Source organism: Rutilus rutilus, assembly GCF_951802725.1.
Source record: "Rutilus rutilus genome assembly, chromosome: 24".
Lineage (NCBI taxonomy): Eukaryota > Metazoa > Chordata > Actinopteri > Cypriniformes > Leuciscidae > Rutilus > Rutilus rutilus.
In genome coordinates, this window is record NC_140228.1 from 6,291,603 (window position 1) to 6,360,059 (window position 68,457).

Below are 68,457 nucleotides of genomic sequence, written 5' to 3' on the forward strand. Positions count from 1 at the left end.
ATTATTTTAATCCCTCGCCATGTCAAAACCGTTTGAGATATTCAATATCCGTTCTCAATTTAGCATATTTAATGTATTTTCATCATGTTGAAAAAGTTTGGTGTGAATAAAAAAAAAAACACTTAGCAGGAGTGGGTAAAAAGCAGAGGCTGAATTTGCAAATAAATCCACATTCAAACCAAAATATCTGACTTCCTGTTGGTCCAAGCTAATGACTGCAAATTAGAAAGTTGTCCAGCTCGATGAGACCAATATACTTACTGATTTTTGTAATTGTGGGTAAACCTAACCCCCCCACTTTTGTCAAAAACATTTTGAAAGTGACACACTTCCTGCTGCCAGTTGGTGGCGCTATAACTTTGACTCACAATAGTTACATCCATCTGATCGGCCTCTTACCACGAACACACTGCTGAAGTTTCATCAAGATCAGTTAATGTATGCTGAAGTTATACCACTTCGTGTTTCTCTTTTCTCGCAATAAATGCATTTCCTCACCACGACCAAAGCGTTCGAGATATCAAAAATCCGTCCGCAATTTAGCATCCTCAATGTCTTGACTTCATGCACACCGAGTTTGGTGGCGATTTAATTAATTCTCTAGGAGAAGTGTTTCAAATTCCACAGCAAGCGTTCTCCAAACAACCCATAATTGCCGACTTCCTGTTGGGCTGGTGTAAAACTTAGAGCACGAAAGTTGTTCGGCCCGATGTGATCTATATGTGTACCGAGTTTCATATCATTACATGCAAGTGTGTTTGATTTATGGACAAGTGTTTGGATCCCGTTCCAGGGGGCGCTGTTGAGCCCCCCTGCCACGCCCGGGTACCAGCTTCAGCCCGGCCCTGATGGCCGCAGGTTCTGACCTGTGTGCAAAGTTTCAAGAGTTTTCGAGCACGTTAAGGGCCCCAAAAGCCCCTGAAACCTTGAAACACACTGAAATCAATTGGAAATTCCCTCCCACCCCTCACACACACAGAGACAGAGAGAGAGAGAGAGAGAAAATTCTCCAAAAAATCACATTCAAACCAAAATATCTGACTTCCTGTTGCTCTCAGCTAATTAGTGTGAATTAGAAAGTTGTCCGGTTTAATGAGAACAATATACATAGCGAGTTTAGTGACTCTATGTAAAACTAAGCCCCCATTTTTGACTAAAGGTGGCGCTACTGAGCCCCTCACCACGCCCGTTTCTGAAACTTTGCACATGTCTACTGGCTAATAAATGTGATGTGTCTGTCGAGTTTCATGCAATTTCAAGTATGTTAAGAGTCTCAAAAGCATCAAAAAAGAATATTAAAGTTTGATGCGTTGCCACGGCAACAGTATCTAAGATATCAATAAACCTTTCACAGGTCTACATCTGCCGTGTGTCCACATTATTCACATAAAGTTTGAAGCAAATCGGGTTAAAATAAGAGGGTGATTTCAAAGCATTTTGAAAGTGACACACTTCCTGCTGCCAGTTGGTGGCGCTATAACTTTGACTCACAATAGTCACATCAATGTGATCAGCCTCTGAGCAAGAACACTCTGCTGAAGTTTTATCAAGATCAGTCAATGTATGCAGAAGTTATAATACACTTCCTGTGTCCCATTATTCGCCATAAATTCGTTTCCTCGCCACAGCCAAACCGTTCGAGATATCAAAAATCCCCTAGCAATTTTTCATCCTCAATGTCTTGACTTCATGCACACCGAGTTTGGTGCTGACCGGGTGAATTCCCTAAGAGAAGTGTTTCAAATTCCTAAGCATGCATTTCCAAACAACCCTAAATAGTCGACTTCCTGTTGGGCTGGCGTAAAACTTAGAGCATGAAAGTTGTGCGGCCCGATGAGATCTATATGTGTTCCGAGTTTCATATTATTACATGCAAGCGTGTTTGATTTATGGACCAAGTTTTCGGACCCCGTTCCAGGGGGCGCTGTTGAGCCTCCCTGCCACGCCCGGGTACCAGCTTCAGCCCGGCCCTGATGGCCGCGGGTTCTGACTCGTGTGCAAAGTTTCAAGAGTTTTTGAGCATGTTAAGAGCCCCAAAAATGCCTGAATAGTCGTAAGAAAAATAATAATAAATATAGCTGCGAGCAGCGATTGCGGGCCCAAGCCGGTGGCACCGCCACCCCGGTGCCTTTAGTTACCTAAAGGCACCGGGGATGGCGGTGCCACCGGCTTTGGCCCTCCATCGCTGCTCGCAGCTATATTTATATATATATATATATATATATATATATATAAATATCTATATATATACATATATATGTATATAAATATCTATATATATACACACACACACACACACACATATATATATATATATATATATATATATATACATATACTTATATATATATACGTATATATATATATATATAAATATAAGACAGAAAATTTTACTTGTCTTACCTTATTCTGATTTTATGATACACCCAAAATATTCCACAACAAATCCTTTAAATTTAATGTAAAAATAAAAACGAAAGTAAGCAGTGTTGGTCTCACGTAACCCTCTCATTAGAATCAAAATGTTTCAATATTTGCGATGTATTTGGATGCTAAACTATTCTTTATTATAGGCTTTGTACTTCACTCGTGTTCCAATATCGATGGAAAAAATCATCCTCTTCACACGCGCAAAAATGTTCTTGGAAACATCACAGTGGAGCTCTGCTTACTGTGAATGGTACAGATTGTACTACTGACTATTTAAACAGAGCAGTGTAATTCGTTTATGTTAGGTTGACTATTTTTATTATTATATTGTATTAGGGCTATAATGAACAGGCTGCGATGTCAAGATTGCAATTCTGGAATGTGTGTGTGTGTGTGTGACGCGGTTGCGGTTGAACAGTGGACACAAAAACATAAATAAAATGTTTTAGTTAATTCCTACATCCATAGGAATAAATTGAAAATGCTCGCTCTACTCCGCACCATTATCAATGTCTGTGCGGACGTCTGTATTTTACTAGTATATAGTATACTATAGTTAGCGATTTAAAAGCGCTCAGTGGTGTCACACGTCGATTAACCGGTGGGAAAATGTTATCACAGTCACATCCCTAATATATTTATATATAAATACAATAGGCCTACCTGAAAGAGAATTTTACTTGCCCGACCAGAGTATAGCCTGATTAGAACGTCAATAACAAAAAAATAACTTGGGAATCACTAAAACGAGAGATTATTCTAATTTCATTACATTCATTTTAAGTTGCAATCATCAGTTAATAATAAATGTATTACTGATCAATGGGGTTGCACTGCTGAGGCTCATGCTGCTTCTCCAGGAGAATTGTAAACAAATGAGCGCAGCACACAAAAAAGCAACCCAGTTAACAACATACTGACTATAAAAATTACAAATATGGAGTTTTTATATTTTTTATAACATATGATAGAGTTAAGCAACCTCACTTGACGAGTAGGCAACTATTTCCTGAATACAATCACGATTGAAACTGTGACATTGATTTCATACAACAGGTTAATAAACAGTTACAATTAAGTCACTTACATTTTAGATGCAATATTGACTGTTTTTGTTCTGTTTCAGCAGCAAAAATAGTTAAACAAAGATCACAGCAACTTGTTTTCTCATTACTGAATGATTCAGCATTTTGAAACGAATCGCTTGACTCAAAGATTCAATGGTCAATCCATAAACATCTGTCTCAATCATGAATGACTCAGTCATTGGAACGAATCATTTGAACGAATGAATCAATGACTCGCTCATTAAGATGGTCGCCTGGCGACACCTAATGGCGGTTTAGTGTTATGTTTAAAAGTATCATTCTTTCCAACGTGCACCATTATCAATGTCCGTGCGGACGTCCGTTTTTTTACTTTCACTTTTATATTAGCGATTTAAAAGCACCCACTCGTGTCACACGTCGATTAACCGGTGGGAAAATATCCTCAGACACATACCTAATAAATGTATATTTAAATACAATATTGGCCTACCTGGTAAAAAGTGTTATATACTATTTTGATGTCCTTTTGGACACAAGAGGGCAGTATAGCCCTATGTTTGCTTTTTTGTTGAACCAAATAGCACTAAATAGCCTGTTTTTAACTTTTTCATTCTTCTTGAATTGCAAAAACAGAATAAAATGGGTTTAGTTGTGATATTTGTATACTTTTATATAGAAATAAATGGTATATAATTACATTTTTAGAAGATTTTTAGTGTTTCCTTTTTGGACATTAATCCCTCGCCGTAGCAAAACCGTTTGAGATATTTATTATCCATTCACAACTTAGCATATTTAATGTAGTTTCATCATGTTGAAAAAGTTTGGTACGAATAAAATAAATAGTTTAAGAGGAGTGGCTAAAAATTCAGAGGCTGATTTTGCAAAAAAAATCACATTCAGACCCAAATATCTGACTTCCTGATGGCCAGAGCTATTGAATGTAAATTAGAAAGTTGTCCGGCTTGATGAGAACAATATAAAAACTATTTTTTCTTTACTGTAGTTAAAACTAACCCCCCCACTTTTGTCTAAAGCATGTTGAAAGTGACACACTTCCTGCTGCCAGTTGGTGGCGCTATAACTTTGACTCACAATAGCTACATCCATCTGATCGGCCTCTTACCACGAACACACTGCTGAAGTTTCATCAAGATCAGTTAATGTATGCAGCAGTTATTCCACTTCCGTGTTTCTCTTTTCTCGCCATAAATTCGATTCCTCGCCACAGCCAAACCGTTCGAGATATCAAAAATCCGTCCGCAATTTAGCATCCTCAAAGTCTTGACTACATGCACACCGAGTTTGAAGGGGACACGGTGAATTTTCTAGGAGGAGTATTTCACATTCCACAGCAAGCGTTTTCCAAACAACCCATAATAGCCGACTTCCTGTTGGGCTGGCGTAAAACTTGACCGGGGTAAAGTTGTTCGGCCCGATGAGATCTATATGTGTACCGAGTTTCATATTAATTCATGCGAGCGTGTTTGATATATGGATCAAGTTTTAGAACCCCGTTCAAGGGGGCGCTGTTGAGCCCCCCAGCCACGCCCGGGTACCAGCTTCAGCCCGGCCCTGATGGCCGTGGGTTTTGACCTGTGTGCAAAGTTTCAAGAGTTTTTGAGCACGTTAAGGACCCCAAAAGCCCCTGAAACCTTGATTAACAATATAAAAGCAAGAGTCAAATCCCCCCCTCCCCTCACACACACACAGACACAGAGAGAGGGAGAGAAAATTCTTCAGAAAATCCACATTCAAACCAAAATATCTCTCTTCCTGTTGGTCGGAGATGGTTCATGTAAATTAGAAAGTTGTCCGTCTTGATGAGAACAATACACATACCAAGTTTTGTGATTCTAGGAAAAACTAAGCCCCCATTTTTGACTAAAGGTGGCGCTACTGAGCCATTCCACCATGCCCGTTTCTGAAACTTTGCACATGTCTACTGGCTAATAAATGTGATGTGTCTGTTGAGTTTCATGCAATTTCAAGTATGTTAAGAGTCTCAAAAGCATCAAAAAAGAATATTAAAGTTTGATGCATTGCCACGGTAACAGTATCTAAGATATCAATAATCCTTTCACAGGTTTACATCTGCCGTGTGTCTACATTGTACACATAAAGTTTGAAGCAAATCGGGTAAAAATAAGACACTGATTTCAAAGCATTTTGAAAGTGATGTACTTCCTGCTGCCTGTTGGTGGCGCTATAACTTTGACTCACAATAGTCACATCCATGTGATCGGCCTCTTACAACGAACACACTGCTGAAGTTTCATCAAGATCAGTTAATGTATGCAGCAGTTATTCCACTTCCGTGTTTCTCTTTTCTCGCCATAAATTCGATTCCTCGCCACAGCCAAACCGTTCGAGATATCAAAAATCCGTCCGCAATTTAGCATCCTCAAAGTCTTGACTACATGCACACCGAGTTTGAAGGGGACACGGTGAATTTTCTAGGAGGAGTATTTCACATTCCACAGCAAGCGTTTTCCAAACAACCCATAATAGCCGACTTCCTGTTGGGCTGGCGTAAAACTTGACCGGGGTAAAGTTGTTCGGCCCGATGAGATCTATATGTGTACCGAGTTTCATATTAATTCATGCGAGCGTGTTTGATATATGGATCAAGTTTTAGAACCCCGTTCAAGGGGGCGCTGTTGAGCCCCCCTGCCACGCCCGGGTACCAGCTTCAGCCCGGCCCTGATGGCCGTGGGTTTTGACCTGTGTGCAAAGTTTCAAGAGTTTTTGAGCACGTTAAGGACCCCAAAAGCCCCTGAAACCTTGATTAACAATATAAAAGCAAGAGTCAAATCCCCCCCTCCCCTCACACACACACAGACACAGAGAGAGGGAGAGAAAATTCTTCAGAAAATCCACATTCAAACCAAAATATCTCTCTTCCTGTTGGTCGGAGATGGTTCATGTAAATTAGAAAGTTGTCCGTCTTGATGAGAACAATACACATACCAAGTTTTGTGATTCTAGGAAAAACTAAGCCCCCATTTTTGACTAAAGGTGGCGCTACTGAGCCATTCCACCATGCCCGTTTCTGAAACTTTGCACATGTCTACTGGCTAATAAATGTGATGTGTCTGTTGAGTTTCATGCAATTTCAAGTATGTTAAGAGTCTCAAAAGCATCAAAAAAGAATATTAAAGTTTGATGCATTGCCACGGTAACAGTATCTAAGATATCAATAATCCTTTCACAGGTTTACATCTGCCGTGTGTCTACATTGTACACATAAAGTTTGAAGCAAATCGGGTAAAAATAAGACACTGATTTCAAAGCATTTTGAAAGTGATGTACTTCCTGCTGCCTGTTGGTGGCGCTATAACTTTGACTCACAATAGTCACATCCATGTGATCGGCCTCTTACAACGAACACACTGCTGAAGTTTCATCAAGATCAGTTAATGTATGCAGAAGTTATAACACACTTCCTGTTTCATTTTTTCGCCATAAATTTGTTTCCTCGCCACGGCCAAACCGTTCGAGATATCAAAAATCCGTCCGCAATTTAGCATCCTCAATGTCTTGACTTCATGCACACCAGGTTTGGAGGCGAATCGATGAATTCCCTAGGAGGAGTACATTAAATTCCACAGCATGCGTTTCCAAACAACGCTAAATAGCCAACTTCCTGTTTGGCTGGCGTAAAACTTAGAGCACGAAAGTTGTTCGGCCCGATGAGATCTATATGTGTACCGAGTTTCATATTATTACATGCAAGCGTGTTTGATTTATGGACACGTGTTCGGATCCCGTTCCAGGGGGCGCTGTCGAGCCCCCCTGCCACGCCCGGGTACCAGCTTCAGTCCGGACCTGATGGCCGCGGGTTCTGACGTGTGTGCAAAATTTCAAGAGTTTTCGAGCATGTTAAGAGCCCCAAAAGTGCCCGAAAGGTTGACAAAATAATAATAATAATAATAATAATAATAATAATAAATAATCCTACCGGAAACAATAGGGCCTTCGCCCTTTCAGGGCTTGGGCCCTAAATATAGCTGCGAGCAGCGATTGCGGGCCCAAGCCGGTGGCACCGCCACCCCGGTGCCTTTAGTTACCTAAAGGCTCCGGGGATGGCGGTGCCACCGGCTTTGGCCCTCCATCGCTGCTCGCAGCTATATTTATATATATATATATATATATACACATATATACACACACACACACACACACACACACATATATATATATATATATATATATAGTTATAAGACAGAAAATATTACTTGTATTACCTTATTCTGATTTTATGATACACTCAAAATATTCCACAACAAATCCTTTAAATTTAATGTAAAAATAAAAACGAAAGTAAGCAGTGTTGGTCTCACGTAACTCTCTCATTAGAATCAAAATGTTTCAATTTTTGCGATGTATTTGGATGCTAAACTATTCTTTATTATAGGCTTTGTACTTCACTCGTGTTCCAATATCGATGGAAAAAATCATCCTCTTCACGCGTGCAAAAATGTGCTTGGAAACATCACAGTGGAGCTCTGCTTACTGTGAATGGTACAGATTGTACTACTGACTATTTAAACAGAGCAGTGTAATTCGTTTATGTTAGGTTGACTATTTTTATTATTATATTGTATTAGGGCTATAATGAATGTCAAGATTGCAATTCTGGAATGTGTGTTTGACGCGGTTGCGGTTGAACAGTGGACACAAAAACATAAATAAAATGTTTTAGTTAATTCCTACATCCATAGGAATACATTGAAAATGCTCGCTCTACTCCGCACCATTATCAATGTCTGTGCGGACGTCTGTATTTTACTAGTATATAGTATACTATAGTTAGCGATTTAAAAGCCCTCAGCGGTGTCACATGTCGATTAACCGGTGGGAAAATGTTATCACAGTCACATCCCTAATATATTTATATATAAATACAATAGGCCTACCTGAAAGAGAATTTTACTTGCCCGACCAAAGTATAGCCTGATTAGAACGTCAATAACAAAAAAAAATAACTTGGGAATCACTAAAACGAGAGATTATTCTAATTTCATTACATTCATTTTAAGTTGCAATCAGCAGTTAATAATAAATGTATTACTGATCAATGGTAACAAGGTTGCACTGCTGAGGCTCATGCTGCTTCTCCAGGAGAATTGTAAACAAATGAGCGCAGCACACAAAAAAGCAACCCAGTTAACAACATACTGACTATAAAAATTACAAATATGGAGTTTTTATATATTTTATAACATATGATAGAGTTAAGCAACCTCACTTGACGAGTAGGCAACTATTTCCTGAATACAATCACAATTGAAACTGTGACATTGATTTCATACAACAGGTTAATAAACAGTTACAATCAAGTCACTTACATTTTAGATGCAATATTGACTGTTTTTGTTCTGTTTCAGCAGCAAAAATAGTTAAACAAAGATCACAGCAACTTGTTTTCTCATTACTGAATGATTCAGCATTTTAAAACGAATCGCTTGACTCAAAGATTCAATGGTCAATCCATAAACATCTGTCTCAATCATGAATGACTCAGTCATTGGAATGAATCGTTTGAACGAATGAATCAATGACTCGCTCATTAAGATGGTCGCCTGGCGACACCTAATGGCGGTTTAGTGTTATGTTTATCATTCTTTCCAACATGCACCATTATCAATGTCCGTGCGGACGTCCGTTTTTTTACTTTCACTTTTATATTAGCGATTTAAAAGCACCCGCTCGTGTCACACGTCGCTTAACCGATGGGAAAATATCCTCACAGTCATATACCTAATAAATTTATATTTAAATACAATAGGCCTACCTAGTAAAACGTTTTATATACTATTTTGATATCCTTTTGGACACAAGAGGGCAGTATAGCCCTATGTTTGCTTTTTTGTTGAAACAAATAGCACTAAATAGCCTGTTTTTAACTTTTTCATTCTTCTTGAATTGCAAAAACAGAATAAAATAGGTTTAGTTGTGATATTTGTATACTTTTATATAGAAATAAATGGTATATAATTACATTTTTAGAAGATTTTTACTTTAATCCCTCGCCATAGCAAAACCGTTTGAGATATTTTTTATCCATTCACAATTTAGCATATTTAATGTAGTTTCATCATGTTGAAAAAGTTTGGTACGTATAAAATAAATAGTTTAAGAGGAGTGGCTAAAAATTCAGAGGCTGATTTTGCAAAAAAATTCACATTCAGACCAAAATATCTGACTTCCTGATGGCCAGAGCTATTGAATGTAAATTAGAAAGTTGTCCGGCTTGATGAGAACAATATACAAACTATTTTTTCTTTACTGTAGTTAAAAGTAACCCCCCCACTTTTGTCAAAAGCATGTTGAAAGTGACACACTTCCTGCTGCCAGTTGGTGGCGCTATAACTTTGACTCACAATAGCTACATCCATCTGATCGGCCTCTTACCACGAACACACTGCTGAAGTTTCATCAAGATCAGTTAATGTATGCAGAAGTTATTCCACTTCCGTGTTTCTCTTTTCTCGCCATAAATTCGATTCCTCGCCACAGCCAAACCGTTCGAGATATCAAAAATCCGTCCGCAATTTAGCATCCTCAAAGTCTTGACTACATGCACACCGAGTTTGAAGGGGACACGGTGAATTTTCTAGGAGGAGTATTTCACATTCCACAGCAAGCGTTTTCCAAACAACCCATAATAGCCGACTTCCTGTTGGGCTGGCGTAAAACTTGACCGGGGTAAAGTTGTTCGGCCCGATGAGATCTATATGTGTACCGAGTTTCATATTAATTCATGCGAGCGTGTTTGATATATGGATCAAGTTTTAGAACCCCGTTCAAGGGGGCGCTGTTGAGCCCCCCAGCCACGCCCGGGTACCAGCTTCAGCCCGGCCCTGATGGCCGTGGGTTCTGACTTGTGTGCAAAGTTTCAAGAGTTTTTGAGCACGTTAAGGACCCCAAAAGCCCCTGAAACCTTGATTAACAATATAAAAGCAATAGTCAAATCCCCCCCTCCCCTCACACACACACAGACACCGAGAGAGGGAGAGAAAATTCTTCAGAAAATCCACATTCAAACCAAAATATCTCTCTTCCTGTTGGTCGGAGATGGTTCATGTAAATTAGAAAGTTGTCCGTCTTGATGAGAACAATACACATACCAAGTTTTGTGATTCTAGGAAAAACTAAACCCCCATTTTTGACTAAAGGTGGCGCTACTGAGCCATTCCACCACCCCCGTTTCTGAAACTTTGCACATGTCTACTGGCTAATAAATGTGATGTGTCTGTTGAGTTTCATGCAATTTCAAGTATGTTAAGAGTCTCAAAAGCATCAAAAAAGAATATTAAAGTTTGATGCGTTGCCACGGCAACAGTATCTAAGATATCAATAATCCTTTCACAGGTTTACATCTGCCGTGTGTCTACATTGTACACATAAAGTTTGAAGCAAATCGGGTAAAAATAAGACACTGATTTCAAAGCATTTTGAAAGTGATGTACTTCCTGCTGCCTGTTGGTGGCGCTATAACTTTGACTCACAATAGTCACATCTGTGCGATCGGCCTCTTACAACGAACACACTGCTGAAGTTTCATCAAGATCAGTTAATGTATGCAGAAGTTATAACACACTTCCTGTTTCATTTTTTCGCCATAAATTTGTTTCCTCGCCACGGCCAAACCGTTCGAGATATCAAAAATCCGTCCGCAATTTAGCATCGTCAATGTCTTGACTTCATGCACACCGAGTTTGGAGGCGAATCGATGAATTCCCTAGGAGGAGTACATTAAATTCCACAGCATGCGTTTCCAAACAACGCTAAATAGCCAACTTCCTGTTTGGCTGGCGTAAAACTTAGAGCACGAAAGTTGTTCGGCCGGATGAGATCTATATGTGTACCGAGTTTCATATTATTACATGCAAGCGTGTTTGATTTATGGACACGTGTTCGGATCCCGTTCCAGGGGGCGCTGTCGAGCCCCCCTGCCACGCCCGGGTACCAGCTTCAGTCCGGCCCTGATGGCCGCGGGTTCTGACGTGTGTGCAAAATTTCAAGAGTTTTCGAGCATGTTAAGAGCCCCAAAAGTGCCCGAAAGGTTGACAAAATAATAATAATAATAATAATAATAAATATAGCTGCGAGCAGCGATTGCGGGCCCAAGCCGGTGGCACCGCCACCCTGGTGCCTTTAGTTACACTAAAGCCACCGGGGTGGCGGTGTCACCGCCTTGGGCCCTCCATCGCTGCTCGCAGCTATATTTATTTATATATATATATATATATATATATATGTATATGTATATGTATATATATATATGTATATGTATATATATATATATATATATATATATGTATATGTATATGTATATATATATATATATATATATGGCGAGGCGAGGAACGGGCAGAGAAGAGCGAACGTTTTTGGACATTCATCATATTGCATTGGTTTTCATTTCTTGTCCTCAAACCGAGCACTAATCTGTTTATTTTTAAGTCACACATTCTCCATTGATTAAAAAAGGGGTGGTGTGGCGCAATGGATAAGACACATGCCTTTGGTGTGAGAGACCTGGGTTCGAATCCACTGTGAGACACCAATGTGTCCCTGAGCAAGACACTTAACCCCTAGTTGCTCCAGAGGCGTGCGACCTCTGACATATATAGCAATTGTAAGTCGCTTTGGATAAAAGCGTCAGCTAAAATGAATAAATGTAAATGTAAGACAATCAAATGTATTTTTTAATGGTAGTATTATTTTATACAGAAATAAATAATTTATAACTCAGATGAGAATAAAGTTAGTGTTAATTAAAATTGTAAGGAAAACAAATATATTGATCTAAAATCTACTATCATTTGCTGCAAATAGGTTGACTATTTATATTTATTATTATATTTTATTACGGCTGTAATGAACCGGCTGCGATGTCAAGATTGCAATGCTGAAATGCACAGTGTGTGTGTGTGTGTGAGGCATGGGCGCGATCGAACAGTGGAAACATAAAAACATAGGCTACTCCGTCGGTTTGTTCATACAGGACATCATTTAAACTGCACTGTGTTTACTTATATTTATGTACACTCGCAATAAAACACAACATTGTGCTTTTGTAAAAAAAACATTCAAGCAATCCCACCCCCGAAATGGCGCTATTTTTTAATGAAACTAAAATGCTCACGGCTGCATGGGCAATAACGCGTCTACAGCGAGGAACGAGCAGAACAGAGTGAATGTTTTTTAGTTCATTCCTACTGGACGTCCGTATTTCACTTTCGCTTTTAAAGGGATACTCCACTTTAAAATGAAAATTCTGTCATCATATACTCACCCTCATGTTGTTTTAATCCTTTATGAATTTCTTTCTTCTGCTGAACAGAAAGGAAGATATTTAGGAGAATGTCAGTAACCAGACAGTTTCTGATCCCATTGACTTCCATAGTAGGAAAAAAATGTATACTATGGAAGTCAATGAGACCAGAAACTGTCTGGTTACTGACATTCTTCTAAATATCTTCCTTTCTGTTCAGCAGAAGAAAGAAATTAATAAAGGATTGAAACAACATGAGGGTGAGTATTTGATGACAGAATTTTCAATTTAAAGTGGAGTATCCCTTTAAGTTAGCGATTTAAAAGCCCCCGCCGCGGTGTCACACATCGATTAACCAGTGGGAAAAAATTCTCAGTCACATCGCTATTATATTTATATATAAATACAATATACAATGGGCCTACCTGATTTTGAACACAAGAGGGCAGTATAGCCCTATGTATGACTTTTTTTTTTACTAAATAGCGCATTCTGGCTGATTTTAAACTTGTACATAATAAACTGATAAAACATAATAAAACATAATAAAATAAAAAAACTGAATAAACCCAAAACTAGTTCTGTTTCGGTTTAGTTCTGATATTTGTATAATTTTATATAAAAATAAATGGTGTATAATTAAATTTTAAGAAGATATGAGATGTTTTCTGATTCCTTTTTTGACATTATTTTAATCCCTCGCCATGTCAAAACCGTTTGAAATATTTAATATCCGTTCACAATTTAGCATCTTTAATGTATTTTCATCGTGTTAAAAAAGTTTGGTGTGAATAAAAAAAAAAACACTTAGCAGGAGTGGGTAAAAAGCAGAGGCTGAATTTGCTAATAAATCCACATTCAAACCAAAATATCTGACTTCCTATTGGTCGAAGCTAATAACTGTATATTAGAAAGTTGTCCGGCTCGATGAGACCAATGTACGTACTGATTTTTGTAACTGTGGGTAAAACTAACCCCCCCACTTTTGTCAAAAGCATTTTGAAAGTGACACACTTCCTGCTGCCAGTTGGTGGCGCTATAACTTTGACTCACAATAGTTACATCCATCTGATCGGCCTCTTACCACGAACACACTGATGAAGTTTCATCAAGATCAGTTAATGTATGCAGAAGTTATTCCACTTCGTGTTTCTCTTTTCTCGCCATAAATTCGTTTCCTCGCCACGGCCAAACCGTTCGAGATATCAAAAATCCGTCCGCAATTTAGAATCCTCAATGTCTTGACTTCAGGCACACCGAGTTTGGTGGGGATTGGATGAATTCTCTAGGAGGAGTACTTCGCATTCCACAGCAAGCGTTTTCCAAACAACCCATAATAGCCGACTTCCTGTTGGGCTGGCGTAAAACTTGACCAGGGGAGGGTTGTTCGGCCCGATGAGATCTATATGTGTACCGAGTTTCATATTAATTCATGCAAGCGTGTTTGATCTATGGACCAAGTTTTCGGACCCAATTCAAGGGGGCGCTGTTGACCCCCCCTGCCACGCCCGGGTACCAGCTTCAGCCCGGCCCTGATGGCCGCAGGTTCTGACCTGTGTGCAAAGTTTCAAGAGTTTTTGAGCACGTTAAGGACCCCAAAAGCCCCTGAAACCTTGAAAAACTCAATAAAAGCAATAAACAAATCCCCCCCTCCCCTCACACACACAGAGACACAGAGAGAGGGAGAGAAAATTCTTCAGAAAATCCACATTCAAACCAAAATATCTCTCTTCCTGTTGGTTGGAGAAAGTTCATGTAAATTAGAAAGTTGTCCGTCTTGATGAGAACAATACACATACCAAGTTTTGTTGCTGTTGATAAAACTAACCCCCCCACTTATGACTAAAGGTGGCGCTACTGAGCCCCTCACCACGCCCGTTTCTGAAACTTTGCACATGTCTACGGGCTAATAAATGTGATGTGTCTGTCGAGTTTCATCCAATTTCAAGTATGTTAAGAGTCTCAAAAGCATCAAAAAAGAATATTAAAGTTTGAAGCGTTGCCATGGCAACAGTATTAAAGATATCAAAAATCCTTTCACAGGTCTACATCTGCCGTGTGTTTACATTATACACATAAAGTTTGAAGCAAATCGGGTAAAAATAAGAGGGTGATTTCAAAGCATTTTGAAAGGGACACACTTCCTGCTGCCAGTTGGTGGCGCTATAACTTTGACTCACAATAGTCACATCCATGTGATCGGCCTCTTACAACGAACACACTGCTGAAGTTTAATCAAGATCAGTTAATGTATGCAGAAGTTATAACACACTTCCTGTTTCCATTATTCGCCATAAATTCGTTTCCTCGCCACGGCCAAACCGTTCGAGATATCAAAAATCCGTCCGCAATTTAGCATCCTCAATGTCTTGACTTCATGCTGACCGAGTTTGGAGCCGATTGGATGAATTCCCTAGGAGGAGTACATTAAATTCCACAGCATGCGTTTCCAAACAACCCATAATAGCCGACTTCCTGTTGGGCTGGCGTAAAACTTAGAGCACGAAAGTTGTTCGGCCCGATGAGATCTATATCTGTTCCGAGTTTCATATTATTATATGCAAGTGTGTTTGATTTATGGACAAGTGTTCGGATTCCGTTCCAGGGGGCGCTGTTGAGCCCCCCTGCCACGCCCGGGTACCAGCTTCAGCCCGGCCCTAATGGCCGCAGGTTCTGACCTGTGTGCAAAGTTTCATGAGTTTTTGAGCACGTTAAAGGCCCCAAAAGCCCCCGAACCCTTGAACAACAATAATAATAATAATAATAATAATAATAATAATAATAATAATCCTAACGAAAACAATAGGGCTCTGCGCCCTTTCAGGGCTTGGGCCCTAATAATAATAATCCTACCGAAAACAATAGGGCCTTCGCCCTTTCAGGGCTTGGGCCCTAATAACTTAAAGCAAACAACAGCAAACGCTCGTTGTGGTAATAAATCATAACTTTTATCATTTTTCGTCTTTAAAATTCAAATATATTATATTACAATACATATATTTGTAAAACATAAAACATTTGTCCCACAAATTACTTGCTCATAACATTTTGGCCAAGCCATTTTTTTTCTATATTATTAAAATCTATAATCTGCTATATTATACAATAAGAAAAAAACAACTTTAATTTTTAGTAATATGTTTTAACATTTCTGCAGAGCACCGATGGCTGTTCAGTGGAGAGATTCCGCATTACGTCATCGCGAGAGGCGCATTACGTCACATCAAAGCAAATGAGCAGCAGAGAGAGAGAGAGAGAGAGATAGAGAGAGAGAGAGAGAGGAGGTCTGAGAACCGCGGCTCTCTCTGCCGAGTCTAATGCGAATGAAAACACACTTTTTTATTTATACGCTGAAATCTTCGTCGATAAAGTGCATCGTTTCACCGCAGATGGTCTTCACTGAACGCAGAGGAACAGAACTGAAACCCGTTTTGGCGATGACAGGCGTTTGGTGAGTAGCAAGTGCACAGAGAACCAGACGCCTCTCATAGAGCTTCATTGTGAATGCTCCACAGTCCACTACTAACAGGCATAATGCAGATTCTGCAAGTATGATATTAATAGTGTGTATCTGGAACGTTATGTCCTAAATCAAGCTCTGGCTTCAATCCCAGAGCTATGATGTCTAACTCTGTTTATTTTCGGTAATATAAGTATTTATAAATGCGGCTTATTATTGCATGCATGATACGCTCATACAATTGTTTACATTTGGTTGAGAATTTGATATAGTGTATGTTGGTTAAGCTACTGTTTTTTTCTTTTTTTTCATAAAATTTCATCTTACAAATGGCCTATACATTGTTGGCATTGTATTTGTATTTTCTGTACTTTAAGTGGAAATTGAATACTAAGATGTTTGGAAAATAGATAATAGTAGGTCCTACATGCACATAAAGTTAATTTGCTTTCATAAAAGGTATTTCTTTATTTGCTGTGCTGTATTAAATAGATGTTGTTTTTGCAGTGCACCGTTGCATGAACTCATCTATTCATGTGGTTAAGACAATTGGAGATGAATGAGAAGAAGACAGCATCGACAACATTAGAAAGACTTTCCTGTAAACAGCTACATGTAAATCACAGTCTGAAAGGGCTGTGAGACTTTACCCAGAGTGCTGTGCTGCTTCATGGTGGTACCATGACAATCAGAGTAGCACACAGGCAGTTACTGTGTCTGATTGGTGGAAAAATCAGTTAGGTTGAGTAATGGGTCACTTTGCTGCGGATAGAGTTCTCATGGAATCAAATTTGCAGCTTTATGTGTTTTAGATAACGCATAATAATCTCAAAATTCTGTGACATTGACTGTGGTGACCACTGGTCAATTGACATTGATTTTAGGACTTCAAGCAACTCAAGACAGTACCAAATTTTACATAAATATATGCACTGTCCGCCCAAAGAAAAATGGGCGCTGTTTGGATTTAAATTGAGGAGACTTTACAGAGCGCTTGACTCTTGCATTGCCAATGCAAAAATTGATGCACCTCTTGATGGAAATAAATGTTGTGATGTTATTTCCATCAATTTTTGCTCAAGATCTTGTATTGTCAATGCAAGAGTCCAGCACTCTGTAAAGTCTCCTCCAGCACATCCCAAAGACTTTCAATGAATTTAAGGTCTGGACTCAGAGGTCCCGACCATTCTTTCACAATCTGAGCCTGATGAATCTTGACATTGTCATCCTGGAATATGGCCATGATGTGTCTTCCTACATGGTTGTTTAAGAAATGAAAAGCTACACACTCCATCAATTAGGGTTAGAAGAACTCTTGCCAAACATATAACATGATAGAAATATAATAATCACTGCAATAATGATCCAATCATGGACTCTTAAGCATTTGCCAGTTTAAATCCAAAGTTTGTGTGTGTATATATATATATATATATATACACTGCTCGGCCAAAAATATTCCATTTTAGCCTGCATTGATGTCAGTTTCATATGGGACATGTACTGTAGCAATGTCGTTTCTCAAATAGAGGCATTATGTAGTTTTGGAAAAATGCAGCAACATTAGCTGCTATCAGTTCCTCCCACAGACGGCCTAATGCAAGTAATCTAGTGCTAATTACTCTGTGAAGACACTCCGAACAGCTGCTTCATGTAGAACATGACTTTGTCCTCCAGGTCAGATCTGGACGTATTATACGCCAACCGACTTCAAGGGCGAACAACATCAAAAAGCACAATTTCATGTTGTTCATTCAACCTGCCATACTAAATAAATCACCCACAGAGAGTGACAAAAAATGGAGTCGGCCTCAAAATGCCTGGATGCCACCGACTGTCCAAAAGGATATTTATAGACCTGGAGATCCCAGAGCCACAATAAAAGGAGAAAGGGAGAGAGCGAGAAATATTAGAAGAGTGACTCTGTGAAATATGGGATCTCTCTAGAAATGTCCCATTAGAGGGCTTGAATTACAGTCCTCTCTAGCAAGCCGTTCTTGCGTAGCCTCATCATTTTGCCTAATAATTTCACACAGAGTCTTTAAACTGCAAACAACTCCACACAGGCCCTTCTTACAGGACCAGGCCTCCCAGTGGAGGGTCAGGGGACGGTACAAACTTGCAACCAGAGCTAGTCCAACAAGAATGTGAGTCTCTCTCATTGGAGGTTAAAGATAGAGAGGCAACACATGCTGGATCCTGACGGGCTCTTATTTCAGTCGGCTGCCAAGAACTCGAAGGGCCGCTTTTGTTGTGCTTCGACCTGACGGAGAGCATTATTAAAACCTTTTGGACTTGTATTGGTCACTCATAAATAAGCAAGAGGAGGATTATGGTGCTGTCTGAAGGGTATCTGGTTTGAATTGTCATGCGTGTTTGTTGTTTTTATAGCAACGGTTTGTTTATATCGTTTCCATTTGGTTTAACGTGATAGATGCAGTGTTGAAACAGTGTACCAAAACACTAAATTACACTTAATTACGCTGTGGCAGCTTGTTTATCTCTGATGTGAGTTCAATAGGGTAGATAAGTGTCACATTACTGATGGATGGATTTTTTTGCAGTGCATTCTGGGTATTTTTCACATCTGCAGGTGAATTTGATAGCGATGGCTGGATGTGTAGTGCTTTGTCCCCGTGTTGTTCTGAACTCTTGGATCTCTGGGATTGTGATTGAACATTCCTTAAAGTTAATTGAGCATTAAAAGCTTTGTGAAGGATGGAGTTTAACTTCTCTAGTAGATCAACCTCATGTTTCCTCTTATGGTTTAATCCAGGTGCTGTTTTAAAGAGAAGGGAAAACCTGATTTTAAAGTTTTTTCATAGTATTAATTAAAGCATTTTTAATGCATGGCATTTAAGGTAATGATGGTACGAACCAATCTAAGACATAGTTTATATCTCACAATTCTGAGAAAATAAGTCAAATTGCTAGTTTACTGTATAAACACGCAATTCTGACTTTATAACTCGTAATTGTAAGTTTAAATCTCGCAATTCGGAGTTTATAACTCTCAATTGTAAATTCAAATCTCGCAGTTCTGGCTTTATAACTCGCAATTGTAAATTTAAATCTCGCAATTCTGACTTTATAACTCGCAAATGTAAATTAAAATGTCTAATTCTGACTATAACTCTCAATTGTGAGTTTAAATCTTGCAATTCTGACTTTACAACTCGCAATTGTAAGTTTAAATCTCACACTTCTGACTTTATAACTCGCAATTTTGAGTTTAAATCTTGCAATTCTGACTTTATAACTCGCAATTGTAAATTAAAATTTCTAATTCTGACTTTACAACTCGCAATTGTAAGTTTAAATCTCACACTTCTGACTTTATAACTCGCAATTGTAAATAAAAATGTCTAATTCTGACTAACTCTCAATTGTGAGTTTAAATCTTGCAATTCTGACTTTACAACTCGCAATTGTAAGTTTAAATCTCGCAATTCTGACTTAATAACTCGCAATTTTGAGTTTAAATCTTGCAATTCTTACTTTATAACTCGCAATTGTAAGTTTAAATCTCACACTTCTGACTTTATAACTCGCAATTGTAAATAAAAATTTCTAATTCTGACTATAACTCGCAATTGTAAGTTTAAATCTCGCAATTCGTACTTTATAACTCGCAATTTTGAGTTTAAATCTTGCAATTCTGACTTTACAACTCGCAATTGTAAGTTTAAATCTCGCAATTCTGACTTTATAACTCACAATTTTGAGTTTAAATCTTGCAATTCTGACTTTATAACTCGCAATTGTAAATTAAAATTTAGAATTCTGACTTTACAACTCGCAATTGTAAGTTTAAATCTCACACTTCTGACTTTATAACTCGCAATTGTAAATAAAAATGTCTAATTCTGACTATAACTCGCAATTGTAAGTTTAAATCTCGCAATTCTGACTTTATAACTCGCAATTTTGTTTAAATCTTGCAATTCTGACTTTTTATAACTCGCAAGCGTGTTTAAATTTCGCAATTCTGACTTTATAACTCACAATTTCGAGTTTATATCTCGCAATTCTGAGAAAAAAGTCAGTCTTTTTTTCCTTAGAATTTGACTTTATTTTTTAGAAAAAAAGTCAGAATTGTGAGATATAAAATTGCAATTATCTTTTAAATAGTTTCTTCCATGCGATACAGCTGTTGTTTGCTCGCAGTAAAAGAAGATGGTATTGTACTGAACATCACAAGGCAGTGATCTTGTAAATGTTATTTTTAATCAAGGTCACAAGTGGAGTCCAAAACCTCTGTTACAATGTGAATCATGACAAAATGTCTCTATAAGAAGCAAGGGAGATAAACACATGAATTACACCAAGGAACATGTCAGTAGTGGGTCACAGGTCTATTCTGGTAGGGTTGCAGACAGCAGGGAAACACAATGCTAAATACAGTACAAATGATGAAATGCAATTAGCAATAATTGTGTATAGTTAGGATAGCAAAGTAAATAGTCTTATCAACTTTTAAAAAGGAGGAGAAAATGCTTTCCATATCTATTGTTGTTGACGTCAAAGGTTGTGGGTCCGATCAAACTCGCTATTTTCTTGCAAATTCATCTGTAACTTGTCTGAAGCAAGTCGAATTAGGCAGATCTGACATTTATGTAGCACTTCAGTATCTTGAGTTGTGTTTTTTTTTGTTTATTAGTCTTATTAAATTTGCAGTGGATTTTTGATAGAGCTCAAAACTATGGAGAGTGTTGTAATACATTATAAATGTTTTTTTACCCATAATAATTGTTAATTCCTCAAAAGGTCTATTTTCAGCCCAGTTTGCCTTCACAGCTGTGGGACGCCTGTCACATTGTCCTTTTGTTTTCTGTATGTGTGATGTTTCGCAGAATGATTGAAGAGTCAGGCCGCAACAGAAGCACCATGGCAGACAGAAGACTACTGTTTGCTGAAATGCGTATGTATTTAACTCATTAAAACATACTCAAGCTAACATGCTGATAATAGGAAATACACTTCTGTTCAAAAGTTTGGGGTCAGTAAGATTTTTTTTAAAGAAATTAGATTAGAAAGGATTCATATTTTTACATAATTTTACAAAATATTTATTTTTTAAATAAATGCTTTATTAATCAAGGAATCATGAAAAAATATATCACCGTTTCCACTAGTGTTGCCCGGTGCACCGATACTTCAAAAGTATCGCGATTCTCGGAAATTAAAACCGTCACGATTCCTAAATTTATTAGTATCGATACTTCTAAGAATGACCGCGTTCCAGATTTGTAAGGCCGGCGACACACTGGATGCGTGGCGTGAGCGTCTCAGCTGCGTGGCGTGTCCGTTTTTATTTCGGCTCCCATGTTAACAGGTTACTTAAGAGCTAGCACACTGCCTGCGTGACGCGTGCATGCATGAAATAGAACCGACGCCTATTTTTCACGCGACACGCAAACGTGTTGGAAGCGTTTCCAGGCAAAATAGAATAGGAAAAGATGTTTCTATGTCATTTTGACACGAATACATATTAATAAATGACATTTTGATGTTTGAAAGTCTCAGGTTTTGACATAAATGCAGATATAAATGTAATTTAAAACAATATTATCGATTTTCAAATACGGCACCTCTCAATACAGAACGAAATATTCTGTAGCCTATTTTGCCGTCAACACTGCCGACGTTGTCTTTGCTGCTATATATTTATGTTTAACATGAAGTATAGGCCTTCCACAACTCTCTCCATATGTCAAATATATCACCAATGAGGCTTATCGTATGTTACCAATATTAAACAGTTTAATATAATCGCTGTTCATATTTTTATTCAAAGTTCAGAATCAAGATAAAGTTATTACCGGTAACTGTTATGTTTCTTATGATAAATGAGATAATGCTGCTAAATTAATAAATGTTTTACCTTGAATATCATTGCTCTAATTTATTTTTGATATTTTGATATTTCATATTTTGTTCAAATGTTTAATATATCTGCTGTTCATTTATTAGTGTGTTATATGATTAGAATGTTGTCCCGGTTTTAAAATAAAGCACAGCAATGATATTTGAGAGTGTTTCTCCCTTTTCAGGAAAAGTATCGAAAAAGTATCGAAATCGCAATTCTTGACTTGGTATCGGTATCGAAACAATAATTTTTGTATCGTGACAACACTAGTTTCCACAAGAATATGAAACATTGTTTTTAACATTGATCATAATAATAAATGTTTCTTGAGCAGCAAATCAGCATCATATTAGAATGATTTCTGAAGGATCATGTGATACTGCGTAATGATGCTGAAAATTCAGCTTTGATCACATGAATAAATTATATTTTGCAACATATTCAAATAGAAAATAGCTATTTTAAATTGTAATAATATTTCACAATTTTAACTGTATTTTTTTAATTAAATAAATACAGTCATGGTGAGCAGAAGAGACTTCTTTCAAAAACATTAAAAAAATATTACCAACCCCAACGTTTTTATTGATAGTCTAGACTAGACATGCTAACAAAAAGAAAAAAAAAGCCCATCTTAACCAGCCTAAAGTGGTTAGGTAAGTTGTTCTTCCAACCTAGCCAAGCTATGTTGTCTAGTCTAGTGTGTTTTGCTGGTTTTAGACAGGTTTTGGACTGTTGACCACCTACCAAAGCCACCTAAACACCAGTTTGACTAGGTTGAAAGACCAGCTAGAGACCGTCTTAAACCGGCTAAGACATCTTAGGCTGATTTAAACTGTATGGTCTGCCATGTACTGTACGTTCAGTAAATGTGATGTGTTCATCTCACAGGTGCACTAGATCTGGACTCCATCAGATTGTCCACATATAGGACAGCATGCAAGCTGAGATTCATTCAGAAGAGGTGCAATTGTAAGTTTGAGGGTGTTTACTGCAAAAGATTTGACTGTAATATAACTTTAAAAAGCGTTTTTTACACAGACATTCTGATTGCAACTTTATTTAGTGTTCACAGTAGCTTCAGTCTTTGGAAATGATCCAATTCCAGATATTGCCATTTGTTCTTTGCTTCTTGCAGTGCATTTGGTGGATATCTGGAATATTATCGAGGTGTTCCGGGAAAACAGACTCAACTCCATGGACCTCAACACAGAGTTCTCAGTGTCAAATTTGCAAGCAATACTGTCCACCATCTTTTACCAGCTGAACAAGCGCTTGCCCACAACCCACCAGATCAATGTAGACCAGTCTATCTCGTTCCTCCTCAACTTCCTGCTAGCGGCCTACGACCCGTAAGAAACCCTGACTGAATCATCCGCAGAGTTGCCTTAAATCTGTCTAGTATGACATTAATTTAAGTGTAGAAAGAATACAATTTATTTGAAGTACATGACACTTCATTGTCTTCACTTGATCTGACTAGAATTGCTTTATACGTAACTTACTTTGCTATATGTGACCGTCTGAGACCTGGTTTAGATTAAGCCAGGATTAGGTCTTAGTTTAATTAGGACATTTAAGTAGTTTTTTATAAACATGCCTTAGAAAAAAAAACATCACTGGTGTGCATCTTGAGACTAAACAATGACACTGACTTATTTTTAGGTATGCCAGTGCAACTTGCGTAACAGCTCAAACATGCATTGTAGTCTGGGACTAGACTTAAGCCTTGTCTGTGAAACCAGGCCTAAATGTGTTAGATGACGATTGTGTCTTTTCTAGGGAAGGTGTGGGAAAGATCTCTGTTTTTGTGGTGAAGATGGCCCTGGCTGCACTCTGTGGAGGGAAGATTTTGGATAAACTAAGATGTAAGTTTCACTTTGGCTTTGCCTTTGAACTGATGAGTGTTCAATGGTTTGATGCTGATTAATGGACGCTTAAGTGAATGGACAGAATTAATCATTCTATCATCATTTTAAAGGTCAGAGCAGCTGTCGTTACTTGAAAGTCATATCTGAAAGGCATATTCGCCTCTCATGACCATGTCAGTATAGTTGGAAGTGTAGTTAAAACTTTTCGCCTCGTTTCTGGTGATTCATTCCTAGTAATGAAACGTTACACTAACGTTTAGAAGTTTAGGATCCTTAATATTTTTTTTAATGTTTTTTAAAGAAGCCTTCAGAAATCATTCTAATATGCTGATTTGCTGCTCAAGATACATTTCTTATTATTATCAATGTTGAAAGCTGTTTATAAAATTCTTTGATGAATACAAAGTTTGGTCACAGTTTTGATTAGGGTCCAGTTCTCTCTTTTAACAATGACTTTAGTCTCAATAAACTCCTAATTACTGCTTATTAATAGTTAGGAAGGTAGTTGTTATGTTTAAGTGTTGGGTAGGATTAGGGATATAGAATATGGTCATGCTGAATAATTAATTAATAAAACACATTAATTCGTGCTTTATAAGTACTAATAAACAGCCAATACCCTAGCAATATGCATGATAATAAGCAACTAGTTAATAGTTAGAATTGGACCCTAAACTAAAGTGTTACCGAAAGTTCAAAAGAACAGATTTTTTTTAAATAAATTTGTCACTTTTTATTAATTTAATGCATCCTTGCTGAAGAAAAGTATACATTTCTTTTTTAAAACCCTAACTTTTTTAGGGTAGTGTACAGTATATGCTGATATTTAGATGAAGAACTAAACATTTCTATACATTAAATAAGGAAAATTGTTTCCTGCCTGCATCACGCTTTGAGTTATTAAAATCTACCTGGATCTAAATGATGATAGTTGCTTTTAAAAAATGAAATTGATCACTCCTGATGCTTGTCTTTTTTCCTCAAGATGTATTTTCACAGATATCGGACCCAAACGGTATAATGATGTACTCGCAGTTTGACCAGTTCCTAAGGGAGGTGCTGAAACTGCCCATGACGGTGTTTGAGGGACCATCTTTTGGGTACACTGAGCAGTCCACGAGAAGCTGCTTTCCACAAGAGGTTTGTGAATATACACACACACACACACACACACACACACATACAGTATATATAAATATAACCATGCATAAACGTGCGCCTATGATATGATACATTCAAGGCGTGCTATTACTTATTTAAGAAATCAGAAATCAGACACTATCATTCATTATTCAGCAAGGATGGCTAAAAGTGATAGTAAAGACATTTATAATGTTGTAAATGCTGTTCTTTTGAGCTTTGTATTCATCAAAGAATCCTAATAAAATATTATCATGGTTTCCACAAAAATATTAAGCAGCAGCACATCTGTTTTCAGCATTTATATTAATAATAAATGTTTCTTGACCAGCAAATCAGCATATTATAATGATTTCTAAAGGATCATTTGTCACTGAAGACTGTAATGATGCTGAAAATTCAGCTTTGCATCACAAAAATATATATAATTTTAAAATATATTCAAATAGAAAGCAGCCTTTTTAAAGTTTTAATATTATATGACAATATTACTGTTTTTACTGTATTTCTGATCAAATAAATGCAATCTAAGTGAGGAGACGAGGCTTCTTTCAAAAAGCTTTTAAAAAACACAAACCCTTGAATGGTATGTTGTATTGCATGGCGGACAATAAAACACATTTTTAAAGTAAGCTAGATTTAGCTAGCAAAAGATTTATCTAGCAAATGCATAACAGCATCCTTGCAACCACCAGCAAGTTTTGCGTGGGCAAGCACCATTCACAATTTCTTTAAAAAATAAAAAAAAACATTGTTTTTCACAATATGTACATGGTGTTTATTGACTCATTTGTTTACTAACCGCTGGCCTTCCACAGAAAAAGGTCTCGCTCAATGTGTTTCTTGACACATTCATGTCGGATCCTCCTCCTCAGTGTCTGGTTTGGTTACCGCTGATGCATCGGCTGGCAAATGTTGAAAACGGTGCGTCATTCTTCGTTTTTTTGCAGCAAAACATTTACATGTTTGTTTGAACAACTGTGTGTCACCACTGTTCTCTGGCCTCATGGAGAGGCGTCAGGGCTCTCTTAGACCTTCCACCAGAGCCTCAGTTAGTGGGGATTGTGTGCTCCCAAAATTTAAGAAATCTTTTGGACAGTCTAGCTTCTCCTTCAGAGGGGCTATACTGTGGAACTCTCTCCCCACTGGACTCAAATTGCAGAACAATATTAAAATCTTTACTAGAGAGCTCAAACAGTGGCTAAAATTGGGGCAAAGTTGTTCCCATGTGTAAAATGTGTTTTGTTTTGTTTAACAATGTGATTTTAACTGTTGTAAAAGCCCCCTATGGACAGGTGTTGAAAATTAGCACATGTGCTATAACACTTTACACAATGCATCTGGTTCGTCCAATGTTATTGCTATGTCCATATTAAAAAAAAAAAATAAAATAATAATAAAAAAAACATATATATATTTTATAACTTAAATGAATGACAAATATTGTGACTGCACTTGATTAGTAGTGCGGACTTTACTTTGCCCCTCTCCTCTCTAGTCTTCCATCCTGTGGAGTGCTCCTACTGCCACGGCCAGAGCATGATGGGATTCCGCTACCGGTGCCAACAATGTGATAATTACCAACTTTGCCAAGAGTGTTTCTGGAGGGGCCATGCTTCGGGCAGCCATAGCAACCAGCACCAGATGAAGGAGTACATGTCATGGGTAGGTGAACGGCCTTGTGGGAGCGTGACTGTGAGTAAGTGTCAGTGACGGCCTGAGTCCCGTCATCCAAACAGTCAAATCACTTTATTCCTTTATACCAAATGTCATGACACCAGTCTAAATCTGACTCTGCACAATGAATTCACTTCTTTGGTAGCATTTACATTTTCTTTTTGTCAAGCTGACTAATATGGGTTTTTCAATTGCTGATGCCAAGGCCACATTTGTTTTGGAATATTGTGAAATATTTGTTTTCTATTCTAATATATTGTAAAAAAAATAAAAAAAATGTAAAAAATAGCCTATATATATCCTGTGATCAAAGCTGAATTTTCAGCATCATTACTCCAGTCTTCAGTGTCACATGATCCTTCAGAAATCATTCTAATATGATGATTTGCTGCTCAAGAAACATTTATTATTATTATCAGTGTTGAAACCAGTTGTGCTGCTTCATATTTTTGAGGAAACTGTGATACAATTTGTTTTTGCAGGATTTGCTTTTATTTTTATTTTTAAACAGCATTTATTTGAAATATAAATCCTTTGTAACATTATAAATGTCTTTACTGTTACGTTTGTTTAATTTAATGCAACCTTGCTGAATAAAAGTATTAATTTCTTAAAAAAGGAAAGAAAAAAAATCTATTGAACTTGTGTACATACAGTACAATCATTTTAATGATGGCAAGGGAAATGTACACATAATTGCTGAAATGAAATAAACATAATTTTACACAGTATTTACAAAATCAAAATGTTTTTGGGAAGTGAGTAAATAATTTGTACGTGACCATTTTCCATCCCGTCCCTGACTAGAATTAAACATGTATTATCTGTTACTGTACATTTAAGACCTCTATATGTAAATAATCTCTCTTATGATATGTCTCTTATGTATTTCTACATTAAACATTTACATTTAAAAAAGAAGAGCAGAGAAAATCCTTTTCATTAAACATTTATATGTATTCTTACTTCTATTAATTCTTCTGGTTCAATACAGTCCTTTATTTCTCTACAGAAATCTCCTGCAAAGAAGCTGTCAGACGCTCTCAGCAAATCTCTGAGTTGTGCCTCGAGTCGAGAGCCTCCTTACCCGATGTTCTCCGATACACCCGAGAAACCGCTCAACCTCACTCATGTTGTGTACGTAAACTCGCATTTTGCTCGGATGGATAGTGTAAAATTGTCCAGCATATTACTGTACAATGAATTGTGCATGCTAACATTTTCCTGCCTTGTGTTTTTCGCTTTTATGCTGAAAAACAGTGACACATGGTAAGTAAAGTCATATAGAGACACATATCCTCATATGTTGTAGGATTTCACAATAATTTGATGGGCATAACTAGATATTTGGCACTGCAGTACGGCACGTTTTGGTCGCAACACCTCAGTTTTATTTATTTTATTCCTCCAGGCCTCCCAGACCTGTGAACAGTGGGAATGAATACATGCTCTCTCACTCCATGCCTTCCTCAGGAAACCCTTACTCCAGCAAAACGTGAGTATAATACTGGACAGCACAAACTTTCAACAGTCATTTTTTTTATGAAATAAATCTGAAATAAAATAAATTATACATATTGTACACTTAAACTTGAATGAAAGTTAGAAATGTTTCCTTGTCATCCAACTGAAATAAGTGGCAAAACTTTACAAAAAGGTCTCATTTGTTAACATTAGTTAATTCATTAACAAAACTAACAATGAGCAATATATTTTTTACAGCATTTATTAGCCTTTGTTAATGATTAACATTAACTAAGATTATTAAATGCTGTAGAAGTATTGTTCGTTTTTAGCTCATGATAACTAATGTAGTTTACTAATGTCAACAAATGGAACCTGTAAAGTGTTACCAATAAGTTGAAGTTGAAGTACTAAATTACTAAAACTGAAATGAATAAAAATTAAAGTTATATATAAATATGACCAGCACATTAAAAAATTGCTAAGACTTAAACTAAAATGAAAACTGAAAAAATAAAAATAAAAGCTTCAAATTTTTCAAAATCAAAAATGTTCAAAATGCAATAGTATATCAATTAATTGAAATGATACTAAAATAACACTGTTTTTGACGCATGTTTGTTTAAGTATACATGTGTTGCTCATTAATTTGTTTTATTATATCTCATTTTGGGGGTAAAAAGTGCTCTTGATGAGACAACGCAAATGCAGCTGTTTTCCCGGACGGCCCCGGATCTTTTAAAAGGGAAAGGGTAAGTTAGCCTGGTTGAAATAATGTTTATACGTCAACTGGTCTAAGAGATTATGAAGATCTTGTAATGACTATCAATGGGCTATCAAGTAGATGCAAATAAAAACAAGGCTGTGAGGGATTGTTTTGTATCAGATTGTCATTTGTGTTCAGCCAAGAAAAAATTGGCATATTTTCAACATTTTGTCAACATTGACACGACTGTACTTCCATCCCACACAACCCTATTTCATTTGCATTTTTGGTAACATTTTACAATAAGTTCCTTTTAGTTAACGTTAGTTAATGCAGTAACTAACATTATCTAGCAATGAGCAATACATTTGTTACAGTATTTATTCATTTTTGTTGATGTTAGTTAAATGTCAGCTCACGTCCATTAAATAATATTAATAGATACTGTACAACTTTTGAATTTAACAATGTATTAGTAAATGTTAAAATGAGTTATGATTCATTAATATTAATAAATGTTTTAGAAGAAATAAATGCATTTTTTATTTTTTATTGTTAGTTCATGTTAATTAATGTGAACAAATGGAACCTCATTGTTTCCGTATTTTAATACATTCAAATAATAAGAATGTTTTTTTTAGACTCCACCATTACAACTGCAGAAAGTTGCTTCTTAAAGTCATTGTGACGTCATCTGTGTTTCTGAAACGTTGTTTCAGGGTTCAGTACAGCCTCGATATTGCGGATAGGCTCGCTGACGAGCACATACTTATCGGACTTTATGTGAATCTCCTCCGAAAGGACCGTTCATGGTCAGTGTGAGCTGAGGTTGCTGTGGCACTTTTCTTTCCTAATCTGTTTTTATAGCTTAGGTCACCATGTCAATCTGGTAATACGCAGAATTCAATACATCATTAATGTCAAACTATCATTTTGAAGGTCTTTCAACATTTGAAATGTTCCTAATTTAATTCCTGAGTTGTAGAAAGGATCCCAGATGTGGGATGGTGACTGTTCTAGCCACAATTCTGTCTTATGTTTGCAGCTTGCTAACTGGCTAGGCTTTTGTTGTGTTTAAGCAGTGTTTTTACTCTGTGTTGATCATATTACATTTCACTGCCATAGAGCACAACAGTCCAGAGGTACAAATGCCCTTCCTTTTCACCACAGAGAGATTGACTTTTAGGGAACTACCATGAGCTAGCAATATGCTTCTATAGAGTGTGATTTCCAAAATCATGATTAATCGCTGAATTCCCAGTGAAGAACTACACTACCCATAATCCTACACTATCCATAATCCACCAATTCCAGAAGCTTCTAGTGCCGTGGGAACAGGATTCGTGCCAAAACAGCTCAGTAGTGAATGCACACTCATGTGAAGCATAGTGAATGACATAATCAAGTCTCCCTGGACTCTCAAATAATGTATATAGAGTATATATATGACTATTTAGCAATAAACTATGCAATATAAGTTGTATAAATGCACAATAATATTATTTTATACGTATAATCATTGACTTATAATCTATAGATTTATACTTTACTATTTCAATTATGTCGTTTGAAATGCTTTATATAGCATTCCTGTATCTCAAACATTAGATAAAGATTATGGATCAAATGCAGTACCTAGTTAAAGATAAAATGCATATCTTGAATGCAATGTCACTTTGGATAAAATGATCGAAAAGCAAAACTGAAAAAGACAAAAATGTCCTTTTTTTGACCTAATTGTAAACTTCTAATTTGATTAATGATGAATATATGAATTGTTTTGAACGTGTAAGTGGATCTTTTTTTTTTTTTTGCGTGTGTGTGTGGATTTTGTGTAGAAGTACAGTATGTGTTATTTTTGGGGAGATTTGTGCATCTATTTGGGATGCAAAAACAGAAAATATCTATCCACCAATTATCTACTTTAGTCTTGGCCACTGGTCTTTAAACAGGTGTGTTTTTCTATCTGAAGAAAAGGCTGATTTGCTCAAGGACATGATTATTCCAGTCCATAGGAACCTATACCTTTGGCTACAGAATATTGCGCATTATTTAAATATATATCCTCATTACGCAACACCCTTAGCTAGGACTGTGTTTTCCCAGCAAAGAAGTCTAATATGGAGATTATCCTTGCATTTGCTCCTAACTTTGCAGTGTTTTTTTGGGGAAACTGGGGCTCTATGGTCTTCATGCTTTGCTTAGATCCTGAATTGTGCTGGCAATGCTATTTTATTCTGCCGTTAGGGTATTATTGGTGACTTATTTCACTAAAAAATATGTTCTTTTGATTTATAAAACCTATTTTTATAAATTTTGCAAGAACTTTCTTGTGATTTTCAATATGAAAACACAAAAAATATTTAGCAAAACAGTATATGTATGTGTGTATGCGAAGTTAATTATTATAAACTAACTTTGCACAGGCTACTAATTGCTATAGTAATGTTGCAGTAAATGCTTTTGTGATTCTGAACTAGTAATTGTAAAGATGACTGAGCTTTGTTCCTTTCCTTGATTGATAGTTTCCAAGAGAGCAGTAATAACCAAGATGATGAGCACTGCCTCATTGCCCGTTACGCCTCCCGATTGGCTGCTGACGGAGCTGCAGCGGTAAGATGGCCAATCAAAATAACGATAAGATGTTAAGGACAATGGTAGTGTTTGGAAAACCAGTTTGGAAACAACCATTATATTTGCAATTACACTTGCAATTATTTGTGCAATTAAGCTTATGGCAGAGAAATTAACCATAATGGATATATGTAAATAAATTCATGTAAACAACTCTGTTTAACTATAATCTGACTATTGTTAACAGAAGGCCAGAGTCCCAGCAGACATCTCTCTCTGTCTGGACACCAATAAACAGCAACGGCAACTTATCGCAGAGCTAGAGAACAAGAACAAGTGAGAATGAGACTGTTTATTATGGTATTGCACAGTGATCTGAATTTGCATTCTTAAAGTTAATAAATTGTGTATTTTCAGGGAGATTTTGCAAGAGATACAACGCCTGAGACAACAACATGAAGAAGCTTCCCATCCTCCATTAGACAAAAACCAACAAAACCCAATGTTACTGGCTGAACTGAGACTGCTCAGGTAAGCACACACACACACACACACACACACACACACAGCCGTGAATCAGACCTGAAACCTGATCGGATGTGGTGAACAGCAGATGCTGATGGTTACGAGATAGACTGCATTGAAAGTGAGTGTAACCTGATCATGGCTCCTCTCATGAACGAGTACTTTAAAAGCAATTTGCAACACTGAGACTCCTTCCTGTTTCTAGACATCACCAAGGCAGATTTGAATGGTGAACTGAGTCAAGCATGCATATTTAAATAAGCTCTAGTCCTTCAATTTAGACACTTTACTGTGGTTTTACTCTAGTAACGTTAATTGCAGTAACACGATATTTTGGTGCAAAGGTTCTACATTCATACTAAATGTTCTGTTAGGGAAGTGAAAGAATCTGCTTATTTTGTTGGGCAGTTTTGGTTTCTAAATTTGTTTTTATGTTATTATTTTCATAATGAACACCATAGTTACATTTATGTAAAATCGATTTTACATATAATTGAAACCTACTGCAAATACCACAGTTAAGAACATGGTTCCCAGGGACGAACTATGGTAAATAAATAATGTCTTTTCTTTATTTGTAGAAAGCATCCGTTACAAATGTTTTTGGGTGAATTCTCTAAACAGTTATGTATCTTATTCATAAACCACCCATAAAAGCCGTTCACACCAAGAACGATAACTTTAAAGATACCGATAACTATATTAGCGTCAACACCTGCTGACTATATCGTTCTGTTTATTTTAAGCGCGCTGTCGCTTTAAATGCTCAAGCTCATTAAAGCAGGATGGATTCTGATTGGCTGTCAATCATTCATCAACTGGAAAAAATTGCTTTGAAAAAGTGATTCCAACTACAGTATATTGTTTCTCTGTACCATTATTGTTATAGTTGTGGTGTGGACTCTGCTATTATTTTACATTTAGAACGATTTTTAGAAGTATATCTTTATCGTTATCAGTATAATTATCATACTTGGTGTTATTGGGTGTTTAAACCAGGCACTACATGGCACTACACCATGCAAATTGTGTTCAGCACAGATTTTTTTGGGGGGTGTGTTTACACAATTTGCATAATGTATTTAGTGAATGTAGTGGTAAACAGCACAGAGAGCACATGCAAATAATCAACACTATCAGGCTGTTTATTATTGCACGATTAATTTTGTGTTAATGTCAAAGTTACATCGATAACCCTGTGGTTTTCTTTGTCTCAGGCAGAGGAAGGAGGAGTTGGAGCAGAGGATGTCGGCTCTTCAGGATAGCCGTCGAGAACTTATGGTCCAACTAGAACACCTCATGCTTCTGTTAAAGGTAGAAAAGTGTCTCTCTCACACACACACATAAACAAATGATGATTGCACAATTTTAAGAAGTTAAATTTAGAATGTGGAGATGCAGAAATCCCTGTTAATGAGCTGAACTGCTCCATCTACAGGAAGAAGAGCTAAAAAGAGCTGTAAGTCTCAGAGCCCCAGTAACAAAACTGTGTATTAATACACTGGTAGCACTTTATTTTACAGTCCCCCATGTACATACATACTATGTACTTATAGTAATTGCAATAAATGGGTAGTAACTAGGTACTAACCCTGAACCAACCCCTAAACATAACATGTAGTTAGCTTATATTAGCCAGTACTTTCTTAGGTAAGTACACGTACTGTAAAATAAAGTGCAACTAATATACTTCATCTGACTTGAGATTAAATGTATGTTGTGCGTTTGTTCTCCCTAATATTAAACTATAATAGGAAATGTGTTGTGTTGGTTGTGTCTTTGGCATCTGGAACTTACTTTTGTTCATTTAGCACATAGCACAAATCAAAGTTAACGCTTGCTGTTATTCAGACTGACTACATTCCAGCATGTCGATCACATACTCTAATTCTTCTTTGTATGATTTTGAACAAACTTCTAACCCTATTATAATAATAATAATAATAATAATAAACTTTCATATGTAACTCAAAGTCCCTTATTGTTTGTGCTATAGACATGAATTATTAGCTAAACAACTGGCAAAAAATTTTGGCCATCAGTAACACACACTGTAACAACGGGTTTTGTCAGTCGTTTGACTCAGTAAACCATTTGCTTTTGCTCTTACAAAATGTCTGTTATTTGAAATAAGTTGCTGATCATTATTTAATTTACAAAGAATTAACTTTAAAATGAATGTATTTTATGATATGTTTTTGACACACATTCAGACACTATGGGCACCTAATGTTGCAGTGATTAATTCAGTGTTATTTTAGAATTATATTTATGCTGTTATATTAATATTTTAATTATTTATTTATCATTAATAAATTTTTTCAGTTTTCATTTGAATTTATTTTAGGTTTTAATAGTTTTATTATTAAAAAACTATTCAGCTTTAATTTACATTTATTTATATTTTAGTTTTAGTCATTGTAATACTTCAGTTAGTTGCCAAGGTAACATTTCTAATTTGCGTTTTAGTTTTTTTAAATTAAGTATTTTTATCTAATATTTAACCTTTATGTCAGTTAACAAAAACAGGGTTTCGGCGGGTCTTAAAAGGTTTTAAAAAATGAAGACCTTAAAATGAAGGTCTTAAATCAGAGCAGAAAGTCTTAAATTCATAGTCATGGCATTACATGTTGCATGCACTGCAAAATTTTGTCCTGTTTTCCAATCCAAATATAAAACCATCTTTAAATACATTTTGGATGCAAATGTGAAGTCTTGAAAAATATACAGTATGTCAATGAGTGATGAAAACTTTCTGAGACCATTGGCAGATATTTGTTCTTGTTTAATCATAAGCTCACTTCATTTTGATAAATTGAACAGAAAACAAGACTTCATACTTTATATCATTTTGCATCTCCAGCAAATGCATCTTGATTTAAGAATCTTTATACATTATAGAGACTGAGGAAAAACAGTGTGATCAGAAGGTACAGTAAACGTTATTTCCATATTCTAGTGGTTAAAAGCAGAAAGATTCAAGCTACTTTTTTATCTGTTGTATTTTCAAACTCTAAAAGTGTTGCTAAAACAAATCATTGTTTCTCCCTAGACATTTACATTTAGAGAACATATTGACATTATTACATTTATTCCTTAAATTTGATTTACTTGGTCTTTAAAAAGTCTTTAATTTACCTTCATAAAACCTTAAGCAAAAGGTTTTTAACTGTTTCAGTTTTAGTTCAAAGTAACAAAACTGGATTAAGCAGTTTTGATTTTTTTCTTACAGTCATATAATCTCCTTTTGTTCAATAGAACCAAGGCCCTGGTCCCTCCCCTCGCTCCTCCCCCAGCCACACGATCAACATCCAATCAGTATCCAGCAATACCACACCCATCCCCATGCCTGTCCAATCAACATCCGGCAATACCACACCCAGTCAGACGCCTCAGGACTCGCTGATGGGCCTGGGAGGAGAGGTGCAGCAGGCTTTCGCTCTGGGTAACCAACATGTTCCTCTTGCATTTGAAAACGGTTTCAGCCCATTAAAACCAAGAGTTACTGCAGATCAGGGTTGCCAGGTTTGCGTAACAAAACCAGCCCAATTGCTATTCAAAACCCGCCCAGTCATGGCAGTTCTGGGAAGGTTCCCCGGTAAAAAGCGAGTTCCCGGTTGGGAGGAGGGTGTCGCAACAACCCGCAGCAACGGTATAAAAGTAGCCCGATTCTGCAAACTTGGCAACACTGCGGCAGATTGACATTACAGGAATATCCTAGGTTGAAAACATAGTTTTAAATGAATTATGCTGCAAAAAACATGTTTATTATTTGATCTGTGAAGTTGTCTAAATCATTTTGGAGTTATAGTGCTTTTCTAGATTCCCTGTAAACAGCTTAACTAGATCATATTGAACCCCAAATCTTCCTGTAAACCAGTGTTTCTCAACCGGGGGGGGCTCAGCAAACTTCTAAGGAGGCCTCAAAATGATTTAAAATGAGGCCAAACAAACATTAAAATAAGCCAAAACATCTAGAACAAGATATTTCTTTCTTTAATTAATAGAGAATTCATTTTAATCTTGGAAAATCTGGGAAAAATGAGGAAGTCTTTAAAAACGTAGACCTGGAAAAGTCATGCAAGTTAATAAAACCATAAAAGTCCATGGCCATTTTAATAATGAATATTATTCAAATGAATATAACATTTTACAATCATAAAAAATAATCTTATCCCCAGTAAATTATGACCAATTGTAAAGGTTATGGGACCTTTGAATATTGTTGTTCAGTCGAAAAAGGCTGAGAAGTACTGCTTTAAACTAAGTTAAATGCACTTACCTATAAATTAAAACTGTACCATGCAATATATTAAGTGATATTACATTATTATTAAATATCAGCTAATAAATACTAATATTAATATAACTATAAATATTTAATATTACAAAAATTGATTTCTTTTTTGAAGGCTCCAGAAGGAATTTAAGAAACGATCTCCTGGTAGCTGCAGACTCCATAACCAACACAATGTCTTCATTGGTGAAAGAACTTAACTCAGGTAATATTGAATGAGCCTGATCAATCTCATGCCCACCAACGATAGCATAAGTTATTCACTGATGTTCAAACTTTGCCTATGATGATGTTTAGAGGCTGGGAGTGAAACAGACCTCACGTTCTCAACGTCAGACGTTCTCCACGCACGGAGCGCTTCAAGATCAGGGTAACAACAACATGTTGCTAAATCACCTGCTGAAGTGTGTGATCACGTGGTGTTCAGATCTCCTGGGAGTTTCTCACTGTGTTTCTGCTCTCATAGGGCAGCGGGTAAGATGGAGCCTGGGGAATTCTATGGACATGATCTGGAAAAGCAGCTGAACAGAAGCCTGAAGATGGAGGAACGACTCAGACACACACAGGAACAGGTGAGACAGTTGAACACACGCAGTAATGCAGCAGTTAGATCAGCAGAGAAGTTTGCATGTGAAATGTTGGAATGTGCAAATTGTCATCCATGCCAAATGACTGAACCAACCGTCATCAGGTCACATTTTACTCTTATATTTATAATCTATATGCTGTTAAACAGCAACCAGTCTCAGAAAAGAATAAGATCAGAGAATACTGAAAATGTGTTACGGTTTCCAAAAAAAAAAAAAAAAAAATCATCATTGATAATAATCAGAAATGTTTCTTGAGCAGCAAATCATCATAATTAGAATGATTTCTGAAGGATCATGTGACCCTGAAGACTGGAGTAATGATGCTGAAAATTCAGCTTTGATCACAGGAATAAATTACATTTTGCAACACATTCAAATAGAAAACGACTATTTTAAATTGTAATAATATTTCACTATTTTTACTGTATTTTTTATTAAATAAATGCAGCATTTGTTAGCAGAAGAGACTTCTTTTAAAATCTTACTGACGCCTAACATTTGAATGATAGTGTTATTTGGCAGCATTCATTTTGCATTAAATTAAATAATAATACATGAATGCAACAAGTGGTTTATATTTAAGACCCCCCCCCCCCCCCCCCCCCCCCAAATAATAAATAATGTCCCATATGTTTCTGTATTCACATCAATATTGTTATCTGCCCCAAAGCCATTTTTAAGTATCAAACTTTGGATGGATATTCTGGGAAATATGCCAACAGTGTGTCATGAGTACGCTGCATCATTTATCAAATTTGATTTCTTTTTAATTGCTATAGAAATGAGATGAAATAGAAATGAAAAATCCATTAAAGCAAATGGATATTTCATTGTAATGAACATATATCCGTAGGCTGCTTCCCCGGCACCTGTTCTTGAGGGCCGAGATGATGTTCATTTGAACCGCATCTGTACAAGTTTTGCACGCAATGAAAAAAGTGCAAAAAACGGCACTGCTATTTCTGCTCCTATGAAAGTTGAATGTATTGCAACGTTTCGATCGAATGAGGTCGAAATATTAACGCTCCTTCCATGCAGGTCAAGATATTCAGATCATTTTACCGTGGCACGGAAAGCCTCGGCTCAATTCTGTGCGTTTTAAACTTTCCCCAATGCTGTTTTTTTCCAGGTGACCTTACAAGAATAGCTGCGTTTAATAAGCAATGGTAAGTATTCGTCAGCAGCGCCGTGACAGATGCAATACAACAGTGTTTGATGTGTTCAAACCAAGGCTTTTCCTTTGTCTCTTTCTGTCCTCACAGGGAGATGGAGCGACTCTGAAGCACTGTGCAACCAGACCTGAGCTGGGACATACAACTCTTCTGAAAAGTACACAACCCAATCTATAAATATAGAAATATATTTTTAGAATCGACAAAATGTTTTAAGACAATACTGTGAACTGACTTTGGAAATTTCAAATAATGGAACTGTCTACAACACCACCAGTGCCATAAATCCAACGATTACGAGATTATTTCAGTTACTTGGTGTTAATGTGTTCGAGTTTGATTTGTTTTCGTGTGTATCCGTTCAAAACTTGTACTGTATTTAAATATCTGTTAGGGGAAGTGGAATCTTTACTGAAGCTGCTATCTTTACAAACAACATCTTTTACTGTACATTAACTGCAGAATACCCTGACCTGATGGTCTTTTAAAGCATATAAAATATTAGGATATTGTTGTAGCTTCAGTTTCTCTTTTGAGAGTGGAATAATTTGAGACTTACAAATACACTGCCTTAGCTGATCAGACTTAGTTTACTTTAATAGGTGGGTAGGTATGTGTACTTCATTTTTAAAGACATACATTTTAATGAATAAGAACAGTACAGAAACAGATGAATCTCATGAATACACCACCAGGTCACGTTTAACTTTAGAATCCCCAAAATAAAAATGTAATGTGTTTTGCATGAAGAAAATGAAACCTATTTTTAGGACCATTTACATTTCTGACATCGTGATATTATTTTCAGTGTAATACAACGCTTTTATTTAAATCAGCCGAAATTTAAGGTAGTAGTAACAGATACTTGCATCATGTATATATACTTTACATTTTTAGGCATATGATTACATATTTCATACTAAATAATACATTTCTTAACATTCTTGATTTGCAACAATAATTTGGCAGTAAAACATGTTTATCTCTACTTTAACATGTTTATCGTCATGAAAATAATGTTTTTGCATTGCAAAAAAAACCTTACTGGTTCTAAAATATAGACGTTTTTTATGCAAAATATATGTGATTTTTATGCTTTCTTTAAAAAACTTAAATAAAAATCCTTTGGATTTTAGAGGCAAATATGACCGTTTCATGAGATTCATGCAAACCTTTGTACCTCTGGATTCAAAGGAAATTATTATTTGACTCCAAAGGGAATATTTACCATGCTCTATTATTTAATTTGCAAAAAACATTGAAATGCAGACATTTTGAGACAAACACATGTGACAGCATCTGACACTACTGAATGTGCTGTTATGTTGTTCAAGGACCGACAACATGCCTTTTTACAAAAGCATATTTTTGTGTAAGATATATTGATCTAGAACATAATTATCATGCTTGGATTGATTTTGTTGGTGAATATGAATTCCTTGTAAAGATGTCCACTAGATTGGTTTGGCTTTGACCATCTCCAGACTCTTTCATTGATGTTTTTTCTTTGCCACTGTCACACTTCAGCAGTCACATTGATCTCATTGTTTACTTCAGACAAGCAGTTATATGCCACAACACAAACAGCATTCGTGTCCCCTGCTGCCAGCCTTGCACTTTTCAGTTATTTTGCATGGTACTAAATAAAAATATTATGTTGTACAAATATCTTCAAGTGTCCACAAGTTACGGTATTTTATGTCATTTGGGCTATCAGTTCGTTAAAACTGATCCTTCATTTCAAATAATTTTGCACAAAATGCTGTTCTAACTTTGTGAATTGTAATATGTTTATGCAATATACACAACAGCCACTAGATGTCCTTGTTGAGCAATTAGATATTTTTTCCAATAAGACAACAAATATCACATTAAAGGGATAGTTCATCCAAAAATGAAAATTCTGTCATTAATTACTCGCCCTCCTATCGTTCCAAACTCGCAAGACTTTCGTTCATCTTCGAAACACAAATGAAGATCTTTTTGATGAAATCTGAGAGCTTTCTGTCCCTCTATCGCTTTATATGATGAACAGACTGAACTTAGGCGTTTACTCACATATAAACATTCATCAACGCACACATCAGTTGTGGTAAACAGAAGCTCAAGCATGTTCGCTTGACGCGCGAGAACCAATGAGGTTCATTCTCGTGTTACGCATCACGTTTGAGCTTCAGCGAGAACCAATGAGGTTCATTCTCGTGTTACGCATCACGTTTGAGCTTCAGTAAGAACCAATGAGGTTCATTCTCGTGTTACGCATCACGTTTGAGCTTCAGTAAGAACCAATGAGGTTCATTCTTGTGTTACGCATCACGTTTGAGCTTCAGTAAGAACCAATGAGGTTCATTCTCGTGTTACGCATCACGTTTGAGCTTCAGTAAGAACCAATGAGGTTCATTCTTGTGTTACGCATCACGTTTGAGCTTCAGCAAGAACCAATGAGGTTCATTCTCGTGTTACGCATCACGTTTGAGCTTCAGCAAGAACCAATGAGGTTCATTCTCGTGTTACGCATCACGTTTGAGCTTCAGCAAGAACCAATGAGGTTCGTTCTCGTGTTACGCATCACGTTTGAGCTTCAGCAAGAACCAATGAGGTTCATTCTCGTGTTACGCATCACGTTTGAGCTTCAGCAAGAACCAATGAGGTTCATTCTCATGTAACGCATCACATTTGAGCTTCAGCGAGAACCAATGAGGTTCATTCTCGTGAAACGCATCACGTTTGAGCTTCAGCGAGAACCAATGAGGTTTGTTTTGGGTGAACCATCCCTTAAAGAATAAATAAACAAAATGAACTAAACATCTATTAATTAAATTGGATTAATGATGTTAAAGATAAAACTTTTTTTTCTTCCCCAAAACGTATTCAGTCAAGACGCTTTTCGATTATCAATGAATGAATGAGACACCTAAATTTTACATTTAAAAGGCCAACTATTAAAGTGAGACAAACTTCCTAATTGGCTTATTAACTCGCCATATGTAATTACTACATGCTATAACTACACAGTGACTATAATGCCATGTGTTTTATGTGTTGTAAATATTAGTTTATTAGACTGTCTGCTCCCCATTATTTAGGAACCTTACAGTGAAACAAAGGCAAGTTCTTCCTTTAAAATTAGCCTTTTATCTATCATCCAAACATGTTTCCCGTCGTGATAAATTAACGCATCACTCATTTCCCTTGATCCATAAAAAACATCAGGAAATCACCATTCCATATTCAACGAGCAGCGCACTGCATTCCTATTGGCCGAGAAAGACAACATCCGTTGTTTCCGTCAACCAATCATTTGAACGAAGGGAGGAGCCAATGAGAAAAACAACGGCTATTCATCTATCAACCAATCAGCGGGAAGTTGAAGGGCCATCCGCCAATCAGCGGCGTCGGGTGGATAGGTGTTTTGTGCTGCTGGTTCTCTGAGGCGCTGGAGGGTGGGGTGCGAGTCCACAAGCGCAGCTGGTTTGGTCGGATTTACTGTTGAGTTCACGGGTGAGTCGAGCTTATATCAGGCGCTGTCTTTAAACCAATTAATGTGATTTCGTTTTGAAGAGGTTTGGTTTTGCAATGGCTGGACTGAGCCTATGGGAAACCATAGATTCATGTTTAATTTTGTCATTAAGTTCAAAGATGATGCAGGCAGAGTAGCTCGTTAGCGTAGCACCAGCTGTTCATTACTTTGAACTGCATTCATGATGGTCTCAACTTTGACCCTAAACTGTCACGGTATATGTTTTATATGATGGCGTGGTTAATAAATGCATAATATTACTTCTGACACAAATTTGTACTGTTTTATTATTATTTTTCCTTTTGTAATTTACATGAAGTTGTTAATTTGCTAAGCACACACTTCCTGTTCTTAGAGAAGTATGTTTAGGATGCAAGGTGCAACTTCTACATCAATGTTAGACAATTAGTCCACATGTTGAACAAATTTATTTGCACGAAGAAATAAAATATGAAATAGGCTGCAAAGCCATTCTCTGCCTTGAGGGGGGGAACAAGCAAACAAAAGACAATTGAACAGTCTGGTGCAATTAAAAATGCAGTAATCTGCAACACAAGGAGCTTAAAGACTGCATGTTTAACATTTCAGTGCTTCTTTAGAAACGTTTACCTGACCCACAGTCGGGTTCAAAAGTCTGAGAGCATTAGTTTGCGTTTTCCCATTGCTAATTATATTATCAGCATGTGAAATTCATTTAAAAATGCATTTATTTAAAAATTATAGTATTTATTTTTATAGCACTGGAGCTGTCATGATCTCTAGCATGATTTCAGATCTTCGAAAGTACAACAAAATCTTCAGTGGAAGAAAAAATTCTGTCTGTACTAAGAGTCACATGATCAATGTCACTAATTTACTTTGATATTGATTTAATTTGGTTAATAGCCTACAGTAGTGGAGAATACTTCTGGTTCATTTTACATCATAACTTTTCTGTGCTGCTTATTTTCAGTTTTAAATGGGGTGGAAAAAAAGTAGGGATGCACCGAAGTGAAAATTTTGGCCGATGCCGATAATTCTTTGTATTTGAAAGCCGATAACCGATATATTGTCCGATGAATCTGAATCCAAATGTTTATATAACTGTTGAGAGCCTGATTACAAAAACAAAAGTCTCACCATTAAAGCCATGTCCCAAGCACACTATTATAATCTTCTCATTATAATTTATTGTAGCCTATATGACAGCACGTTGCACTTAACTGTATTTGATTCCAATCATATTTCAAGCAATTAAAAACCATCATGGTGAACAGAGCGCATCTGAAGTGTCTCAGCGGAAGAAAATAATCCATTATTTATCGGCTTTAATATATCGGCCAAATTTTCTTATCGGGCCGATAACGATAACATTAAAAATAAACGCATATCGGCCGATACCGATATGGTGGCCGATATATCGTGCATCCCTAAAAATCAAGAAAGTTTTCACTGCGGTCTGACTTTTGGACCCCTCTGTATATACACTTAATTTTTTGCTGACCAATAGTTTTTGTATTGTGCTATATACATTATTGATTAGTATATTGTCCAGGCTGGGACAGACTGGGCAATATTTGGCCATTTTTGAAATTACTGGCATCAGTCAATTGTCATACCCACTTGATTATCATGTTATCAAGTTTCAAAACAATATGTTTTCACACTTGTATAAATGAAATATTGTGTAAAATAAGAAAGAGTTCATTTGATTTCAGCATGTGTACATTACATTTGCTAATTAAACAGTATTATTAGCTTATATCAAATCTATATCCATATTATATAGGCTAGAATCTAAACCCAGTATCAGCCACTGAATACTCAACCAGTAGTGCAGTAATATACATCTAATCTTTTGTAAGTTTTCCGAAAATATCTTGTTTTTTATCACATAGATCTTATGTATGAATTACACTGTAAATTTACTCTAGATGTGATCATTTTCTATAGACAAACTGTAGTGTAGTGTTGGTTTACTGTTTATATGAAGCCGTGTTGAAGAATGAGAAATACCCTCACTAATGTTTTTCCACTTGTAGTGTCACTTTGTTTAAAAGTACGAGAACTTCTTTCATCAGAGTGACTAGACCTTTGCTCATGACCTGGATAGATTTATCTATCTGTTTTGACTCTAAAAAGCATAGATTTGATTGATTGGAGAGACTACATTGTAAAGATGTCAGACTATATACATTAACAAGAGCCATATCTAAACATTGTGTTATGTGTATGTATATAATAAATAAAGTCACAGCGCTCGTTGCAATGCAGAGAAGAATAATGAGCCATTGACCCGTCACATATATATATAAATATATATGTAATGCTTTGAAAGAAGTCTCTTCTGCTCACCAAGGCTGCATTTATTTGATCAGCAATACAGTAAAAACTGTAATATATTGTGAAATATTGTATATTGTGATTTTTTTCTATTTGAATATATTTTAAAATGTAATTTATTTCTGTGATCAAAGCTGAATTTTCAGCATCATTACTTCACGATTACAGTCATCACATTACAGTGTTCAGTGTCACGTGATCCTTCAGAAATCATTCAAATTAGCTGATTTGCTGCTCAAAATTATTATTATTTGTCATCATATTATTATTTCCAGACTTTGTGCGTAAAGAGCAGGTCGATCTAAATGTAGCAGGAAATATAAACAGTTTAGTCATATATTGGAATATCTGTGCCAACCCATATCACTTTTTTTTTTTAACCCTTGCATGAAATGTGAACTAATATATCACAATAAAAAGTATGGACAAATGTTATGCCAAGATGCAGGCCTGTCTTTAGAAGACACCTATGAGTTTTTTTCCTAGGTCCTATGAGGAGCGATGACCTCTAAGGTATATTCATAAATATAATACATCATATATAATTATGTATTTAGGAAGAGGCTAAATTAATCTAACAACCTGGCTCAAATGTGAAGTACCCCTCCCAAAGTCACATGACTGTAGTTCCGTGAATCACCTGTGAAGTCGCTGTTGAGCCAGAGAGACACACATCCATATTACTTACTTACACACACACACACACACACACACAGGATTTACACTGAGAACATTAAGCAGGCAGACGGCAGGGAACATCCCCGACGTCCCTTTCCTAGTCCGTGCGAGTATTTCACAGAGCCAAATGCCCGGTCCGACCCAAGCTCTGTCCCCCAATGGAGAGAACAACAACGACATCATTCCGGATAACAACGGCACCAACATCATTCCCTACAGAAAGAACACAGTGCGCGGAGAGCGCGCCTACAGGTACACCACTGCCATTACCATCCGCCGGCCGCTTTACAAAGAAAACCCGCTTTAAACGAGCTACTATCAATGCATTCAGCCGAAAAATATCAAGATCATTCGTTTAAATCCACGCATTTCCATTGCACTCGCTCTGGGAACCCCAAACTCCCATTATGGCTGCGTTACATCTACCGTTATTGGTGGGGCTTTTCCTGAGCCAGCTATGGCGTTTTCCCGATGGTGCAATCATCAAGAAACCATGTTAAAAGCTTTTTAGGGAACGCGTTCGTGCTTTGAGGGTTTTCCCCCAAACATTACGCATATGTTTTAGGATGTATATATGTTGGGATGTAGGCTGACAGGGTGCTTTCCCAGGTTTTGACAGTGCATGGCCTGTATGTTCACGAAGCAGTCAGCCATTGCGTAATGTAATTCATTTCATCCTAACCCCAAAATGTGTTCAGATTGTCGGTTGTGTCGTGCATATCGTGCCTAATACCAGGTAATATTTAGTGCATGAGTTAAAAAAAAAAAAAATCCGTGTTTTACGGGACTATAAACATGGTTTGGGTTGATGGCTTTTGTTGACAGTGATTTTTTTCCCTCCCCCTTCATTCCAACATCTCTCTAAACTGTTTATCTTCCCTGCTAAATTTAGATGAATCTGCTCTTTAGGCACAAAAGCACTTATGTCTGGAAATGCAATGCGCTTTTAAGCTCATTAAAGCCAGGAGAAATTAATAAGGAGGTGGATTTGTCATCCTGGAGAGAGTTTTAAAAGATATCCTGAATAAGGGATGTGGGTTTTCTTGAGGGATTCGGTTCATTATTCATATAATGATGCACTAGGAATTCAAGGGAAATGGGATTGATGTGGATATTTCTGAATAGATCTGAAATTGGTTGATATGTTCTTATGCTTAATTGTGATATTTTATAACTGGATGTGGACAGACAGTGTTAATTTGTTATAGTTTTAAAATTATTATTATTTAGCAATCAGTTTGTACTTGGGATTCATTATATTTCAGGACCATGTCCATTATAATCTGATTAATTTTCAATGCTTGTGAGTTTTTTTTTTTTTTTTGTGTGTGTGTGTGATTATTTTTGCTATCATAAAATTATTAAAGAGATGTCCCACTGTTTAACTTTCTAAAAAAAAAAAAAAAAAAAAAAAAAAAAAATCTATCTGTGTATTATAAAGTTGCCTAAATTAAATTAAACATTGGATCGTTGATTTTACATTGACAAGACAGATGTAAGAGTTTAGTTTGCTTTTATTAATTTTTATACAAGATAGTTCAGATTTTTAGTACCGGTCATAAATAGGTTTTCAGCCATAACAGGAAATTAATTATCAACTTATATCATGTTGGCAAAGAATTTTAATATTGGTGCATCCCTAGTTTGCTTTACTCAATCAAATAAATTGTTTTGTGCTAAACTGAGAAAATGTTTCAAATCTATCATCACATCAGCAGCTTTTCAAGGACATAGACTGTCTGCTTTAACATCAGAAACTGTGTATTAACAGCTGAAAATGACTGTATTTGTGCATACATTAAAAAGTACTTTATTGAACCTTTTTCATTAGAATTTTTTGACATACACAATTGTGTATGAGAACAAAGAAAGCTCAAAAGTTAGCATTGTGGAGTGCTCTGTCTGTCGCCTATACCATGAGATATCCTAGCTGATTTACTAGTTGACATTAGGATCATGTCACAACGTGTTTACAGGCAACACTGGGCATTGCTAGATAGCAGGAAAAGTTCAGTAAAGAGATTAAATTCAGTAACATGTAAATCATAAGCCTTTTGTTGTGTCAGTTTAGTTTCTAAGTATTAGAAATATTCCAAATGCATTGCAGTTGCACAGTTTTATGTTTTTAGTCACAAAGTATTATATAGTTGCGCAGACTAAAGGCCCGTTCACACCAAGGACACTAACAATAAAGATATGCTTCTAAAAATCGTTCTACTAAAATCACATCACAACTGTAACGAGAACGGCGCAGAGAATCAATATCGTTGGAATCACTTTTTTTTCCAGCTGATAAGCGATAAAAACATTGACAGCCAATCAGAATCCACATGATTTCAAAGAGCTCAAGCATTTAAAGCGGCAGAGGACAAAACTGCAGCGTTACTGTGGACTCTACTATAGTAATCTTAATAGTTATCATTCTTGGTGTGAATGGGAATTAAACTAGATTTGGTACATCCTCCTGTTATAGTGTTCTGTAAGTAGTATGCGTTGTAAATTGCTCAGTCAACAGCAGAGCTGATAGTGACGTCCAGACTTAGAGCTGTCCTTCACTACATCTGCACATGATTCAGATGTTGATGATGATGATGATGTGTCTCGTCCACAGCTGGGGGATGGCGGTCAACGTGTATTCTACCTCAATCACCCAGGAGACTATGAGCAGGCATGACATCACGGCCTGGGTGAACGATCTGGTCAGTCTAAACTACACTAAAGTGGAGCAGCTGTCATCAGGTATTTGAACCTCCCAACTTAAACTACCACTGACACTCATTAGACTCAAAGACCAATAATCCCACAGGATTTACACTAAGGCATTTCGCTAGTGCCCGTCTGCTCGGCCGTAGGGCGGCTGCTGCTACCTTTAAATATTTGTGTAACGCGTTTGTCTGCTCTGTAAAGCTGTGGTAAATTCTCAGCTGCTTTAGGTAAAACAGCCATGATTTATAAATCTGGGAATAGAGTAAAATGCTTTAAATACATTAAACGAGAACTTCTTTATTACAGCCAAACAAACATGTAAAGCTTCGCGTCGTCTAATAATAGTGTTTGTACCAGGGTTTTTATATTTATCTAAAACCATTTTAAAAAATCATTACTTGAAATGAAATGAAATAAAATATAAAAAGCCAAGTAACATTTTTTTTATTAAAAAAATTACTAAAACTGAAATAAAAACGAATTAACTATTAATAGTCTAATTTAATATGTCTATATAAAATTAAAATGGAAAATATATAGAAATGATTAAAAATAATAACTATAGTAGTATCTCAGTGATACTAAAATAACACTGGTTTATAGCATTAAATGTATTGTGTGTGATGTTACATGCTATATTTAATTTTAAACAATTTAATCTAATCCTTTTATAATTATTATACATGCAATTTTTTTATGACTGTCTAATATTTTTCATGAGACTACATGGACATTTTTCATACCACAGGACTATTTAAATAGCTAAAAGGTCATCTAAAACACAAAAAGATTCATTTTAATAAAAAATATTATTTGTCAACTATTCATTTAGTCCTCATCTTTCATCAAGTACTTTTACTTTTAATCTGAAATGATACTTTTGATGACCGCTATGATTAAGTGTCGTTTCCATTTATTTAATTAGTTGTTTGAAATTCATTCAGGTGAAATTCTCGATCAGTTCAATCCTTTGTGTGATTTTAGTTTGACAGAGAAATGGGATTTCTGAAGGAGTTTGATGAACTCTATAACAGGAATTATGTTGGTGAATGGTAAATATTGGCTAATAAACCCCAATAATTCAGCTAAAAAATACTGACATTGCACACATAGCATTATTTATATTTGTAAAAATAGGCTTATGTATAAGTAGTTTATAGTTTTGGGATATATATCTTTACCAGGTTATTGTGATTTACAGACCTAGAAAAGTCATGGAAATGTATGAAATCTTTAAAAATATGATTCAATAATAAATGACAAATTCTTATATCTTAATAAATATAGTTATTTTCAAGTTAAATAGTTTGCTTTGCTCGAAAATAGGACTAAATGTTTTTTTTATGAATTTGTAAATGCCAAGGATTGTTATGAGCTTCACCAATATCTATAAAATGATTCTAATCTTTATCCATTAATCATGCAATTGAGTCATTAAAAGTCATCTGTCGAAATTTTGTTTGAACGTTGACTAGTGATATCAAACGGTAGATCTTTGCGACATAAGACTTCTATGCTTTAGCATGACATCACATGGAGCTTAATTTAGCTCAGCATAAGCACAGTTCAGGCCAGATGTATTTAAAGATCTCAGAGACACCGAATATCCTCTGGAACGGGTCCAGGTCTACCTAGACGGGCTGAAGACATTGATTTACATGACGTCGCACAGGCATTTTAAATTACGTCCTTGGCGTCAAATGCGTCCTCCCTTTTAAGTGCCCTTGTTTTAGTCCTTCTGATGGAGCAGATTAAGTTTACTTCAGAGGAAATTCCACTATTAGATGAACGTGAAACCGAATCTAAATCTGGTTGATAGTTTTGGAGATGTGAAAGATGCAGAATGAGTCCTACAGATTGTCTTGTCAGCAAAACCTTGTTCGCCCAGCGAATCATTTGCGCATGACCGTTACAGGAGCAGCGTACTGCCAGTTCATGGACATGCTGTTTCCCGGCTGTATCAGTCTTAAGAAGGTGAAATTCCAGGCCAAGCTGGAGCATGAATACATCCACAACTTCAAACTCCTGCAGGCCTCCTTCAAGAGGATGAATGTTGACAAGGTGAGACGAGCACGAGGGCGTAACCGCTGAACGGACCACAGCGTTGGGTTACGGAAATAAAAATCTGATCAAAATCACCAGAGGAAAGTACATTTTTTTAGCATGAAAGAAAGTTGTGGTTTTATCTGATTAGAAAATGCATGAAAGACCCCAAAAACCCCAGGACTGTTTTTTCCATTTCCGAAAAACGATGCTGTTTTACAACGCCTAAAAGGCTAAAACCACTTATTTGATGAGATTTAAGAGATTTCAACCACACATTGAAGTTTACTTGAGATTTGAAGTTAATATTTAACAACTCATTCAGAGTCGGTTTATTTTCACATGACGTGCAGGTAAACAAATATTTTCTAAAATGTTTTGTTTTTATGATAAAATAGATTTTCAATTAGTATTTTTTATGGTTTCATCAATTATTAGCACCAATTCCCTGCATTTCCCACCAGGAAACCCCAGAGTTTTGCAAACCCCAGTTTGTGAAACCCTGATTTAACTAAATAACTATAAATCATCTGTATTTAAGTAGATTTTTTTTTTTTTATTTAAGGTCCTTGCACACTGAGTCCGAAATTTTCATATGCGTTTTTCCGTATTCGTGATTCGTTGGCTCTGAATTGTCAAAACACCATTCGAAATGCTTGCTACTGATGCGAAAAACGTCCGTTTTTTTGACGGACGAAAGTTTCGTAGGCAGTGTGTAAGCATGATTGACATAACGTGAGGTCGTATTGATTTTTTAACGTGCGAAAATGTCGGACGCGAATGTGCAAGGGCCTTTACACTCACATCCCGTTCCCCTTCCTCTCAGATTATCCCCGTGGAGAAGCTCGTCAAGGGGCGATTTCAAGACAACCTGGACTTCATTCAGTGGTTCAAGAAGTTCTTCGACGCCAACTACGACGGGAAGGAGTACGACCCGGTCCAGGCCAGACAGGGCCAGGATGCCATTCCCCCTCCAGATCCCGGGGAGCAGATCTTCAACCTGCCAAAGAAATCCCTCCATGCCGCCTGCTCTCCCACCGCAGGTCTGTTCGGGCTGCTCGTGATTCATTAACAATCATAATTAATCAACTGGCAAATTGACATCTACTAAATGTTGAGCCTCCTGCATCATGGCATCTGTTAACTTGTGTGCAGGAGCTACTAGATCAGCCAGTTCAACTCCTAAATCCTCCACCTCCACCTCCACCTCCCGACCCTCCTCTGCCAAAAAGATTCCTGTGATGTCATCGACACCCGCTAAGGGAGAGAAGGAGCTGGAAGCCCAAGTAACACAACTAGGCGAACAGGTGGACACCCCTAACCCTATTAACACTATTAAACTCTTTAAATAGACTGTTTGAGCAATCAAGAACATAATAGCTGTAAGTGCTGAACGAGACCGTGAGATAAGATGCTATTTTAGTAGATCAGTTTGGAAGATATTTGTCTGAATGTATTCTTGCATTGATTTTAGCCTTGATACTTGATACACTACTTAGACAGCTTTTTAGGCGTTTAGTGAGCTAGATGGGATTTTTGGGCATTGAAGCCTATAGTCCTAGACAGCACCTAGTGTGCCGTTTTCCTTCTTCCTTCATCTTTCTAGATCATCTTACGACATCATAGGCATCTTTCTAGATGTTCTTACGACATAAAAGGCATCTTTTTAAATCTTATTACGACGTAGGCTTCTTTCAACATCATGGGCATCTTTCTAGATCTTGCGACATCATAGGCATCTTTCTAGATGTTCTTATCCTTTTTCGACATCATACTCCTCTTTTTCGATCCTCTTACAACATCATAGGAATCTTTCTAGAGCTCTATGACATAGGCATCTTTCTAGATCTTACGATATCATAGGCATCTTTTTAGATCTTACGATATCATAGGCATCTTTTTAGATCTTACGACAGGCATCTTTCTAATGTTCTTTCTTATGACATCATAGGCCTCTTTCTAGATGTTCTTACGACATCATAGGCATCTTTTTAGATCTCTATGACATCATAGGCATCTTTCTAGATGTTCCTTACGACATCATAGGCATCTTTTTAGATCTCTTTACGACATCATAGGCATCTTTCTAGATGTTCTTACGACATCATAGGCATCTTTTTAGATCTCTATGACATCATAGGCATCTTTTTAGATCTCTATGACATCATAGGCATCTTTCTAGATCTCTATGACATCATAGGCATCTTTTTAGATCTATGACATCATAGGCATCTTTCTAGATGTTCTTACGACATCATAGGCATCTTTTTAGATCTCTATGACATCATAGGCATCTTTCTAGATGTTCTTACGACATCATAGGCATCTTTTTAGATCTCTTTATGACATAGGTATCTTTCTAGATGTTCTTACGACAGGCATCTTTCTAATGTTCTTTCTTACGACATCATAGGCATCTTTCTAGATGTTCTTACGACATCATAGGCATCTTTTTAGATCTCTTTATGACATAGGTATCTTTCTAGATGTTCTTATGACATCATAGGCATCTTTTTAGATGTTCTTATGACATCATAGGCATCTTTTTAGAGCTCTATGACATCATAGGCATCTTTCTAGATGTTCTTACGACATCATAGGCATCTTTTTAGATCTCTTTATGACATCATAAGGCATCTTTCTAGATGTTCTTACGACATTATAGGCATCTTTTTAGAGCTCTGACATCATAGGCATCTTTCTAGATGTTCTTACAACATAGGCATCTTTTTAGATCTCTTTATGACATCATAGGCATCTTTCTAGATGTTCTTACGACATCATAGGCATCTTTTTAGATCTCTTTATGACATAGGTATCTTTCTAGATGTTCTTACGACAGGCATCTTTCTAATGTTCTTTCTTACGACATAGGTATCTTTCTAGATGTTCTCATGACATCATCGGCATCTTTCTAGATGCTCGTATGGTATTATAGGCATCATTCTAAATCTGATGACATCATGTGCATCTTTATAGACGTTATGACCTATAAAGCATTTCTGGGCACCTAGTGAGCTGCCTTGTTAGACACAACTTTTTGAAATCATTTGCATCAAGGCTTTCATCCATAAAAAAGTAATGCATTGTTAATTATGTACAATAAACAAGTAAAGGACTTTTATTGGATCATACAAATTAATAAAATTCTGAAAAGGCTGCTAAAACAGGAAGTAGAAGTGCATCTACTCAATGAAGAGTTATGTTGTTTAAAAGCATGTCTCTAAAGCAATAACCAGCTTTTACAGTCCATTTACACTGAACTGTTGTGTCTCTCCACTGCTGTAGCTCAATACATTAAAGCTAGCACTAGAAGGAGTGGAGAAGGAGCGGGATTTCTACTTCGGGAAGCTGAGAGAGGTGGAGCTGTTGTGTCAGGATCACGGCCAGGACAACGGGCCCTTCGTGGAGAGACTCATGGAAGTGCTGTACTCAGCAGACGACCAGGTTAGTGCTTCCTGTGGGGGTTTTGTCATCAGCACAGTGAGCATACACTTTATGTTTGTTTATATATTGTACTTTTTACTTTTAATAAAACATCACCTTTTTATTATTATTATTATTATTATTATTATTATGCATCACACCTATTTTTGTATGTGTGTATTTATTACATTACTTTTTTTGCTCTATTGTCTTTTAATAAAACATCACACCTTTTATTATTATTTTTATCTTTTAATAAAACCACACCATATATTGTTGGTGTTTTATTATTATTTTATATTTTCTTTTTATAAGACAACACAACTTTCTTTTATGTATGCATTAATTAATTAATTAATTTTACCTTTTTTTTTTTGGTCATATTCCAAACTAATGTAGCATTTTCCCTCGATGTCCACTTATGATTTTGGACAAGGTCAAAAAAACGGTCATAATTCAGTTTTTCTTTGTTGTTTCTTTTATCCTCTATCTGACAATCAGAATTAAACAGGATATTTTTCTATAAATGACCTGTTATTGTTAACATACTGCATACTACTACTTTAGTTCAAACTTTAACCCATTTAATCCCAAGTGATGACATATATGAGTTTGTGTGGTTATTTGTAAGTATATTAAACATTCAATGTTAATAATGTAAAAAAAAATATTTGAAAAGTCCATGAAAAAATGAGTTTTATCTCTGGTCACAATTGTTACCGGTGTGTAGAACACGTACACTAAGTCTAAGGTGTATATAAATAAAATAAAAAATCTCCAGAAATTAGTTTAAAGACTGGATTAAATTGTTGAAGTGTTTTATTCGATTAACAAATAGGTAAACATTGTCTGGCTCAGTTTCAAAAATGACAAAATAGCAATCCTCTGCAGCAGCACGGCACACATATTTTAATAAAATTATGATAAAATTAATTATAGGAAATTGCTTAGAATGTAATCATTATAAATGACACAAAATACTTAAAATTACAAAATGAAAAAAAAAAACCCATTACAGAAATAAAATAATACATTAAAATAAATAAACAAATGATTAAATATGAGCCTATGGTAGGAAACGTGTAACAATTCATTAATAACAAGAAATCATCACAAAAATAATCAATCAACAGTCGCACCTGGAACTCATGTAACTCATAGATTAGATATCACCTTCCTAAAGACATAACAGTGGAATTATAAAACAATTTTTTATTTAACTTTTAATTCAATACTGAATAGATGTACATCAAATCGGTCATAACTTCATAAGTATGATTCATAAGTAAGAAGGACCCATTTGATCTTGTTTTCTGTGCTATGACCCCTTCACATCCAGTGCTTCTGTCGCGTATGTAGTGCAGTTTGTCACGAAGACTGATTTAAGATATGTTGTTAAACTACTATACTAGGACAAACTGACATTATCTAAAATGCCAAGATCCCCCTAAATGACTAACAAACAACTGTGTGTGTGTGTGTGTGTGCGCAGGAGGCCAGCGGTGAGGAACATGAGGCTCCGGCTCAGGAGGAGGACGTTCCTGACGACACACAGGACGAATACTGAACACACATGCACTCAGTCAGAAAACTACTTTGGGTTCACTTTCTCAAACTCATGACGGTTTATTTCTCATTTTCTCTGGTGGTGAAGAAGTGAGACAAAGTGGCCAAATATTCAAAGGTGTCTTTTGTCCAATTTTCTGTTTTTCTTCATTAGCCCTGTTTAATTGCATCATGACTATTATGAACATGTATCTGACAGCAGCTTAAATGGTGAATCTTGTCCGTGTAAAGCCCTTGATAACGACCACCGCGCAGCAACCACGTTTGGTTTTTTACTTTACCGTACTTTTTCCATCTCACTACACCGATGAAAGAAAATTGATTTCTTAAGCCGTTTGTTTTTAGATGCGACATCAAATCATACAAAAATACTGCAATAAGAGTAGTTTAAAGAGCTACCAATACCATTTGTGAAATAAAACCTCCTGTTAGATTCCCGACCATTGGTTACTATAGTAAATTTTGCATTGGAATATAATGCATTCTGCATTTCATTTGGAAACGTTGCTCTGTTTTTCACCTTATTAGATTACTACATACAGTATATATATAATTTTTATTTTTATTTTGGCTAAATGTGTCTCAACTTCACAGAGGTGGAAGCCAATCACAGTGTTTGATAGGAAGCATTTCATTTGAACTGTGCAATCGGTATTCTGTGTCTAAACATGTTTAACTTTATATGTACAGTAAAAAAACGGCCATCATCTGAAGAAAACAATGCATATTGAAGAATTTTTTTAACTGTCGTTCTAAAGCACAGGTTTTAGCGTAAAATCTTCTGAACAGAAAACATTCTCGTGATCTCCTGATACTCGTCAATATTCTCCACAGGTCAACGCTTATGTCATTTATTATTGTGTACAATGAAAAGGAATGTAAACATATGTACTGTTAATAATTATAAATAGACAATGTTTTTTTTTTATTTCCCTCACAGTATCTCCCCTTATGCATTCCCCAAATGTGTTGCATGTTTGCATTTTATTTGTGAATAACTTGACCTGCTTTTTACATATTTAATAAAAAAGAAGAAAAAAAAAAACCCTAACTATGTTAAATGTTTTTTTTTGTTTTTTGTTTAACTTGCTGTTTTAAATCTCTGAAGATATGGATAGACTTGCACTAATAAAACCCTTTCATTTTCAAAAGGAAGAAATTATTGGTTTTTATTATGAAGAAGTTGCCATTTATTTAGGGTAAAACGATCCGTTTTGTCCACTAATTGTAGACATGCTTTATTTAATATCTATGAGATTGTGCATACCACTGTTTTAAGTGGTTTAAATATCTTACATGGGACACCAACAACATTTCTTACATATCAAATGAGGATGTGATCCTTAAAATAATAGAAATATACAAAATATACAACTCCTGAGACTCTCTTAAGGGGATAAAAAAATAAATAAAAACTTTTTCATAACAGCTGACATCACACAAATCAACACGTTTTATGGAAAAGGGAACATTAGGCATATTATTTGCAGTTTGTATTTTATTGATTTTCAATTTATTTTCATATGAACAAACGTCTTAAGAGAACAGAGTAGGGTGTCTTTGAAAAGAAAAACTGTTTGTTAGTTCATAATGATGATTAAAAACCATTGCATCGATTTTGTACTGTGTAATTATGTATTATTTGTACTATGTATTTATGTATATATTTTGGCAGCGTTGGAGTTCCATAATGCAATGGCAGTGCTGAGCCTGCGAGCGTTACATGACTCTGATGACCGCCAGGTGTCAGTAGTGCGCAGCGTACTAAACTAAAAGAGCGGGAGAGACGAACCGAAGAAGAAACTGACCGTGTAGTTTAGTGAACTACAGCCCAACAATGTAAACAGTTATAATATGCACTGTTTGAGGAAAAATTAAGTTATAACATGATGGCCAAGGTAAGCGATCAATAAACACTTTGTAAACACACTTTGTAGATGTTTGGGAGAACCACTTGTATAACGTTACTTTGATTCGCTGTCATTCCATTCGTAGTGTATTTATCCACTGCACAACATGCAGAAGTAACTTAATGAAAACAACGTAGAACTAGAAATATAAATCACAAAATTAAGCTAGAGATAGAAAAACTAAAGCGACCAATATATTAATATACATTTTCAGTAAAAACTTTCCTTATTCTGTATTAATATTTTCCATATTTTAGAAAAATTGTTGTCATGCAAACTGAAATAACATACGTTGAAAATGATGTAGTGACCATAAAATGTTAATCAAATAAAATCAAAACTACTAACCCAATTTCCAGTGACCTCCCTTTGTCTAAATTAACAAAAAAAATGTAAAGTGAACTATTTATATATATATATATATATATATATATATATGGGTGTAACGATACCCTAATTTCACGATTCGATACATATCACGATACGATATTATTGCGATACTCCAAGACATATAATAAAAGGTTAAGAAAAAATTTACTGTTGATTAAATGCTAAATTTGATATAACATTATGGGTGTAAATGAATAGGCTTGGACAGTGGTGACACCAGAATAAATATATTCATGATTCTGAACCTGAAAATACAGAATTATTTTAGACGTATATGCTTGCAAAATAATGTAGGCCACTTTTTACTGGTAACATAAGACTTATAACATAAGCATTATCAGGACCCACTAATATTCCCCCATTATTATACATTATATTCAACATAATATATTGTAGTTTAATGTAGTACTGACTCTGAAAACTTCTCACAGGGTAAATTTTTATTTTGGGTGAACTATCCACGATACATATTGTTGCATTTTTGTATTGCGATATATTGTGACACGATATATTGTTCCACCCCTAATATATATATATATAATCCATATCCATATCCATGTTTGTGTGTATGTGGTTTCAGCGTAAGAGAAACCTGGACATGAGGTGTGTGTTATTCCCAGACGATTTGAAGGACACTTTCAGAAAGGCGGGAAAACCCTCTGCCAGAACATCCACTCCTGCCACCAAGAGCTGGGAGAGATGCGGGGACAGTTTCCTGGACACATCTGTCGTCCAGGTGTGTAGACATCACGTCGTGCTGTTGCTCTTCTACACACATGCACTGAACGTCGTGTGTTTGTATTTCAGAAGCTGCAAACATCAGAGAAGAAGAGCAGAAATGCACATAATGTGGCGCTGGCGTCTGTTTCCGGTAACACAACCGATTGCTCAATCTATAAAGTGTGAATTAATAGTCATTCAGAGATTTTTTATTAGATGAGAAGTGCAACAATATCATCAATAAGATATTCTGTTCCATATATTTAGACTACTATTAAATTTAGGGCTTGATAAGATAAAAAAAATGTGTTTGTTGGTAAAACTAATATTATGAAGTATTATTTAAATTTAATACATATTAATATATTGTTTTCTATTTGAATATATGAAGAGTTCAGATGGAAAAGCCTCTAAATGCCATCTGAAATTTTCTTCTAGAATGATCATTTTGATCAAACTCATATATTTAAGTTCAGTAATTTCACTTAAATAGCAATGAAGATTACCTATTAATTGTCATTTAAGTGAAATTACTGAACTTAAATTTACAAGCTTGATAAAAATGATCATTCTAGAAGAAAATTTCAGATGGCATTTAGAGGCTTTTGCATCTGAGCTCTTCATATTTTAAAATGTAATTTATTCCTGTGATCAAAGCTGAATTTTCAGCATCATTACTCCAGTCTTCAGTGTCACATGATCCTTCAGAAATCATTCTAATGTGCTGATTTGCTGCTCAAGAAACATTTCTTATTATGATCAATGTTGAAATCATTTGTGCTGCCACATATTTTTCAGGATTCTTTTATAAATAGGAAGTTGAAAAGAACAGCATTTATTTGAAATAGAAATCTTTTGTAAACACTTTTGATAAATGAAATGCGTCCTTGCTGAATAAATGTATTGATTTAAGGGAAAAGAGATGCTGGCACAGATGAACCGGTGCACATTGCCTGGAGCTCCAGTGAAGAGGAAGAAGCAGACAATGATAGTCATCCTCCTCCTCCTCGACTGACTGTCACACAGGCACCACATCGGCCCAGAGCGCACAGACAACATCCTGTTGATTATCACAGGAGTCTGCGGATGTTCAGCACTGGCGTAGGTGAGAACAGGGTTGCTTTTGATGATGAATTGTTATGCAATAGTCTAGAGGTACACGGGTCTAACATTTCAATTGAGTGGTGTGCTGTACAAAGAACCACAAGTCCATAGGAATACCGTGCAATAAGCAGATACATTTATTCACTACAAAAAGGTTATATTGGTAAGAGTGAAGCAAAAACACCCACAAAGAATATAAATATATGTACAGTGGTTATTTACATTATTTTGTAGGATTAACAATACTACAAGGAGGAAGAGGGGATGCAGGCGGCGCCAAAGAAAAGAAAAGAACAAAACCAAACGAAGTCTGACTTTAACCTAACTAAGAAAAATTAAGAAAGAAAAGAAATAAGTCTTCACTGACTACTCCAAAACCAAAAGTACATGGGGTGGCACTCGCCCCTAACCTAATGTACCAACACAAATTGAAACCTCTACGTGTTGCAGTGTATGTCACGTGACTATCTTACCTGTCCGCCTCTTCCAGGCCTAGTAACATACCGTGTGAACACTGTACAAACTATGTTACATACAAAGGGGAAGAAATAAATACAAGAATGGCTTTTAAACATACACTCAAGTCAAGCAACACAAACAAAAGGGTTTACAACAATAAACAGCAGGATAATGTGGGAAAATGACAGACATCGACCAAAAAGCGGCGTCTCTAGAGAGCGGTCTGGCATGCTCTTTTATCTGAGGTGATCTTTTCCCATTGGCGATAGACTTCAGCGGCTTAATATGGAGATTGACAGACTACTGGACCAATCACGGGGTACCTAAGAAAGTGAAAGTAAACCAGAAAAGCGGGGAGAGAAACACGCACACGCAACACAAGGACATAATATGAATACACCATTTTTTTGGGTGATTTTTGCCTTTATTGTGATAGGATGGTATAGAGTGGACAGGAAGCGAGGTGGGAGAGGGACGGGATCGGGAAAGGTCCACGAGCCGGGATTCGAACTCGGGTCACCCGAAGCACAACGGCGGCATATGTCAGTACGCTGCCCATGAGGCTATCGTGCCAACCCAGGAGTTTAATTTGACCCGTAGTTTCAGGGTTCAACGTTAAGGGTGGCTTGCTGGCCCAAGGCGAGTGTGACAGCGTTTTGGGCCATCATGTACGCATATTTTTGATCATGTACGCATATTTTTGCTTTGCACAATTTAAAATGTTGTGAATTTTGCTTGTCGACTAGGTTAAATTATCTGACTGGCTAACACAGATACATTGCCATAAGTTTCTAGATGTTTATGGAACTCATGGCTGTCTTAGAGTTGCCTTCTATAATTTCTGGCTATTATTGAAAATTGTCAAAAAAATAAAAAAATATTTTTTTAATAAAAATAAAAAAAGGGAAAAAAAGTTTAATAGGGAAACATATGTAAAAAAATAAAAAAAATAAAGATTTTTTAAATAATTTAAAGTAAATGTAATAATTATAAATCACACATTAGAAATGTAAAATTATGAATCTAAAAAAAAAAAGTATAATTAAAAAAATGTTTGCGTGTTGGGGCAGTTGGCATGTAAAAATGTGAACTACTAGCCTGACATTGCAAGCAACAAAAAATCTTTACTCTTTTAAATACATATGTTGAATCATAAAATGAACAATATCAGATGAAATCCCAAAAAATACAATATGCAGTTGCTCTAGATGACAGAATTTAATAGAAGTTAGCTTGGTTGTAGTAAAGAATATACAGTTTTGATTTCCTTATTATTTCTTAGTTAAAGAGTATTAAAGTTCATATTACTCAACAAGTGTAGTGTGTTTATTACTTGATAAGTGCTGTCAGGAATGTGGAATGATGTAAAAATGTTCTCGTACAATCAAAACCTTGCGGTTGCAGTTCTAGATGTTCATAACTATAGTTTAATATGCACCGGCTTGTTATGTAATCCAGATAACACATGACATTATCTGCTGCTTTTCCCTCAGAGACAGATGACCTGCCCTCTATTGATTCAGACAGCGAATTAGAGGAGGACAATTCAGCTTCAAAAGAGCATGGTGACTCTCTAAATCCTGTTCCGGTAAGTCAAGTCAAGTCAAGTCACTTTCATTTATATAGCGCTTTTAACAATATAGATTGTTTCAAAGCAGCTTTACAGTGGTAATAGGAAATTACAGTGACAGAGATTGTTTTGGCTTTACAGCAGCTCTGGAATAAAGTCATTGTCCAGCTAAAGTTAGTTTTGATTGATTGATTCACTTCCGTTACATCATTAGTTATTAACTTCGGGGCCGCTAACACGACACCGTTCTAACAGAAAACACTCAAAACGCATAGTTTTACATTGGCAGAATAATTGTACATGTATTAAAAGTAACTTCATGTTAACTTTAAAAGAAGAACACAAATATTTTTTAATGGGGGGGAAAAAGGAAAATATTAAAAGACAGATTTAAGGAGAGAAATGTGATCAGGTGAGATATCTAGGACGCACGGTTGTTCAGTAGGGGGCGCTAGGATTCCTCGGATGAGACGTCTTAAACGCTCACCAGGGTTCTCAATGTCCCTGCTCCTTTTAGGACTGACCTTTGGCTCAAATATTTATTTGCAACCTTACTTGGTATTAGTTTATTAATATTTGGCATTTTATGTCACTCAAGTCATCTGATTATAAGATCAAATGTGGCTCAACGTCAGATTATTTTCCAAAACAACATGACACATGAAATGAAATAATAATAAGACATTAGTTTAATGTAATTAATGCCTGTCTAACTCAGATCTGTTGTTTTGCCAGTGCACACGATGTGTCTAATTTCCCACTGTGCATCTTATAATGGTATATTATGACCTGGTTTCACAGACAGGGCTTAGATTAAGCCAGGGATTAGGCCTTAGTTCAATTAGGGCATTTAAGATGGCTTTTATAAACATGCGTTAGAAAAAAACATTACTGGTGTGCATCTTGAGACTAAACAATGACTGACACATTTTAAGATGTTTCAGGGCAAGTTGCTTTTAGTTAAAACATCTCAAACATGCATTTAAGCCTGGGATAGGCTTAAGCCTTGTCTGTGAAACCGGCCCTGTGTGTAGTACATATTATCTGAAAGCCGAAGTGAAGTAGTCTTAGACATGCTAAATGAAATAAAGCTAAATTAAGTATCTTTAGATTAGATTAAATTTAGATTAGAAATATACTCATCATCATTAAAGGGATAGTTCACCCAAAAATGAAAGTTCTGTCAGTAATTAAACACCCTCATGTTGTTCCAACCCCGTAACGACTTTCGTTCGGAACACAAATTAAGATATTTTTGATGAAATCTGAGAGCTGTCTCACTCCTCCATAGGCTTCTATGTTATTGAAACTTGCCGGCCCAGAAAGTTAGTAAAGACAATGTGTTTAAAATAGTCCAAGTGACTACAGTGGCTCAACCTTAAAGGAGAACTCCGGTCAATTTTAACATTGAGCTCATTTTTTTGTACATTTGGAGTGCTGTCAATACAGAGAACAACGACAAAAATCGGTGTTGCCTACACCGTGTTATCCTCGTTTTAAAATTTGCACCCTGTTGACTTCAATGGGGCAAGTTTTAAACCTGCTTTTAGGCTCTTAACATCCTTGATGTGTCATTACAAGTGCACAGGTCATGTGAGTGATTCCTTCAGAGTGAACGCGGGTGAATCTGACTGCAGTAGATGTGAAAGATATTAATAAAAATTATGTTTATTCAGCCAGCGCACATACCTGTATTTACATCCTGTTTTCGGTCGAAGTCCACAGTAATCGATTGTCGAGTTCACGCGCATAGGTTAGGTTTAGTACCTATGATCACGCGCGTGAACTCGACAATCGACTACTGTGGACTTCGACCGAAAACAGGATGTAAATACAGGTATGTGCGCTGGCTAAGGTTGAGCCACTTAAAAAGAGGATAACTCGGTGTAGGCAACACCGATTTTTGTCGTTATTCTCTTTACTAACAGCACTCCAAATGTACAAAAAAATTAGCTCAATGTTAAAATTGACCGGAGTTCTCCTTTAAGTTTATCAAGCAATGAGAATACTTTTTGTGCGCAAAAAACAAACAAAAATAACGATTTTATTCAACAATTCATTTTCTTCTATGTGGGCCTCTGAGTGAGTTCACGTAGTGTAACAGCACAGCGCTTCTGGGTTGTACGTCACACACATCACACACACACATGACCAGCGTCAGCCAATAGTGAGCCTACGTTCTGAAACATTCTGTTACACTACGTGAACTCACTCAGAGGTCTCTCAGATTTTATCAAAAAAATCTTAATTTGTGTTCTGAAGATGAACGAAAGTCTTACGGGGTTGGAACAACATGAGCGTAAGTAATTACTGACAGAATTTTCATTTTTTGGTGAACTATCCCTTTAATAGTGCATTATGAACTCTGAGTTTTGTGAACTGAGAATGTAAATTAGATGAGGCAATGAAGGTAGGTTAGGAAGTTCAGTCCTTCTCTCCTCAATGCGATCGTGAGCCAGACCCTTAAAAAACGGTAGTTCACCCAAAACTGAAAAACCTGTTATCATTTACTCACCCTCAAATGGCTTTCGTGAGAAAAATGTCTCAGTATTCGAAGAATGTTACAACTGCTTTTGTCTATACAAGGAAAGTCAATGGGGTCAAAAACATCATTGGATCCCTTTGAGTTTCATTGAATGGACAAAAGCATTTGCAACATTCTTCCAAAATATCCAAATTCTTTTGTGTTCAAGTCATGCAGTTTTGGGAATGACAAAATGGTGAGTGAATGATGAATTTTCATTTTGGGATGAACCATTTCAAATATATCCTGATTTAATGTTTTAGGATGTTATTCCCAACATCTGTGTCATCAGCAATGACATCATGAAGTAGTTTACCTTATCCTAGTGACCTTTGACCATGATTATCATAATTCACCATGATGCATCGTGTTGCCAGTAATCGTGACATGAACTGCAATTCCATTCAGACTGTGCTGGCTTCTAGATAGTTCCAGATATGATCGTAAAGCGCTTTGGGTGTACCGTAGAGCATAGTAAAGTGCTAATTAAATGATTCATTCATTCATTCATTCATTCGTTCGTTCGTTCTGCTTCCTGGAAGGGCAGTGGTAGGCACGTTTGTCATGTTAAAGAGATGTTATCCAGCACTGTACTGTCTAATTAATAGTTTGCATCACATCACACATTGTTTAAACATTCAAAAGTTTCCTTGTAGTTTAGTCTGGTTTTTTGGCATAGATCCAAATAATAATTCAATAAACACCCAAGATACAGATTCAGATTTTTAGAGTTTCTTTGTAATTGGAAATGCTTGGGTCATCTGATTTAAAAAAATTAACCTAACCGTAATAATAAATATATTTATTTAAAAATTAATTACATAATATTAAATATTAATATCGTTTAAAAAAATATATATAAATAATTCAATCATTAATAATTCAATATGAAATATTACTCTCAGTAATTCACTGTAAAAAAAAAATTTGCAGTTGTTTCAAATCATGTTTATCTTTGTGAGCGAACCCGTATTTAATGTATTTCTTAAAATAATATTTTCTTTTAACCTTGTGAAGTTTTGTTCATGGTTTCTGAGGATGAGGGTATGTCACTGAACCTGTCCATGCTGTCACCTTTATTATTTATCTATCACTGCCAAACGACAGGTGAATTTGTGCGTTTGATTGAGTGCCTTTGACGTCAACAACAGAAGACATGGGAAGAATTATGTGCATTGAACATTGTTTTTTAAATGTTTTTTCTGATGATCAGAACAGACCAGTTTTTTGGGGGGGGGGATAAAAAAAAAGTTGAGAATCACTTATGTAAAACATCTTTTAAACATTATTTTTTAATTTCCTCAAGGTGACAGTAAGGGCTTGAATGAATGATGCTGAAACGTCTGTCTTGGACTCATCCAGATCACAGCTATGTTTAGCACTTACTCCCATGCCTCCTTTTAAAAGTGTATTTTAAATCAGCCCTGCTTCCTGGATTCAAGATTGAAACCATTTGTTAAAAAAAAAAAAAAAAAACTGATTGTTTACTTGTCCGGCTTTCACAGGAAAATTGCTATGGGTCCATTTACAGGAAGAGTGGAAAAAACAGACTAGCGTCTAGACATAATGTGTGTTTAATGCACATTAATTGTCTTAATTTCTCAATTTACTACACCTTTGTTTCTACCCATAATTGATTTCCTTATGCCTTCCTGCAATTGCAAATCAATCTCGGGGCGTCCTTGGCGCTGACACGCTTTTCTGTGGCCTGGCACCCCTCTCCGTTCAGCTCCGTGATCGTCCTGTTCCCGCTGGTTTGGGAACTGCCCCTATATGACGTATCTGGAATGATAGATTTGATAGAGCGAAAAGTTTGTGTACTCCTCCATTCATTTTGAGCCAGTGCAGGGTGAACACATTTTTGAGCCCGGGCCAGGAACATAGTGTACTGCAGAGAGAGAGAGAGAGAGAGAGAGCGCGTGTAGTGCACTGTTCGCTGGCAGGCTGCCCTGCAGGGTCAAGTTGATTCAAATAAAAGAGTGTGTAGGCTGTTTGGCGGGCTGGAATGCCGTTCGTGTCTCCACATGACGAGGAGGCAGCCGATTTTTTTTTCCACGAGAAAACCAGTTTGTGACAATGCAGCCACACAAACACTCACACACACAAAACCCCCTCCCATTCCCTTACATCTGTCTTTTACGACCTGTCATACGGTAAATGACTCGTATATATCACATATCGTCGGGTCTCATGACGGCCCTGGTCTTATCTACAGGTCTATCTTTGGAATTTATCTTCTCTGTCTTTGTCTATTGTTTGCTTGAGGGCGTGTGCTTTTGTCAGGGCTGGATGTCCCTCGTCACATCTCTCAGATTGACTTGTAGATTTTCCCATAATGCATTTGGAATCAATTCTTTCATTTCCACAAAGGGTTGTAGAATATGCTTGTGTCACAGCACAGGGTCTGTTTACACATGACCACTTCATGCGCTTTCTCTGATTGGATAGCTTTGATTTCCCAGTGTTCGGTCCACAACAGAGCATGAGAAAAATGCATATATATATAACATATGTTCCTCTGGACTGTCTGTGGAAAAGTTTATATATATATATATATATATATATACAAATAAATAAATATATACACTGCCGTTCAAAAGTTTGAGATCAGTAAGATTTTTAATGTTTTTAAAATAAGTCTTTTCTGCTCACCAAGGCTGCATTTATTTGATAAAAAAACAGTAATATTGTTAAATATTATGACCATTTAAATAACTGTTTTCTATTTTAATATATTTTAAAATGTAATTTATTCCTGTGATCAAAGCTGAATTTTCAGCATCATTACTCCAGTCTTCAGTGTCACATGATCCTTCAGAAAGCATTCTAAAATGCTGATTTGATGCTCAAAAAACATATTTTCATACTTATTATCAATGTTCAAATTTACTTATTTTCAAAAAAAAATGTTTTCAGGATTCTGTGATGAATAGAAAGTTCTATCTGAAATAGAATCTTTTGTAACATTATAAATGTCTTTACTGTAACTTTTTAGATCAATTTAATGCATCCTTGCTGAATAAAAGTATTGATTTATTTTTATTTCTTCCCTTCCAAAATCAATTCTCACTGACCCCAAACTTTTAACCGGCGGTCTATAATGTTACAAAAGCTTTCTGTTTCAGATAAATGCTGTTCTTTTGAACTTTATATGTATGTACCGTTTAGATTCAGTCTTTCTATGTATCATGAAAATCTCTAGTTCATCTTTGAATGTAAGTCTTTGACATTATATTTTTTTTACGCCTGTTTTGTCGCCGATTTATTATTTATTTGAAGAAACCCTTAACCCTAAGTATGAGCAATAATACCAGTGATTCTTGCCTAAGCGAACACCAATACTCACAAAGCCAGTGATTTTAGATGTAGTAACTAAAAGGCAAGTGTCGTACGTAGGAAGAATGGGTAGGAGTTGCGTGTGGATTCAGAGATCAGTGGCAGTACTTAAGAAGAGTGATTCAAAGCCTTTTCCAGAGGCCAGAGGTTGAAATGAATGCATTGCTGGATAGGCAGACGCGTAGACCCTTTGGGAATTACCATATGTGCAGCAGGATAGATTTAATGGGAGATCACTTAGTTCTTGTTTTGTTTTGTTTTTGCGTCCCACCTTTGCCCTTCTCACTTATTGTGCATGTGAAATGTGAATTTGAATGATGATTGTGTTGTAGATGTTCAGATTTTTGGCTTTGTTTTGGTGGCCCTCAGCCATCTGTAATGACTTGTTTTTGTTCATTTCTAAGGCTCAGCTTAATACTGTGTTGGCTTTCATATCCCAGCATGATGTTTTTGTGTGTGTGTGTGAATAAGGTAAAAACACAGACTGACATATTTTTGTAACACCTGTTTTGTCCATAATTTGACACCATGGCGGCAGCCTGCCAGGCGGCGTCACTCAGGTACCATCATTTGTGTAATTGTGAACCAAGAGTTTGATTGATGAGAGTTTGAAGAGATTGAAGGGTGTATTTTATTTCTTAAAAGTCTTTGGAAACTTTCAATCACAATATTATGTCAATGTTATTAAGGCTTGCAATCCTGAAATCAGTTCCTCTGTGGGTTTATTGCTGTGACGATTTGACTTTGCACTTTTAATGTTCATTTTATAGTCAAACATAGCTAGTTCACCCACAAATGAAAATGTTGTCATCATTTACTCACCGTCAAGTTATTCCAAACCTGTATGAATGCTAAACACAAAAGAAGATATTTTGAAGAATGTTGGTAACCAGAGAGTTGATGGACCCCATTATTCTTTTTCCATACTTTGGGTCCATAAACTGTCTGGTTACCAACATTCTTCAAAATATCTTCTTTTGTGTTCAGCAGAAGAGAGAAATTCATACAGGTTTGGAACAACGACAGATTTTATCCCTTTAAGGAAGATCTGTTTGAGGCAGATGTCACAGGTCTTCCAGGACTATTCAGCCTTGAGCTATGATGCTCATGTGGATAGTGCAGGTTCCAATCTGACATGTATCATATCCCAATTATTTATCATGTATCATATTCATATTCATACATATATACATATAAATGTAGGCTATTTTCTAATAAATGCTCTTCTGACAAAAAAAGGCTAGTGGTCGAGCGATATTGGTTTTTTGATGGCCAATGCCGATGCCGACATCTTAGAGAGCAGGGTGGCCGATATAAAGCCGATATTTTTATATATATATTTATTTTAATCTATATTAAATAAATTATAAATAAATTCACAGATATGAATATGACACAGTTGGCAACTGGTTATATATCAGCATATTTTAAATTGAAGGATTTAAAGTTTTCCGATCGCGTCTCCTGTGAAGCTGATCTTCTGTTCGCATTCACTCACTTCGCACGGACCGATCGTCACTCGCAGACAGTAATGCACACTTCACAAGATATCACAGCTGGATTCCATTAAATCTGCAAGGTTTGTGAAATTAAATGTTTATTAGATATTCAGAGATTTGTTTAAATGACGTAGATGCGCATTTGCTGAACGTTGACGGCAAATGAGAAAGTATTTTAGCCTGATTGTTTGCCTTTTCTGTTACAAATAATATAAAAGCAAACGCTTTACTTTACTTGCTTCGCATACCATTTACTTTCTTTGTTTACCAGTTCTGTCTAACAAAGTATTAGATATGACAGACAGAGATCGTAAATTAATGAAGACGGAGAGTGTGAGTGAGTGTTGTGTGATCTGAGGAGCTGCCGTTGCCATTCTCTTCTGGCGCCGCCCGTCAAAATAAAAGTCCCGCTTCCAACACATCGGCCAATCAGAAAAATGTATCGGCCGATGCCGATATTTCAAAAATGACAAATATCGGCCGATATATCGGCCTTGGCGATATATCGGTCGACCACTAAAAAAGGCAAAAAGTATTAAAATGTCCTTTCATGCTTGTGATGATCCACATTCGT

At 36.3% G+C, this 68,457-nt stretch overlaps 3 protein-coding genes across 10 annotated transcripts; all 3 read left to right on the top strand.

Moving 5' to 3' along the window:
• Positions 1-15,985: 15,985 nt before the first annotated feature.
• Positions 15,986-39,780, top strand: dtna (dystrobrevin, alpha). 7 transcript variants are annotated; one of them, XM_084399120.1, is made up of 23 exons: positions 15,986-16,216; positions 21,079-21,146; positions 22,986-23,066; positions 23,233-23,446; positions 23,877-23,962; positions 24,951-25,105; positions 25,924-26,029; positions 26,604-26,770; positions 27,795-27,919; positions 28,194-28,277; positions 28,930-28,998; positions 29,672-29,764; positions 31,478-31,565; positions 31,774-31,862; positions 31,944-32,057; positions 33,269-33,365; positions 33,490-33,510; positions 35,310-35,496; positions 36,464-36,553; positions 36,646-36,718; positions 36,815-36,920; positions 38,068-38,104; positions 38,201-39,771. In XM_084399120.1, the coding sequence occupies exons 2-22, from the start codon at positions 21,080-21,082 to the stop codon at positions 38,083-38,085; spliced, it is 2,130 nt and encodes a 709-aa protein (XP_084255246.1). In that variant the 5' UTR covers positions 15,986-16,216; position 21,079; the 3' UTR covers positions 38,086-38,104; positions 38,201-39,771. The 7 variants fall into 7 exon arrangements, with proteins under 7 accessions (XP_084255246.1, XP_084255250.1, XP_084255244.1 ...); XM_084399118.1 differs by lacking the exon at positions 15,986-16,216 and adding an exon at positions 18,490-18,574; XM_084399119.1 differs by lacking the exon at positions 15,986-16,216 and adding an exon at positions 18,490-18,574 and having other exon boundaries at positions 31,777-31,862.
• Positions 39,781-41,465: 1,685 nt separating this feature from the next.
• mapre2 (microtubule-associated protein, RP/EB family, member 2) lies at positions 41,466-55,472 on the top strand. 2 transcript variants are annotated; one of them, XM_084399127.1, is made up of 7 exons: positions 41,466-41,611; positions 47,242-47,369; positions 49,252-49,397; positions 50,206-50,422; positions 50,535-50,686; positions 52,668-52,826; positions 54,298-55,472. In XM_084399127.1, the coding sequence occupies exons 2-7, from the start codon at positions 47,249-47,251 to the stop codon at positions 54,370-54,372; spliced, it is 870 nt and encodes a 289-aa protein (XP_084255253.1). In that variant the 5' UTR covers positions 41,466-41,611; positions 47,242-47,248; the 3' UTR covers positions 54,373-55,472. The 2 variants fall into 2 exon arrangements, with proteins under 2 accessions (XP_084255253.1, XP_084255252.1); XM_084399126.1 differs by lacking the exon at positions 41,466-41,611 and adding an exon at positions 44,628-44,882.
• Positions 55,473-56,137: 665 nt separating this feature from the next.
• On the top strand, positions 56,138-60,664 carry LOC311284538 (uncharacterized protein). The gene is made up of 5 exons (XM_084399582.1): positions 56,138-56,269; positions 57,252-57,407; positions 57,479-57,542; positions 58,305-58,496; positions 60,448-60,664. The coding sequence occupies exons 1-5, from the start codon at positions 56,258-56,260 to the stop codon at positions 60,624-60,626; spliced, it is 603 nt and encodes a 200-aa protein (XP_084255708.1). The 5' UTR covers positions 56,138-56,257; the 3' UTR covers positions 60,627-60,664.
• Positions 60,665-68,457: the final 7,793 nt, after the last annotated feature.

Excerpts from the sequence above, each read along its gene's own strand:
- dtna (XM_084399118.1), top strand. Across the intron at positions 26,771-27,794 it reads TGAAGGAGTACATGTCATGG|AAATCTCCTGCAAAGAAGCT; the intron begins GTAGGTGAACGG and ends ATTTCTCTACAG. Across the intron at positions 31,566-31,773 it reads CTGCTGACGGAGCTGCAGCG|AAGGCCAGAGTCCCAGCAGA; the intron begins GTAAGATGGCCA and ends TATTGTTAACAG.
- LOC311284538 (XM_084399582.1), top strand. Across the intron at positions 57,408-57,478 it reads TGGACACATCTGTCGTCCAG|AAGCTGCAAACATCAGAGAA; the intron begins GTGTGTAGACAT and ends TTTGTATTTCAG. Across the intron at positions 58,497-60,447 it reads GATGTTCAGCACTGGCGTAG|AGACAGATGACCTGCCCTCT; the intron begins GTGAGAACAGGG and ends CTTTTCCCTCAG.
- mapre2 (XM_084399126.1), top strand. The coding sequence starts at position 44,758 with ATGCCCGGTCCGACCCAAGCTCTGTCCCCCAATGGAGAGAACAACAAC. Across the intron at positions 44,883-47,241 it reads CGCGGAGAGCGCGCCTACAG|CTGGGGGATGGCGGTCAACG; the intron begins GTACACCACTGC and ends TCTCGTCCACAG. Across the intron at positions 52,827-54,297 it reads TGTACTCAGCAGACGACCAG|GAGGCCAGCGGTGAGGAACA; the intron begins GTTAGTGCTTCC and ends GTGTGTGCGCAG.